Consider the following 72,089-nt stretch of genomic DNA (forward strand, 5'->3'; position numbering starts at 1 on the left):
TGTTCCCTATGTAGTGCACTACTACCCTATGGGCCCTGGTCAAAAGTAGTGCACTACTACCCTATGGGCCCCTGGTCAAAAGTAGTGCACTACTACCCTATGGGCCCTGGTCAAAAGTAGTGCACTACTACCCTATGGGCCCTGGTCAAAAGTAGTGCACTACTACCCTATGGGCCCCTGGTCAAAAGTAGTGCACTAAATAGGGAATAGGGTGCCCATTTGGGACACATCCTACCTTTGCCTCAATATTAACACAGTAGTAGGATGAAAAGAATATGGGCTGCCCAAAGGCGTGAAGTGGCTTTGGACAGAAGCATTAGAACGTGTGGATCTAACAGCCACAGCAAGTCCACCGTTTCACGCTGAGTCATTAAGCACTGTTTTATCACCGAGCTAGCAGAGGCAACCAGGATGTTTTTCTGCATGGAATAGCACATCTCATTTCCAGTGTAACGGCATTCAGAGGAAGAAGGTGAGGACCAAAGTGCAGCGTGGTACGTGTTCATATTATTTATTTAACTGAACAGTGAATAATCAAAACAACAAAGGAACAACCGAAACAGCTCTGTCAGGTGCGAAACACACTGAACAGGAAACAACTACCCACAAACACCCAGTGGGAAAAAGGCTACCTAAGTATGGTTTTTCAATCAGAGACAACGATAGACAGCTGCCTCTGATTGAGAACCACACCAGGCCAAACAACAAAGAAATCCAAAACATAGAAAATGAACATAGAATGCCCATCCTAGTCACACCCTGGCCTAACCAAAAGAGAATAAAAGCCTCTCTATGGCCAGGGCGGGACATCAGGAGCCTGAAGACTAAGAATGAGGATGCATCCCAAATGGCACCCTATTCACTATATAGTGCACTACTTTTGACCAGAGCCCTATGGAACCCTATTCCCTATATAGTGCACTACTTTTGACCAGAGCCCTATGGAACCCTATTCCCTATATAGTACACTACTTTAGACCAGAGCCCTATGGAACCCTATTCCCTATATAGTTCACTACTTTTGACCAGAGCCCTATGGAACCCTATTCCCTATATAGTGCACTACTTTTGACCAGAGCCCTATTGGAACCCTATTCCCTATATAGTGCACTACTTTAGACCAGAGCCTTATGGAACCCTATTCCCTATATAGTGCACTACTTTAGACCAGAGCCTTATGGAACCCTATTCCCTATATAGTGCACTACTTTTGACCAGAGCCCTATGGAACCCTATTCCCTATATATAGTTCACTACTTTTGACCAGAGCCCTATGGAACCCTATTCCCTATATAGTGCACTACTTTTGACCAGAGCCCTATTGGAATAGGGTGCCATTTGGGATGTAAAAATAGGTATCTTTTACAGAAAGGAAATTAAAATAAAAACATGTCCGTCCTTGGGATACAGATGCTTTCTCTTCCCAGGGTTATAGTAGTAGTTTGCATTTAGATTATATTTCACAAAGTGGATGAGAAATCTATACCTTATCAATGGTCAGGAAGCTTTAACTCTCATTTGCGAAGTGGAAGGCAAATCAATAGTGCACAAAAGTCCCAGACAAACACTGGTTTAACAGATGACCTGGTGAACAGAGAGACACTGGTTTAACAGATGACCTGGTGAACAGAGACACTGGTTTAACAGATGACCTGGTGAACAGAGAGACACTGGTTTAACAGATGACCTGGTGAACAGAGACACACTGGTTTAACAGATGACCTGGTGAACAGAGACACTGGTTTAACAGATGACCTGGTGAACAGAGAGACACTGGTTTAACAGATGACCTGGTGAACAGAGACACTGGTTTAACAGATGACCTGGTGAACAGAGAGACTGGTTTAACAGATGACCTGGTGAACAGAGACACTGGTTTAACAGATGACCTGGTGAACAGAGAGACACTGGTTTAACAGATGACCTGGTGAACAGAGACACTGGTTTAACAGATGACCTGGTGAACAGAGAGACACTGGTTTAACAGATGAACTGGTGAACAGAGAGACACTGGTTTAACAGATGACCTGGTGAACAGAGACACTGGTTTAACAGATGACCTGGTGAACAGAGACACTGGTTTAACAGATGACCTGGTGAACAGAGAGACACTGGTTTAACAGATGACCTGGTGAACAGAGAGACACTGGTTTAACAGATGACCTGGTGAACAGAGACACTGGTTTAACAGATGACCTGGTGAACAGAGAGACACTGGTTTAACAGATGACCTGGTGAACAGAGACACTGGTTTAACAGATGACCTGGTGAACAGAGAGACTGGTTTAACAGATGACCTGGTGAACAGAGACACTGGTTTAACAGATGACCTGGTGAACAGAGAGACACTGGTTTAACAGATGACCTGGTGAACAGAGACACTGGTTTAACAGATGACCTGGTGAACAGAGACACTGGTTTAACAGATGACCTGGTGAACAGAGAGACACTGGTTTAACAGATGACCTGGTGAACAGAGAGACTGGTTTAACAGACGACCTGGTGAACAGAGAGACACTGGTTTAACAGATGACCTGGTGAACAGAGAGACTGGTTTAACAGACGACCTGGTGAACAGAGAGACACTGGTTTAACAGATGACCTGGTGAACAGAGAGACACTGGTTTAACAGATGACCTGGTGAACAGAGAGACACTGGTTTAACAGATGACCTGGTGAACAGAGACACTGGTTTAACAGATGACCTGGTGAACAGAGAGACACTGGTTTAACAGATGACCTGGTGAACAGAGACACTGGTTTAACAGATGACCTGGTGAACAGAGAGACACTGGTTTAACAGATGACCTGGTGAACAGAGAGACACTGGTTTAACAGATGACCTGGTGAACAGAGAGACACTGGTTTAACAGATGACCTGGTGAACAGAGAGACACTGGTTTAACAGATGACCTGGTGAACAGAGAGACACTGGTTTAACAGATGACCTGGTGAACAGAGAGACACTGGTTTAACAGATGACCTGGTGAACAGAGAGACACTGGTTTAACAGATGACCTGGTGAACAGAGAGACACTGGTTTAACAGATGACCTGGTGAACAGAGAGACACTGGTTTAACAGATGACCTGGTGAACAGAGAGACACTGGTTTAACAGATGACCTGGTGAACAGAGAGACACTGGTTTAACAGATGACCTGGTGAACAGAGAGACACTGGTTTAACAGATGACCTGGTGAACAGAGAGACACTGGTTTAACAGATGACCTGGTGAACAGAGAGACACTGGTTTAACAGATGACCTGGTGAACAGAGACACTGGTTTAACAGATGACCTGGTGAACAGAGACACTGGTTTAACAGATGACCTGGTGAACAGAGAGACACTGGTTTAACAGATGACCTGGTGAACAGAGAGACACTGGTTTAACAGATGACCTGGTGAACAGAGACACTGGTTTAACAGATGACCTGGTGAACAGAGACACTGGTTTAACAGATGACCTGGTGAACAGAGAGACACTGGTTTAACAGATGACCTGGTGAACAGAGACACTGGTTTAACAGATGACCTGGTGAACAGAGAGACACTGGTTTAACAGATGACCTGGTGAACAGAGAGACACTGGTTTAACAGATGACCTGGTGAACAGAGACACTGGTTTAACAGATGACCTGGTGAACAGAGACACTGGTTTAACAGATGACCTGGTGAACAGAGAGACACTGGTTTAACAGATGACCTGGTAAACAGAGACACTGGTTTAACAGATGACCTGGTGAACAGAGACACTGGTTTAACAGATGACCTGGTGAACAGAGAGACACTGGTTTAACAGATGACCTGGTGAACAGAGAGACACTGGTTTAACAGATGACCTGGTGAACAGAGACACTGGTTTAACAGATGACCTGGTGAACAGAGAGACACTGGTTTAACAGATGACCTGGTGAACAGAGACACTGGTTTAACAGATGACCTGGTGAACAGAGAGACACTGGTTTAACAGATGACCTGGTGAACAGAGACACTGGTTTAACAGATGACCTGGTGAACAGAGACACTGGTTTAACAGATGACCTGGTGAACAGAGACACTGGTTTAACAGATGACCTGGTGAACAGAGAGACACTGGTTTAACAGATGACCTGGTGAACAGAGAGACACTGGTTTAACAGATGACCTGGTGAACAGAGAGACACTGGTTTAACAGATGACCTGGTGAACAGAGACACTGGTTTAACAGATGACCTGGTGAACAGAGAGACACTGGTTTAACAGATGACCTGGTGAACAGAGACACTGGTTTAACAGATGACCTGGTGAACAGAGAGACACTGGTTTAACAGATGACCTGGTGAACAGAGACACTGGTTTAACAGATGACCTGGTGAACAGAGACACTGGTTTAACAGATGACCTGGTGAACAGAGACACTGGTTTAACAGATGACCTGGTGAACAGAGAGACACTGGTTTAACAGATGACCTGGTGAACAGAGACACTGGTTTAACAGATGACCTGGTGAACAGAGACACTGGTTTAACAGATGACCTGGTGAACAGAGAGACACTGGTTTAACAGATGACCTGGTGAACAGAGAGACACTGGTTTAACAGATGACCTGGTAAACAGAGACACTGGTTTAACAGATGACCTGGTGAACAGAGACACTGGTTTAACAGATGACCTGGTGAACAGAGAGACACTGGTTTAACAGATGACCTGGTGAACAGAGAGACACTGGTTTAACAGATGACCTGGTGAACAGAGAGACACTGGTTTAACAGATGACCTGGTGAACAGAGAGACACTGGTTTAACAGATGACCTGGTGAACAGAGACACTGGTTTAACAGATGACCTGGTAAACAGAGACACTGGTTTAACAGATGACCTGGTGAACAGAGACACTGGTTTAACAGATGACCTGGTGAACAGAGAGACACTGGTTTAACAGATGACCTGGTGAACAGAGAGACACTGGTTTAACAGATGACCTGGTGAACAGAGAGACACTGGTTTAACAGATGACCTGGTGAACAGAGAGACACTGGTTTAACAGACGACCTGGTAAACAGAGACTTTTAAAGTCAGCAACATACAGGTGTGTTATTTAGTTGTTATTTAATATTTTGTCTGAGGTTTAGACCAGACCTTTTGAGTGGTAGGGGTATGTTCTGTTACAACAAGAGCCCATTAAACAAAGCTGTCCACCGTGGTGAAATACTACAGTACACTACATTTTTTACTTTTTTATTTAACTAGGCAAGTCAGTTAGCATTATTATTTATTTAAGACGTGTACGTAACGTTTGACATCGTGTTTACAACCACTTCACTTCAGTCATGAACCTGAGGCAGTGTCTTAGAAACATGTTGGGTTTTCATCATTGCATAGGAATAAGGCTTTGCCACAGCAATGACCTAGTTGCATAGAACTCTCCATCGAACAGTGAATGGCAGACAGGTGTGCCCACAGACCTGGGTCACAGACCTGGGTCACAGACCTGGGTCCAGTCCCCAAATGGCTCCCAATTCCCTTTATAGTTTGGCGATGCAGACCTCGTTTCCTGAAAAACATCATTGTCCTACTGTATCTGTTGTATCTGTAGATTTTCACCTACAACCCCAAGATGTAAAAGCTACCAGACCCGTTAGTGTTAAGTTCCTAACTAGATCACTTTACTTCCTGGGTTTCTTCAGAGACTTTAAATAGAGATACTGTACTACAGGGGAATGGAAACCGCATCATCGACATCATTAGAGCAATATCCACCAATTAACAATGTATTTAAAAACCTGGTGCTCTGGTGTTGTGCTTCTCAGGTGACTCAGGTGTGCTCTGGTGTCATAGAGACTAGGATTGTGTCCCAAATGACACCCTATTCCCTACATATTGCACTACTTTTGACCAGGGCCCATAGGGATCTGGTATAAAATAGTGCACTATGTAATAAATAGGGCGCCATTTCAGACGCAAACTAGGTTCCCTCGGGCGAGACTCCCATACTCACCGGAACCTGACACCTGCTAGTGTTTTGTTTGTGGCACTCAGCTAGATAAAGGAACAGGTAAGGGGGGTTGAGTTGGGGACAGGTGGGGGGGTGAGTAGGGGACTGGTGGGGGGGTGAGTAGGGGACTGGTGGGGGGTGAGTAGGGGACTGGTGGGGGGTTGAATAGGGGACTGGTGGGGGGGGGGGGGGGGGGTGAATAGGGGACAGGTGGGGGGTTGAGTAGGGGACTGGTGGGGGGTTGAATAGGGGACTGGTGGGGGGTTGAGTAGGGGACTGGTGGGGGGTTGAGTAGGGGACTGGTGGGGGGTTGAGTAGGGGACTGGTGGGGGGTTGAATAGGGGACTGGTGGGGGGTTGAATAGGGGACTGGTGGGGGGTGAGTAGGGGACAGGTGGGGGGTGAATAGGGGACTGGTGGGGGGTGAATAGGGGACAGGTGGGGGGTGAATAGGGGACTGGTGGGGGGTGAATAGGGGACAGGTGGGGGGTGAATAGGGGACAGGTGGGGGTTGAGTAGGGGACTGGTGGGGGTGAATAGGGGACTGGTGGGGGGTGAATAGGGGACTGGTGGGGGGGTGAGTAGGGGACTGGTGGGGGGTTGAATAGGGGACTGGTGGGGGGGTGAATAGGGGACTGGTGGGGGGTTGAATAGGGGACAGATGAAGGGGGGGTGAGTAGGGGACATGAGGAAAATGATTTGCCAGGTTTGTGAATTATAGAGTCGAATTGATTCAAACGGTGCTGCAGTGAGAGAGAGAAAGAGAGAGAGAGAGGGAGACGAGCTGGAGACAAGATTACATGATACATACACAGAGAGACACTGTGAAATTGCTGCTTCAAGACATACATATAGAAACAACACATACTGACAACATGTACACATTGTTACTGTATAAAAGACAGGACATGAAGACCGGCAAGAAAACCTTCATAGGTAGAAATGTAATTAATTTCCTGTGTGTGTGTGAGAATAACCAGATTATCTTGGTAAACAGAACCCAGGGGTGACCAGGGGTGACCTGGGGTGACGTTGTTGATCTTAAACAAGTGCAGTTTCAGTTTGGTACATTTTTCCTGGTTATTGTCTTTATACAATTGTTTGTCTGTTTTGTTTTTATCTTTCATTCTGTTTCGTCTCTCTCTTTCAGATTCTCTCTCCAGCTCCTCTCCCATGTGACTTACTTCTTATGGACTCAACATTTTTTAAATCTTTCTATCTGTCTATCTGTCTATCTATCTGTCTGTCTGTCTGTCTGTCTGTCTGTCTGTCTGTCTGTCTGTCTGTCTGTCTGTCTGTCTGTCTGTCTGTCTGTCTGTCTGTGTCTCTCTCTCTCTTTCTTTCTCTTTCTCTTTCTCCTGAGTGGGCAGCAGCCAGCAATCACTAAACAATGTCTGACATTATGGCCAAAGAGCAAATACATCTCTGGGTTTTACAGAGTGCTCCATTCATCATGACCCATCCCATGTATGGTTTAGATTAGAGAGATGCAGAAAGGGAAGCAGCGCCTTGTAAAAAGTTGAGTCAAAACACACCATATTGATTCCTTCAGTGATGCTTGCAAACATGAATTGTAATGGTAACTTTAGATGAGAGAGCTAGGATCTATTACTAGCAGTAGCTAGATATGTAGCTAGCAGTAGTAGTAATGATATAGCAGCAGTTAAAGAATGTGATGTGGTGACAGGTCTAGTACATTTAAAAAAACAGTTATTAACCTGTTAAACTCGGAGTGGTTGTTCTGAACCCTGTACCGGTACACCTCCCTTTGGCCATCAGAACAGCTTAGATTTTGGCGGAGTGGTCAAAAGAGTTCCACACGGATGCTGGCCCATGTTGACTCTAATGCTTCCCACAGTTGACTCCAATGCTTTCCACTCCAATGCTTCCCACAACCGGTGCTCCTGGCACCTACTACCATACCCCGTTCAAAGGCACTTACATTTTTGTGTCTCGCCCATTCACCCTCTGAATGGCACACATACACAATCCATGTCTCAATTGTCTCAAAGCTTCAAAATCCTTATTTAACCCGTCTATTTCCCTTCATTTATATTAATTGAAGTGGATTTAACAAGTGGTATCTATAAGGGATCATAGCTTTCACCTGGATTCTCCTGGTCAGTCTATGTCATGGAAAGAGCAGGTATTCTAAATATTATGTCTACTCAGTGTATATTATCAGTGGTTCAAATCTGTACATCTGCAATGAAGCATAGAGCTCCCCCTTAGAGGCAACTGCCTGTCCCAGGCATTAGCTAGCAGGGGTCACTCCACTATAGAGCCAACTATCTGTCCCAGACACTAGCTACCAGGGGTTGCTCAACCGTGGAGCAAACTATCTGTCCAAAGCATTAGCTAGCAGACATTGCTCCACCATAGAGCCAACTGTCTGTCCCAGGCATTAGCTAGCAGACATCGCTCCACCATAGAGCCAATTGTCTGTCCCGGGCATTAGCTAGCAGACATCGCTCCACCATAGAGTCAACGGTCTGTCCCAGGCATTAGCTAGCAGACATCGCTCCACCATAGAGCCAACTGTCTGTCCCGGGCATTAGCTAGCAGACATCGCTCCACCATAGAGTCAACGGTCTGTCCCAGGCATTAGCTAGCAGACATCGCTCCACCATAGAGCCAACTGTCTGTCCCAGGCATTAGCTAGCAGACATCGCTCCACCATAGAGTCAACGGTCTGTCCCAGGCATTAGCTAGCAGACATCACTCCACCATAGAGCCAACGGTCAATCCCAGGCATTAACTAGCAGACATCACTCCACCATAGAGCCAACGGTCAATCCCAGACATTAACTAGCAGACATCACTCCACCATAGAGCCAACGGTCAATCCCAGGCATTAACTAGCAGACATCACTCCACCATAGAGCCAACGGTCAATCCCAGACATTAACTAGCAGGGGTCGCTCCACCATAGAGCCAACTGTCTGTCCCAGACACTAGCTAGCAGACATCGCTCCACCATAGAGCCAACTGTCTGTCCCAGGCATAAGGAAGCAGGGTTCGCTCCACCATAGAGCCAACTGTCTGTCCTAGGCATTAGCTAGCAGACATCGCTCCACCATAGAGCCAACTGTCTGTCCCAGGCATTAGCTAGCAGATATCGCTCCGCCATAGAGCCAACGGTCTGGTCTGTCGCAGGCATTAGCTAGCAGGGGTCGCTCCACAATAGAGCCAACTGTCTGTCCCAGGCATTAGCTAGCAGGGGTCGCTCCACAATAGAGACAACTGTCTGTCCCAGCCATTAGCTAGCAGGGGTCACTCCACAATAGAGACAACTGTCTGTCTCAGGCATTAGCTAGCAGGGGTCGCTCCACAATAGAGACAACTGTCTGTCCCAGGCATTAGCTAGCAGATATCGCTCCGCCATAGAGCCAACGGTCTGGTCTGTCGCAGGCATTAGCTAGCAGGGGTCGCTCCACAATAGAGACAACTGTCTGTCCCAGGCTTTAGCTAGCAGGGGTCGCTCCACCATAGAGCCAACTGTCTGTCCCAGGCTTTAGCTAGCAGATATCGCTCCGTCATAGAGCCAACTGTCTGTCCCAGGCATTAGCTAGCAGATATGGCTCCGCCATAGAGCCAACGGTCTGGTCTGTCACAGGCATTAGCTAGCAGGGGTGGATCCACAATAGAGCCAACTGTCCGTCCCAGACACTAGCTAGCAGACATCGCTCCACCATAGAGCCAACTGTCTGTCCCAGGCATTAGCTAGCAGATATCGCTCTGCCATAGAGCCAACTGTCTGTCCCAGGCTTTAGCTAACAGGGGTCGCTCCACCATAGAGCCAACTGTCTGTCCCAGGCAATAGGTAGCAGGAGTTGCTCCACCATAGATCTAACTCCCTTTCCCAGGCATTAGCTAGCATGGGTTGCTCCACCACAGAGCCAACTATCTGTCCCAGGCTTTTGTTTGCAGGGGTCACTCCACCACAGAGCCAACGGTCTGGTCTGTCGCAGGCATTAGGTAGCAGGGGTCGCTCCACCACAGAGCCAACGGTCTGGTCTGTCGCAGGCCTTAGCTAGCAGGGTTCGCTCCACAATAGAGACAACTGTCTGTCCCAGGCTTTAGCTAGCAGGGGTCGCTCCACCATAAAGACAACTATCTGTCCCAGGCTTTAGCTAGCATACCAGAGCAGAGGAGAGTTAGTGGCAGTGTTATGACACACTTATATAACATACAGGGTTAGTGGACCACATCTATTGCTGCTGCTGGACAGATCCCTGGGCTTAAAGATGATCATGTCCTTTATAATTTATAGTTTATGTAATATACATTGGGGCAAGTCACCTCACAACCTCGACCAGCACAGTCACTTCAAGCACAGGTCCACAACTGGGCCCTATGTCAGGATAGAGGTTAAGGGCATTTTGTAGACATTTGTTTTCAGATGTGTTGGTGTATTATAAAATATAATGCAATAAAATATTATCCACTGGTTGAATCAACGTTGTTTCCATGTCATTTAAATGAAATTACGTTAAACCAACTTGGGAGTAGATGTTGAATTGACATCTGTGCCCAGTGGGATATTGCTTGCAGAATGTAATAGAGAATAACTTATTATTGTTGTACCTACATTTGAATTTTTCCTACGTTGACTTGCTTCTATGCTGTCTGACAAAATCTCTATTTTAGTAGTTATTTTATGACTTCAATAAATCAATAACACACCAACACTTAGATTGTATTGTTTCATGATCGCGAAGCGACCGCTTTCTATCCCGCTCAATCGCTTGTTCTTAGACCCGACAGGTTTAAGCGGGTGCGCAATGGATTGTGGGCATTGTAGTTAATTGCCAGGTTTTCTGCGCTAAACTATGTAGAATATTGGCCTGTTGGAACCTACAACAGTTTTTCAATTTATGTAACCTTTATTTAACTAGGCAAGTCAGTTAAGAACAAATTCTTATTTACAATGACGGCCTAGGAACAGTGGGTAAACTGCCTTATTCAGGGGCAGAACGACAGATTTTTACCTTGTCATTTCGGAGATCTATAATGGGCCAGCAACCGTCCAACGCTCTAACCACTAGGCTACCTTTCACCCCTACATCGCCCAGTTCAGGCTTCATCTGATGAATATCTACAGAAACCGCACATCCAGCTGACCGAAAAAAAACGACCGAAATGGAATTCAATTATTCAAATTATTGAACCGACGTCGGTCAATGAGTTAAAAAAAAAAAAAACGAAAACTAAACCGAAATTTCGGTTAATTGCTCAGCACTCGTGTGTCAATGCAGGCTACTTGTGATTTTATCCATTGTCATTATAAACCGATCCGGAATGCCAGTAATCCTATAGGTTCTGGGGAGATTATGGCCAGCAGTATTTTTCCATTGATTAAATAAAAGATAGGGTTTAGCAGTGGAGTGTTCAATCTGGCGCTCCACGGTACAGTCATTGCTCACCACCCATGGAGCGCAACACACCTCTCGTCATCCCTCGCCTCCTGCAGGCACGATACGGAGCTGCGGGATCCAGTTACATCACTGAAGCTGACAGTTGCTTGGTAACCAAGTGATGTCAGAGTGCCTCTCCTCCTCAAACCACGTGTTCCGTACATAATAACTGGCTGCTCAGCGCACTGGGTGGGTGTTTAAGACGGATCGTTTCCGCGGGCACGACTCTCTCTGTACGCATGAAGTGGAGCAATTGGTTCTAGGGCAACCAGCGTGTCTTCTCCATAACGGAGGTCTCTATTTCAGCTGCTTTTCCCAAGTGGATATATCTTCTTGTTCACTATGGCTGTTACCGAGGCTCCATGCGACTTGTCTTATTGCAAGATGAGGGGAATCGTGTCAGTTCTCACTGGTAGGCATTTTTTTTTTTACTGTTATTCTGATCAATGTTTTGATTTAGGTTCTGGGCTTGCATTGTGCTGTTGAATGGAATTATGCATCGGTATGCTTTGGATCGTGAGTTTTTGATGAATAGTCTATTGGTGTATATTCTTTCGTGGGTTGTTATTGTAGTCTACCGCATACACGAGACAATGCCTTCGATCTAAAACTTGCTTAACTGGCAATGGGAGTGCATGCACTAAATTAAACATTGGATTGCGCACATATCTCAATTGATAATGAGCTGCCCTTATATATGGTTCACTTGTCGCACTATTTAGGCCCATGTGATATAGGATTTGAGCGATATATTTCACTATGCGACCCGGAGGGTCGCCTAAAGGGGTAAGGCTATACACAGTAACATTGTGTTGCGTAACGATAAGATTATGCAGCTAATGCGTTATAACGGAATCTTTTCCAGCATCATTTTGCAGCTCCGAAAAAATACATGATAATTTTGCAGTTTTAGCATGGCTAGATATTTATGTTGACCTGTGTAACGAAATGTGGGCTATGGTTTCCCAGGTATCATTGTCCCAGTTTTGCAATGGTATAGCCTATAGGTACACTAGATATACAAAAGTATGTGGACACCCTTTCAAATGAGTGGATTTGGCTATACCATTCCAACAAGTCAGTTCATCAAATTTCTGCATTGCTAGAGCTGCCCGGTCAACTGTAAGTGCTGTTATTGTGAAGTGGAAACATTTGGGAGCAACAACGGCTCAGCCGCGAAGTGGTAGGCCACACAAGCTCACAGAACGGGACCGCAGATTGCTGAAGCGCGTAGCGTGTAAAAACTGTCTGTCCTCGGTTGCGACACTCACTACCGAGTTCCAAACTTTCTCTGGAAGCAACGTCAGCACAATAACTGTTCGTCGGGAACTTCATGAAATGGGTTTCCATGGCCGAGCAGCCACACAGCCACACACATGCGTAAGATCACCATGTGCAATACCAAGCGTCAGCTGGAATGGTGTAAAGTTTGCCACCATTGGACTGGAGCAGTGGAAACACATTCTCTGGAGTGATGAATCACGCTTCACCATCTGGCAGTCCGACAAACTAATCTGGGTTTGGCGGATACCAGGAGAACGCTACCTGCCCCAATGCATAGTTCCGACTGTAAAGTTAGGTGGAGGAGGGATAATGGTCTGGGGCTGTTTTTCATGGTTCAGACCCCTTAGTTCCAGTGAAGGGAAATCTTAACGCTACATCATGCAATGACATTATAGACGATTCTGTACTTCCAACTTTGTGGCAACAGTTTGGGGAAGGCCCTTTCCTGTTTCAGTATGACATTGCCCCTGTGTACAAAGTGAGGTCCATACAGTAATGGTTTGTTGAGATCGGTGTGGAGGAACTTGACTGGCCTGCACAAAGCCCTGACCTCAACCCCACCTTTGGGATGAATTGGAACACCGACTGCGAGCCAAGCATAATCACCCAACATCAGTGCCCGACCTCACTAACGCTCTTGCGGCTGAATGGAAGCAAGTCCCCGCAGCAATGTTCCAACGTCTAGTAGAAAGCATTCTCAGAAGAGTGGAGGCTGTTATAGCAGCAAAGGATGGACCAACTCCATATTAATGCTCATGATTTCGGTATGAGACGTTCGACAAGCAGGTGTCCACATACCTTTGGTCATGTAGTGTATATTGAAATGCAATGTTCAATCTGATCAGTGACGATGTATTCTCCAGGCACCCAGCTGACGTAAATGCCTCTTTTTGTATTGCAGCTTTTATCAAGGAGAGGAAAATGGGTCTGAATGACTTAATCTCGAAGCTGGTGTCAAACCCACATATCTGTCATCAGTAAGTATTATGTGAAACATCTGTGTGTCCAAAAAAGGAGATGTTTGGATATTATATAGGCCAACTTCCATCGCAACATGACAATAATATAACTAATAACTTTTTGGGAAAGTAGAAATATTTATCAAATAGTCCATATCTGCATTACATTAGGCCTCTGTGTGTGTCAGTTCATCCACTTCCCACACCATTACATTAGGCCAATGTTTTTATTTATAATTGTATTGGTTTACCCACAGGTTAGTCACTGTACTGTACATTTCCAATCCAATAAGCCTCACGTGACATAACTATCATTGAGTGTTCTGTCCGTGCATTCTAAATCAAAGCAGTAATCTGGGGACAAGCAGGCAAAGCCAGCGTAAGAATAGTTATTTCATGTCAAGTGTGTTCCTGCCATGGCCTCTCCGCTGCCTAAGCACCTTTTCTGCAAATCCCCAGTGTCCCCTAGACGGGGATGCTGGCTAATACAATTAAGCACTCGCCACATAATATGGTTTGTTCTCAACAGCCTGGCAAGCGGCCAGGTGGGGGTCTGGCTCAGTGGAAAATTCCCAAGCACCTTGTCTACCCTCTTCAGTAGCTCTCAAGAACCCAAGTGGGGTATACCCAGCTTTACAGCCGACCCCTCCTAGGATTCTCAGCCGATGGTACTGATAACAGCTGGCTCCCTCATGAACTACAATCCCGATGTTCTGTTTAATCCCGCCGCTCTGTAGAAACACAAATAAGCCTCACTTGCGATACGGTTTTGGAAACATTTGTAAATGAACTTTTATATAAAGCAAAAAATAATCTTTCAAATAGAAAAGGTCCACTTACTGTGTGCAGTTCAGCAAAGTGGCACCCGGCTGTTTACACCCGTTTCCTCGGCTACAACACATTCTCTCACCTTGCGCTCGGAATTCCATTGGACCATTCTAGTCCACATTTCCTGTGTTTCTCAAAATACAGCCGGGTGCAATTTTCCTTAAACTGCGTGCAGTAAGTCTATATTTTTTTGTATTAGAAAAATGTGTTCTCGCCTATATGAAAGTTACATTCGCGTGCATGGCATATTTGCATTTAGACAAAGCATTAGGACTGTGTCAGAGTGTCTGTGAAATCCCCTCAGGTAGCAGACAGCTTTGTGAATAGATAATATAACATGAAATGTTAGTCTGTTACCATCTATTTGAATGGGTTACCCTCGGCAGATGCTAAATGCTTACAGCAGTCTGAATCGGGGCTGTTCATGCTATAGACAAGTCTGATCCATGGGAAGCAGATGAACTGACACACAGAGGGGCTTAATGTTTGCAAACTTGTCAAAAAGATATCCAGGAATATTTGATAGATATTTATACTTTCACTGATGTTTTTTCGTCATATTATTGTCATGTTGCAATGGAAGTTGATAGGCCTGCTTAAAACTACTATTCGGATGGTGCTGCAGGTAGCCTAGCTGTAAAGAGCATTGGGCCAGTAACCAAACGGTCACTGGTTCGAATCCCAGAGCCGACTTGGTAAACAATCTGCTGATGTACCTTTGAGCAAGGCACTTAACCCTAATTGCTTCTGTAATCGCTCTGGATAAGAGCATCTGCTAAATTACTCAAATTGGCTTGCTGTATTTAGTGGGTCAACAACAACTTCCTTATCTCCCAGTTAGAAAAGACACCCCTATTGTCTATGAGTAGTTAGAAGAGACCCTTATTGTCTATGAGGAGTTAGTAGAGACCCCTATTGTCTATGAGTAGTTAGAAGATACCCTTATTGTCTATGAGTAGTTAGAAGAGACCCTTATTGTCTATGAGTAGTTAGAAGAGACCCTTATTGTCTATGAGTAGTTAGAAGAGACCCTTATTGTCTATGAGTAGTTAGAAGAGACCCTTATTGTCTATGAGTAGTTAGAAGAGACCCTTATTGTCTATGAGTAGTTAGAAGATACCCCTATTGTCTATGAGGAGTTAGAAGAGACCCCTATTGTCTATGAGGAGTTAGTAGAGACCCTTATTGTATATGAGTAGTTAGAAGCGACCCTTATTGTCTATCAGGAGTTAGTAGAGACCCTTATTGTCTATGAGGAGTTAGTAGAGACCCTTATTGCCTATGAGGAGTTAGTAGAGACCCTTATTGTCTATCAGGAGTTAGTAGAGACCCTTATTGTCTATGAGGAGTTAGAAGAGACCCTTATTGTCTATGAGGAGTTAGAAGAGACCCTTATTGTCTATGAGGAGTTAGAAGAGACCCCTATTGTCTATGAGTAGTTAGAAGATACCCTTATTGTCTATGAGTAGTTAGAAGAGACCCTTATTGTCTATCAGGAGTTAGTAGAGACCCTTATTGTCTATGAGGAGTTAGAAGAGACCCTTATTGTCTATGAGGAGTTAGAAGAGACCCTTATTGTCTATGAGGAGTTAGAAGAGACCCCTATTGTCTATGAGTAGTTAGAAGATACCCTTATTGTCTATGAGTAGTTAGAAGAGACCCTTATTGTCTATGAGTAGTTAGAAGAGACCCTTATTGTCTATGAGTAGTTAGAAGAGACCCTTATTGTCTATGAGTAGTTAGAAGAGACCCTTATTGTCTATGAGTAGTTAGAAGAGACCCCTATTGTCTATGAGGAGTTAGAAGAGACCCCTATTGTCTATGAGTAGTTAGAAGATACCCTTATTGTCTATGAGTAGTTAGAAGAGACCCTTATTGTCTATGAGTAGTTAGAAGAGACCCTTATTGTCTATGAGTAGTTAGAAGAGACCCTTATTGTCTATGAGTAGTTAGAAGAGACCCTTATTGTCTATGAGTAGTTAGAAGAGACCCCTATTGTCTATGAGGAGTTAGAAGAGACCCCTATTGTCTATGAGGAGTTAGTAGAGACCCTTATTGTATATGAGTAGTTAGAAGCGACCCTTATTGTCTATCAGGAGTTAGTAGAGACCCTTATTGTCTATGAGGAGTTAGTAGAGACCCTTATTGCCTATGAGGAGTTAGTAGAGACCCTTATTGTCTATCAGGAGTTAGTAGAGACCCTTATTGTCTATGAGGAGTTAGAAGAGACCCTTATTGTCTATGAGGAGTTAGAAGAGACCCTTATTGTCTATGAGGAGTTAGAAGAGACCCCTATTGTCTATGAGTAGTTAGTAGAAACCCTTATTGTCTATGAGGAGTTAGTAGAGACCCTTATTGTCTATCAGGAGTTAGTAGAGACCCTTATTGTCTATGAGTAGTTAGTAGAGACCCTTATTGTCTATGAGGAGTTAGTAGAGACCCTTATTGCCTATGAGGAGTTAGTAGAGACCCTTATTGTCTATCAGGAGTTAGTAGAGACCCTTATTGTCTATGAGGAGTTAGAAGAGACCCTTATTGTCTATGAGGAGTTAGAAGAGACCCTTATTGTCTATGAGGAGTTAGAAGAGACCCTTATTGTCTATGAGTAGTTAGTAAAGACCCTTATTGTCTATGAGTAGTTAGTAGAGACCCTTATTGTCTATGAGTAGTTAGTAGAGACCCTTATTGTCTATGAGTAGTTAGTAGAGACCCTTATTGTCTATGAGGAGTTAGTAGAGACCCTTATTGAAAGGCTTAGCCTGCTTGTCCTCATTGGTCAGATTAACTTAAATGACAGATGGAACCTTCTCTATCTATTTGCTAAATGTAATCACTGTGAAACTCAGCCTTGTTCACCTGAAAAAGCAACAGTCACAGGCATCGCAATGTCCCAACTTCCAAAGTGGGTACCAATCATGGCAATTGCAATACTGTCTTTCAATGCCAAGCCAAGTATTAATATTATAATTTATACACTCTAGAAAATACCATGTCGTCCCTAAAATCACAAAGTGGCAAATGAATGTATCAGACAAAATTACGTCGGAGAATCATCAGTGGCGGAGGATTCCATTTTAACGTCCTAAAGTTAACATTCTCTCTGTTCCTTCCTCAGCTCTGAAGTTGACTTCCTCAAGATCGATGAGAACCAGAATGAAGAGCTGGACGATGATGAACTTCTGAATCCGGTGAGCACAACACTTGGCTTGGCCCCTGGGGCAGACAGAAAGAGGTCAACCCATATGGCACCATATGCCCCCCCATAGTGCACTGCTTTTTGACCACAGCTCATAGGGTTCAGGTCAAAAGTAGTGCACTATATAGGGAATAGGGTGGCATTTAGGACATATACTGTAAGATCCACATGGGTGTGAATAGATCATTTAATCCAGAGCCAAGATGGTTGTTCTTACCTTTCGCCTCTCCGCACCTTTTTTTCAGATGTGCCTGGCGTTCCCCAGAAGCTCTCTAGCGGAGGAGTTGGCGATCAAACCAAGTGATTTCGACTACCTGAAAATCATTGGCAAAGGGAGCTTTGGGAAAGTCCTGCTGGCTCGTCACCGGGACAGCAACGAGTATTACGCCGTCAAGGTTCTACAGAAGAAAATCATCTTGAAGAAGAAAGAGGTGAGTCTTAACTGGTCTTTGCTATTAAAACACACAATCAATACTCCGAGCAAACTGCAAATAGCCACAAATACATACAACCACTCAGCTGCCCTGAGGTTTCTTTTGGACTACTGTCATCGTGAATGGTATGCTCTCTTCCTCTTCCTCCCTCATTCAGCAAAAGCATATCATGGCGGAGCGAAGTGTCCTGATGAAGAATATCAAACATCCTTTCCTGGTGGGGCTGCACTTTTCCTTCCAGACTACTGACAAACTCTACTTTGTCCTCGACTATGTGAATGGAGGAGAGTTGTTCTACCATCTACAGAGAGAGAGGGTGTTCCTAGAACCCAGAGCCAGGTTCTACGCTGCAGAGATCGCCAGTGCTCTGGGATACCTCCACTCCCTGCATATTGTTTACAGGTACAAACTAAGACGCTATCCTACACCACCCCCTGGTGGTGGCCATATGTAATAGCACATGCCCGGAAAAATAACACTCATAGTGTGTAGTCTGGTTTTTGCCCTAAAATGTGCACCCAAGGGGGTTCCCAGGACCGAGTTTGGGAAACCATGCTCTAGGTCTAGTGAATGTAGGACCAGTGGTGTAGTGGAAGGTAAACGCACGTAAACACCGTTTACCCACCTAAACCTTTTGTGCAAAAATGCATCGAAGGTATAGAAAGCGTTACGGCGATCATCGTTTACCCACTTTTTGTTTTGTTACCATTACATCACTAACCACGTTTCCCATCCACAGTTTGTATGTGAGTAAAGTCCTTCTGTAGAAAAAATGAAAGAAATAAAAACATTTTTTTCATCAGGACAGCATGGAAACAAGAAGTTTCGGTACAGTTTAACAAATGCCGAAAGATCATTTCGACGTGGTGGGATCTTTTTGTATCTGTAAAATGAATTATGTGAGAAATGGATGTGTAAACGCCTTAATGCGCAAATATTGATATAACATGCATCGTATCGATATGGTTTGTTGGTCCTAGTCCACTATGTCCGGGAAACCATGCTGTTTGGTAGGCTACAGATGAAATAAATTGAGATGAACTTCACGTGGTGAAAAGTGCACGGTGATCTTGATGCTCCTTTCCGATGCATATCGAGGGGATTATTCTGGTGACATGATGATCGATGCTTTACTGCTGTTTGACAAATATTTTAAGTCTTATCCCGTGCTTAATTTGTCAAATTGGGAAGAGCCGGAAGAGAAGGGTGACCTGGGAAACTGAAGTACCGGAACACATGAAAAGAAAAACAAATCACCTTTATAATAAGGCATTTAATTCATATCATCACATTTGCGTAGTGGCACTTACAAAAGTTGCATACAATGGGACATTTTGGTCTTTTTATAAACTCATTTAATGAAATTCTACGCCATTTTATATGACTGGAGATTTAGGAGTGATCTTTTTTAATGCCGCATTCAAAACTGGGAACTCGGAGCTGGGAAATAGCCTACTTCCGAGCGTTCCAGACAACTGGGTAAACTGAAGGGGGAAAAAAATGCTCTGACTTGGAAAATTGGTTTTGAACTGTCATCCAACTCGGAATTCCTAGTGGGGAACTGGCCTCTTTCTAGAGCTCCGACCTGAAGATCACTGACGTCATGATTCAACATGGTATTTTTTCGAGTTCCCTGTTGTCTTGAAAGCCCCATAATACAACACACTTGGTCAAATTGAGTGGATAATTTGACACTGACAAACTGAGATCAATGAAAACGACCTTGTATTGAACCCATCAATAGCCTAAGAGTGTGCAGACGTATTTTATGCTACAGTATGAGGAAATTATAGTCCTAAAAATGCTTTCCAGTTTTACTGACACACCCAATGATGAGCATGCAGCTCGCTGGTGATGGCGTTATGCGCTCGTGCCAAAGCCTCTCTCTTTTTAATTTGTAACACAATATTTGGATGTTGATGAAGTATTTTGGTATCCTACAGCTGACAGATCTGCCGCGTGTTCCCGACTGTAGGATATGCCTTGTTATTCGACTACACTCCACAGCTAGGCTATTTTTTTTTTTAAACAAACTATGTATCCTCTGTGGTAACATGTTTGGCTTTCTTGTGGTGTTGTAGGATATTCTGAATTATTTCATTTCTTTCTGAACAGACAGCAGTAATTTTGGCACTTAAATGTATTTCAATTTATCAGGTGTGTTGTAGCTCGTCCAGAACCTTGCGCGGCTATATAAGAAAATGCATTATGAAGCGTGTGGAGAATTAACGAAGAACTCGAATGAACATTGATTGTGTTTATAACTTTTACATTGCAAAAAAGTTAAAAAATTTCATCCAACGAGAGGTACCGCATCTGGTCAAATAGGTTCCGGAACGAAACAGTCCAAAACGGAGAGGTGCCGGATTCTGTTCCGGTAGGATCTGGCTAAAATGAAGCAATGCTCTTATCCATAATAATCATGTAGACTCGTCTACCCGAACTGTATCTCTGCCAGCTGTTGGCTAGAGCATACGTGCCAACAGTAGACACATTTGCTATTTAGCGATACATTGAACTTTAGATTTATATTCCGTACATGAAAACTTAATTGAAAAAGTACATGATGTGTGCGCTACGTCATCGCGCACTGATTTTTATCTGCATCAAGTCTGTTTGGTGGGAACACCGCTGGTGGGAGAATGCGCATGTTGTCTTTATGCAGATTTTAGAATATTCACATGAAAATCTGTCCATACAATTGGATGGAAACCTAGCTAGTGATAAAACGACTGAATGCTAAGGGATACTAGGACATTAATGTGACAAGAAAAATTTAAATATTGTATTTATCTGGGTGCCTGTTTCATAACCCTCTTCTCTTCCCCCTCACAGAGATCTGAAGCCTGAGAATATCCTGCTAGCCTCAACGGGACACATCGTCCTGACAGACTTTGGCCTCTGCAAAGAGGGCCTGGCACCCACTGGGACCACCACAACCTTCTGTGGAACGCCAGAGTACCTGGCCCCCGAGGTGCTGCAGAAGCAGGCGTACGACCGCACAGTGGACTGGTGGTGCCTGGGATCGGTGCTGTACGAGATGCTCTACGGACTGGTGAGTCATCCATATGCTTTTTCACAGATTTCTTTCATCATCTTTCAGTTTTCACAATGCATCTAAATGTGTTATTCAATATGGATTACATCCCAAATGGCACCCTATTCCCTATGTAGTGCACTTCTTTTGACTAGAGCCATATGGACCCTGGTCAAAAGTAGGGCACTATAAAGGGAATAGGGTGCCATTTGGGATAGATCATTTTTCACTATGTCAGTTCAATATAGAGAATGTAATTTATAAATCACAAGTACACTGACAATCATGGTGCCTGGTGTGTTAGGAGTTTGGCTAAGTAGCATGTACATATGTTTGCTCTTGGTCTCCCTCCATAGCCACCCTTCTACAGTCGTAACACAGCGGAGATGTACAACAATATCCTGAACAAGCCTCTGATACTGAAGCCCAACGTGTCCAACTCAGGCAGGGAACTGTTGGAGGGGCTCCTGCAAAAGGACCGCACCAAGAGGCTGGGAGTGAAAGATGATTTTGTAAGTATATATATATATATATATATATATCACAGGAGGTTGGTGCCATCTTAATTGGGGAGGACCGGCTCGTGGTAATGGCTGTAATGGCTGGAGCGAAATAGGTGGAATGGTATCAAATACATCAAACACATGGTTTCCATGGTTTCCAGGTGTTTGATGACATTCCATTTGCTCCGTTCCAGACATTATTAGGAGCCTGCTTCCCCTCAGCAGCCTAATATAGAATCAATGTACTATACAATGCATAAAACAACACTAACAAAGTGTCAGTAAGGTTGTTCTGTACTAGTGCTACTGTACTGTACCAGTGGGTTGACGTAGTGTTCCTATTCACCTGCAGATGGAGCTGAAGTGCCACACCTTCTTCTCACCCATCAACTGGGATGACCTGATGGCCAGGAAGATCACACCACCCTACATTCCCTCTGTGGTACGTACATGTATCAGAAGACTGTATACTGTAGATGGGGAAACTCCCTTTAGTCCACGCCTCCACCAATCCAATGCTTTTAGTTTGTGGAAAGTAGTGAACAAGTGCACACTTCAGGAGAAAGGAGACATTGACACTTACCTTTTATAATGTGTGAAATGTGAATTTGATGATTTGTGTTTCGGAGCCCGTCTCTAATACACTCCTCTGGTTGGTTGGCTTTCGCAGAGCGGGCCCACGGACCTCAGGCACTTTGACCCAGAGTTCACCCACCTCCCTGTGACCTCGTCGCTGTGCAACACGGACGGCCTGCTGGTGACCAGCAGCATCAAGGAGGCAGCTGGAGCCTTCCCAGGCTTCTCCTATGGACCCGCTGACGGCTTCATGTGAGGGACTCCTCTATCTTCATCACCTCTATTGATGATGAGAGGGGGATGGGAACAAATAGAGATACAGGCAAGAGACAGGCACCATGTACTGTATGAGTGGTGTGGGAGGTGTTCATGGTCTGTTAATAAGACTCCTGAACATGCCTGAGAGGAAAGGGGGGGAGGGGGGGGGGGGGGTCTACAACTCAATCTTCTGGGATTGTTGCATGAGAGGTGTGCATCACATGGGACTCCAATCTTCAATACCAATGACCCTACTTACCTGATGCAAAGTGTGCCAAGGTGGGACGTTGTTTCGTACTACAGGGAGAAAGGACGTTTCTCTCTAATCGCTGTGGACCACGACCACTGTCGGAAAGACAAGTGAAGTGGCAGTACCGCTTCCGACACGGCTAGGCTGCATCAAACACAGACTGGAGAGGGCCCTGCCTTCCTGATCATTCTGTATATATACTGAAGACTTACATGTCACAAGGCATTTGTTGTCGTTTGTTGTGTGAATGCTGGATTGCACTTGAGGCATTAAGGGTGATTGCATTGTTTAAGCATCCACTCTGTCTCATGTTCAGCTGCATATCTGTTCACCCTCAAAATCATACTATTGATCTGTTCACCCTCAATCATACTTATTGATCTGTTCACCCTCAAAATCATACTATTGATCTGTTCACCCTCAAAATCATACTATTGATCTGTTCACCCTCAAAATCATACTTATTGATCTGTTCACCCTCAAAATTATACTATTGATCTGTTCACCCTCAAAATCACACTTATTGATCTGTTCACCCTCAAAATTATACTATTGATCTGTTCCTGTTCACCCTCAAAATCATACTTATTGATCTGTTCACCCTCAAAATTATACTATTGATCTGTTCTTGTTCACCCTCAAAATCATACTATTGATCTGTTCACCCTCAAAATCACACTTATTGATCTGTTCACCCTCAAAATCATACTTATTGATCTGTTCACCCTCAAAATTATACTATTGATCTGTTCCTGTTCACCCTCAAAATCACACTTATTGATCTGTTCACCCTCAAAATTATACTATTGATCTGTTCCTGTTCACCCTCAAAATCATACTTATTGATCTGTTCACCCTCAATTATACTTATTGATCTGTTCACCCTCAAAATCACACTTATTGATCTGTTCACCCTCAAAATCATACTTATTGATCTGTTCCTTTTCACCCTCAAAATCATACTATTGATCTGTTCACCCTCAAAATCATACTTATTGATCTGTTCCTTTTCACCCTCAAAATCATACTTATTGATCTGTTCCTTTTCACCCTCAAAATCATACTTATTGATCTGTTCCTTTTCACCTCAAAATCATACTTATTGATCTGTTCCTTTTCACCCTCAAAATCATACTATTGATCTGTTCACCCTCAAAATCACAATAGTAACATCTGTTCACCCTCAAAATCACAATAGTAACATCTGTTCACCCTCAAAATCACAATAGTAACATCTGTTCACCCTCAAAATCACAATAGTAACATCTGTTCACCCTCAAAATCACAACAGTAACATCTGTTCACCATCAAAATATATTAACTAAACAAGTAGGAAAACACCAGTTTGTTTTGGATCAAATAAGGTATCATTGTACCGTCTGAACTTAATTCTGCTGGTCACCACTTTTTCTCCACATGCAGACAATGTTGGAAGCCAAAAAATTACAATGTATAGAAAGCAGACACAAAATATTGTATTTTACAAGAAATCTGCAATATTATTTCATGTTATATTATCTGTATCTGACCAAAAAGTCCATTGGTTTTCCATTTCCAGGTACTGTTCATCTTACAGTCAGAGTAATCACAAAGTAGTCTTTTAAAAACACTTCCCCCCCCCCCCCCACTTGACTCCTTAACAGAAAGCAAATATAAATATATTACCAAGCTCTAAATATGTAAAACTATTTATACATCTAAAAATAAATGTACTCCCTAAGTGGGGAAAAATGTATTATTTTCTAACCTTTGTTCTTCTCATGCCTGCACTTTTACACATTTACGCTCCTAAGACTGTGTTGACAAGCTGTTTGTAGACGTAATATATTTGTGTCATAAATACAGAAGATGGGGTAATCAATATTAGGTCTTCTGCTGTAAGAGCACATATCAATCATTGTTATTCTTGTGAGTGAAAGTGATTGCTGTTTTGCTGGCAAAACACTAGAGAATCCATTAGATTGTTATGTATAACCATTTGCATCGTGTACAGAACTCCAGCTAGACTGATAGAAAGGAACTGTTGAATGTCTGTCATTTTGTAAAGTGTGCCTGTCTGTCTCAGTCGTGTTAGGATAGGAAGTCCTGGTCTAGATCAGTGTTTTCCAAACTCAGTCCTGATTCCCCCCCCCCCACAGGTGCACGTTTTGGTTTTTGCTCTAGAACTACACAGCTGATTTAAAATAACCAACTCATCAAGCTTTGATGATTAGAATCCGCTGTGTAGTGCTAGGGCAAAAACCTGGTTGGGTGGGGGGGGGGGGGGACCCTGGTCAAAGACAACAACCTGAAAAGTTGTGCTGCTGCAATGTTGAGAGCTTAGACTGAAATTACTCTTCGTAGATAGTGCTACAGCCATTCATTTACTGATGGCCATGAATAGTGTAATAAAAATCACAGGCTTTCTCTATGTATATGTCATGACACATAGTGTACCGTATGTTTAAAGACCAGAGGACAAATTCCTAGAATTGATCAATTAAATAATGAATTGTAATCTCTTTTCAAAATGGTAAATAAAATGTATTGACAATTCAAATGGAATGTATTAACCAAGTGTTTTTCTGGAGGCCAGTTTGATATTGAATCAAGGAGTTACAAGAAGATATATATTTAGAAAATGTGTGAAATGATGAGCCTTGGTAAGTAGTAGGCTAAAATAGTAGTCCATTTGACCTGACTAAGTACCATTCTTAGGAAAAATGTTTTTTTAAATGTTCCGGTACATTTTGATTATTGGTGCTGCTCTTTTGGAAAAATAGGCTACATTCAATTATTATATTCCATATAATTTCATAAACATGTTTTAATGTAGAAACAAGTTCAGTGGTAAATTCAGGACATCAGCATCAAATAGAGATCACAACAGAGCCTCTACTTCAAAGGGGTTCCCAAACTTTCCTTTACATGACCCCCAAATTTCTGTTACATTTTAGAATGTAGTCTAGACCAGAGAAATTTATAAAAATTGACAAAACTTAAAAATGTATAGCTCTGAGCCCGGTTCTCCCAAAAGCATCTTAATAAGGCCAGGCAAGTTCATTTATGGAACCCGGGCCCCGGTCTAGATTGAATCCTCAGGGTGAACCACACGCGTGCGTACGGCGTGCCATAAACAGTAAACACTTCCTGCCAAATAGTGGTCCCTAACAACAGACAAAGCGGTGTGGAATCAATACGAAGCCATTCAACAACAACAACAAAAAAACACATTACCCCAATGGTAAGGTACATTTGACTAACTCTAATCATATACCTAGCTATATAGTCTACATCTATGTTGGTGAATTTTTTTGAAACTTTGGAAGTGAAGTTCCAACACTCAGTTGGCTAGCTAGCCAGCTAACGTAGCTAAAAACAATACGCGAACTAGCTAACACTTTCTAACCAACTCCTAGCAATAGCCCCGGAAACTTACCTGGGTTATTGCAATTTAAATGCAGATTTAAATATCTCCAATTATATTTATAACGTTTCAATGCCTCTTTGTTTTCATTTAGCTAAACGAGAAGCCACCTAACGTAGCTAAATAGTAATTTGTCTCTTATTTGCTAACTGGACCTCCCTTTCGGGAAGCTAGCGTGACATCGCTAGCACCTTTTATTTCATGAAAATAACTGTTTTAGCTATGTGGAACCGGATGATTTTACATTCAGTGTTGTTGCTAATGTGTGTAACGTTAGGTAACTTAGCACACACACACTTCTGTTTTGGCCATGCGTGCTAAATGATCTATGTCAAAGCACCCCGGCTAATTATTATAGAATGGAACTTGGATTTGCTGTGTTCTGTGTCACTTTTATGGGCATGTCGCAGCAGTGTGTAGGAAGAGAGATTCCAAGTATGCAGGAGGACATGGGACAAAGCAATGTGTAGTTACGGTGGAAAAAGTAGTCAACTGTAGGGTTGCCATTTAGTTGGGAGCCGGAGGTGTCCGGTGCGAGAGAGGCAGGTTGAGGTGGCCAGGGTAAGAGTAGTGCAGAATATGTACAGGATGCTGAGGCATAGGGTGGATCAAGAGTGAAGGTGAATAGAAGGATAGGCCAATGTGTTTAGGGTTAGTACCCACAAATGGGCAACCCTACCTGAGAGGACCGGACACTACCACTTAACACACCCTGTAACTATTCTGAAGTTAAACCTCGTACCCCCACATCTATTTCTGTGACTTATGTTCCATCTCTGCGGTACAGTTGATAACCATTGCTATGAATGCTAAGAAGCCAACCTTAATGAAACATACATTATCACTCATTCGCTTATCCTTATATATATATATATATATATATATATATATGTGTGTGTGTGTATGTATGTGTGTACCAGTCAAAAGTTTGGACACACCTACTCATTCCAGGGTTTCTTTATTTTTACTATTTTCTACATTGTAGAATAGTGAAGACATCAAAACTATGAAATAACACATATGGAATCATGTAGTAACCCCAAAAGGGTTAAATAAAAATATTTTATCTGAGATTCTTCAAAGTAGCCACCCTCTCTGCCTTGATGACAGCTTTGCACGCGCTTGGCATTCTCTCAACCAGCTTCATGAGGTAGTCACCTGGAATGCATTTCAATGAACAGGTGTGCCTTGTTAAGTTGATTTGTGGAATTTCTTTCCTTCTTAATGCGTTTGAGCCAATCAGTTGTGTTGTGACAAGGTAGGGATGGTATACAGAAGATAGCCCTATTTGGTAAAAGACCAAGTCCATATTAGGGCAAGAACAGCTCAAATAATCAAAGAGAAACGACAGTCCATCATTACTTTATTAAGACATGAAGGTCAGTCAATACGGACAATTAAGAACGTTAAAAGTTTCTTCTAGTACAGTTGCAAAAACCATCACGCATAATGATGAAACTGGCTCTCATGAGGACCGCCACAGGAATGGAAGACCCAGAGTTTCCTCTGCTGCAGAGGATAAGTGCATTAGAGTTACCAGCCTCAGAAATTGCAGCCCAAATAAATGCTTCAGAGTTCAAGTAACAGACACATCTGTTCAGAGGAGACTGCTTTAATCTGCTTTAATCAGGCCTTCATGGTCTAATTCCTGCAAAGAAACCACTACTAAAGGACACCGATAAGAAGAAGAGACTTGCTTACGCCAAGAAACGAGCAAAGAAAATTTGTCCTTTGGTCTGGAGTCCAAATTGGAGATTTTTGTTTCCAACCGCCGTGTCTGCGACGCTGTGTGGGTGAACGGATTATCGCTGTATGTGTATTTGCCACCGTAAAGCATGGAGGAGGAGGTGTTATGGTGTGGGGGTGCTTTGCTGGTGACATTGTCTGTGATTTGTTTAGAATTCAAGGCACACTTAACCAGCATGGCTACCACAGCATTCTGCAGCGATACGCCGTCCCATCTGGTTTGCGCTTAGTGGGACTATCATTTGTTTTTCAACAGGACAATGACCCAACACACCTCCAGCCTGTGTAAGGGCTATTTTACCAAGAAGGAGAGTGATGGAGTGCCCCATCAGATGACCTGGTCTCCACAATCCCCTGATTTCAACCAAATTGAGATGGTTTGGGATGAGTCCGACCGCAGAGTGAACAAGTGCTCAGCATGTGTGGGAACTCCTTCAACTGTTGGAAAAAATATTCCAGGTGAAGCTGGTTGAGAGAATGCCAAGAGTGTGCAAAGCTGTTATCAAGGCAAAGGGTGGCTATTTGAAGAATCTAAAATATATAAAACATATTTTTGATTTGTTTAACACTTCTTTGGTTACTGCATGATTCCACATGTGTTATTTCATAGTTTTGTTGTCTTCAATATTATTTTACAATGTAGAAAATAGTAAAACAATTAAATGGTATGAAATAGTATCTTCTCCCCCTGTTGTCCACAAAGTGACAGGCAATTTTTATGTTTTTTTTTTTTGACGTTAGGAATTTCTCTAGTGAAGGTTCTGAGAACTGGCTACATCATAGCGTAATATCAGGGAATCACTGAGCACAGCAAGTTCCAGGTTACCTACATAACAGCAGGTGCCGGATTAGGTGGAGCTTACGTATGGTTTTCAAGACAGAGATGGTATTGGATTCACAATAGTCTCACGAGCCAGATCTTAACGGCGTATTAGGCTAGAGGCCAGATTCACAATAGGCCTAAATTCAATAGAAAATACCCAGGTCAGGTCCATTTGCAAACCTTTAAACCATCTTATTTTAAATTCCTATGTAAAAAAAAATATATATATAATCTATCAGTGTTGCACTGCACTGCAGATGACGGGAATGTGCAGGCACAAATCACAACTTTGAATGTCTCAGAGAATGGACCTTTTTCAGAGAATTCATCTTTTAATCTGTATATAGTACCCCCTTTTTTGGTGGGGGCTTCTAAATATTGTCATGTTGGAGACATAGGAGGCATTATGGATGTTACATCACAACACTTTTGTTGTCATTTACAATGTTTTTAAAACGTTTGCAGAAGGCATAGTATCTAATAGGGTGTTTCCTTATATATATATATATATATATCAGTCACTTAACCAAATACATTTGAAATGTACATACACCTCAGCCAAATACAGTTGAACAAAGTTTTTAACAATTCCTGACATTTAATCCTGGTTAAGAGTCCCTGTCTTAGGTCAGTTAGGATCACCACTTTAAGGTAAGAATGTGAAATGTCAGAATAATAGTAGAGATAATTATTTATTTCAGCTTTTATTCCTTTCATCACATTCCCAGTGGGTCAGAAGTTTACATACTCAATTAGTATTTGGTAGCTTAGCCTTTACATTTTTTAACTTGGGTCAAATGTTTCGGGTTGCCTTCCACAAGCTTCCCACAATACGTTGAGTGAATTTTGTCCCATTTCTCCTGACAGAGCTGGTGTAACTGGGTCAGGTTTGTAGGCCTCCTTGCTCATACACACTCTTTCAGTTCTGCCCACAAATGTTATATGGGATTGAGGTCTTTGAGGGCTTTGTGATGGCCACTCCAATACCTTGACTTTGTTGTCCTTAAGCCCTTTTGCCACAACTTTGGAAGTATGCTTGGGGTCATTGTCCATTTGGAAGACCCATTTGCGACCAAGCTTCAACTTCCTGATTGATGTCTTGTGATGTTGCTTCAATATATCCACATAAGTTTCGTTCCTCATGATCCCATCTATTTTGCGAAGTGCACCGATTTCAAGTTTTTATAACAATCAGTGATCAGCATTTTTGAACACCGATCATGGCCGATTACATGCACTCCACGAGGAGACTGCGTGGCAGGCTGACTACCTGTTATGCGAGTAAAGCAAGGAGCCAAGATAAGGTGCTAGCTAGCATTAAACTTATCTTATTAAAAAAAATCTATCTTCACATAATCACTAGTTAACTACACATGGTTGATGATAGTACTAGTTTATCTAGCTTGTCCTGCGTTGCATATAATCGATGCGGTGCCTGTTAATTTATCATTGAATCACAGCCTACTTTGCTCGTTGTGATTTAACGAGTGCATTCGCAAAAAAAGCACCTTTCTTAAAATCAATACCCAAGTACAATGGGGCAAAAAAGTATTTAGTCAGCCACCAATTGTGCAAGTTCTCCCACTTAAAAAGATGAGAGAGGCCTGTAATTTTCATCATAGGTACACTTCAACTATGACAGACAAAATGAGGGGGGAGAAAATCCAGAAAAACAACACATTGTATGATTTTTAATGAATTTATTTGCAAATTATGGTGGAAAATAAGTATTTGGTCACTATGAATCACTATGAATTAACACATGGAATCATGTAGTAACCAAAAACAAATCAAATCAAAATATATTTTATTATGCTCAGTTTGGCCGTGAGGCCAGATCTAGGGAGAGCACCTCACATTAAGCATCTCCAATCCAAAATAAAATCTAGAATCAGCTTCCTATTTTACAACACTCCTTCACTCATGCTGCCAAACATACCCTCGTAAAACTGACTATCCTACAGATCCTTGACCTAGCCTCCAACACTCTACTCAGCAAATTACAGTGCCATCCGTTTTGTCACCAAAGCCCCATATTCTACCCACCACTGTACGCTCTCGTTGGCTGGGCCCTCGCTACATATTCGTCGCCAAACCCACTGGCTCCAAGTCATCTATACGTTTTTGCTATGTAAAGCCTCGCCTTATTTCAGCTCACTGGTCACCACAGCAGCGCCCACCCGTAGCACATGCTCCGTCCAGCAGATATATCTCACTGGTCATTCCCAAAGCCAACACCTCCCTTGACCGCCTTTCCTTCCAGTTACCTGCTGCCAATGACTGGAACGAATTGCAAAAATCACTGAAGCTGGAGACTTATCTCCCTTGCTAACTTGAAGCATAAGCTGTCAGAGCAGCTTACCGATCACTGTACCTGTACACAGCCCATCTGTAAATAGCACACCCAACTACCTCATCCCCATATTGTTATTATCATTATATTTTTTTATTTTGCACCCCAGTATCTCTAGATGCACATCATCATCTGCACATCTAGCACTAAATTGCTAAATTGTAATTATTTTGCCGCTATGGCCTATTTATTTCCTTACCTCCCTAATCTTACTACATTTACACACACTGTACATAGATTTTTCTATTGTGTTATTGACTGTACATTTGTTTATTCCATGTGTAACTCTGTTGTTTTTGTCGCACTGCTTTGCTTTATCTTGGCCAGGTCGCAGTTGTAAATGAGAACTTATATATATATTTGTAAATTAAAGAGTCTTGATGGTTCCAAACTCTTCCCATTTAAGAATGATGTAGGCCACTGTGTTCTTGGGGACCTTCAACGCTGCGGAAATGTTTTGGTACCCTTCCCCAGATCTGTGCCTCGGCACTATCCTGTCTCTGAGCTCTATGGACAATTCCTTTGACTTCATTGCTTGTTTTTTTTGCTCTGATATGCCTTATCAACTGTGGGACCTTATATAGACAGGTGTGTGCCTTTCCAAATCATATCCAATCAATTGAATTTACCACAGGTGGACTCCCAATCAAGTTGTAGAAACATCTCAAGGATGATCAATGGAAACAGGATGCACCTGAGCTCAATTTCGAGTCTCATAGGTTCTGAATACTTATGTAAAATAAGGTATTTCTGATTTTTATTACATTTGCTAACATCTTTTAACCTGTTTTCGCTTTGTCATAATGGGGTATTGTATGTAGATTGAGGGAAAACAATTATTTAATACATATTAGAATAAGGCTGTAGTATAATAAAACGTGTTGGGGAAAAAGTCAAGGTGTCTGAATACTTTCCCGAATGCACTGTAAACGTACTGTTGGTGGCTGAAAATGAGGTTAGATCTTATCCAGCAGACCACCTATTGATACGACAGCTTGCACCTGAACACCTAATGCCTCTGATATAATCCACAGAGAATACATTTCCCTAAATGTAGGCTAGGTCACATGTAAGGAGGCACACTCCCCTTAATCCACTCAACTGTAAACATTGGAGTGGTGGGGGTCACGGTGCAACGTCAGTGCTGCACGTGTCTCACCTGTCTCGCCTGCCCTCCCGTGCTGGTGATTAGACAAACTGTGCCCCACAAACCCCCCCCCCCAGTGGGGCGATATCGCGCCACTGTTGATCAAATCCTACGATAGTAAGGAGGGCGGGGGTTGAACCGGAGATGTGTCAGGGGAGGATGGTGGGGGGGAAGGGATCATGGCTGGTCAAAAGGGAGGCTACTTAAAGCACTGGTCCTGTCCACTCACTCTGTACATACTGTGTTTTTGTCTGTCTGTCTGTATGCGTTTGTGTGAAGCAGTGTCCAGGCAGCCTCCCCAAGAAGTAGAGAGTAGAGACATGTCAGGAGGAAGTGGCTCAGCGCATATGGACGACTCGCAGGACCTGCCTGACTTGCCGGTGAGTTCACACTTCACCCTGACATTTACCTTACCATCACCTCACACCTTTACATACACTAATGTTTACACCAGTGGCGGTTGGTGACGTTTTAAGATGAGGGAGGATGCAATTTTTTGTTATTTTTTGATGAGCATGACCTTATCTATTACAGCGTATTGGATGACTGTTATTTATATTCCATTCACCCAGTTCAATGTAACAGCGATAGGTTTAGATTACTGCATGATACTCTAATTATCACTATACCCATCATGAGGATGCTACAACCTAGCGTATGAATGAGAGTTTGCAACGTAGGTGCACACAGATTGACGGAAATTATAGCGTAATCAAGGTGACAGAGAGTGACACATTAATTACCGTCTCGCACACTCTTGCCTGAATGTAGCTGATCTAGGTTGTAATCATGAGTCCAACAGTTGCAAAATTAGAGTTTCTATTGGACATGTTCAGGTATGTTTATCCCCGTTTCATTTGCTTCAGTTTAATAATTGTTTTTCAACAGAACAGGCGGAATGACTACATCCCTGATCACACGCAATCACAGTTCACTTTATTTTTTATTAAAAAAATTTTTTTAACCTTTATTTAACTTGGCAAGTCAGTTAAGAACAAATTCTTATTTACAATGACGGCCTACACCTGCCAAACCCGGACGACGCTGGGCCAATTGTGCCCCGCCCCAGGGGACTCCCAATCACGGCCGGTTATGATACAGCCTGTGATACAACTTTCATAGCAGCCACATTCATTTTGCACCTTGTATAATTCCTTCTCGCAGCTACACACTCTCCTCCTCTCACCTTTTCCCTTTGCTTGTGGACTTCAGTGCACAACACATCAGCTGTCTGTGACCAGGCGAAAAACAACTTTCCAAGGCATACCTTTATATCATAACCACTAACCGCTACACACAGCTTACATCATTATCACCATATCAACTAACGTCATAGTCAACATAGCTACTAGAACTAATGCGTTATTAAACCCGCTACAATCATGCAGTACAGTGTACAGTCAGCAAGCAGTTTAGCAGTTACACCGGCGGCCCAAGGTGGCAATAAATTAATAAAAACCAAAAGCTTACCTTGACTTGTAAGAGTTTCAGTGTTGGATAGCCATAGCCAGCTAACTAACACAGCTAACTAACATAGCATCTCTATTTGAGCCGGGTGTTTGAGTAGGCTAAACTAGCTAGCTTCATTTGCTAGCAAAGTGAAACGAATACAACAAAATACAGCTAGCTTGCTCTCTCCTGCTTCTCCTTAATTTGTAAATAAATAAATACTATTGTCTTTCTCTTTCAGACAACTACTCACATTTTATGCAGTGCTAGCTAGCTGTAGCTTATGCTTTCAGTACTAAATTCATTTTCTGATCCTTTGATTTGGGTGGACAACATGTCAGTTCATGCTGCAAGAGCTCTGATAGGTTGGAGGATGTCTTCTGGAAGTTGTCATAATTACTATGGAAGTCTATGGAAGGGGCTGAGAACCATGAGACTCCTAGGTTATGTATTGAAGTCGGAAGCTAGCTGTCCTCCGGCTACACAATGGTGCTACCCAATGGTGCTGTTGTGGCTACTGTAGACCTTTTTAATTAGACCTTATTAATTATTTGGTGATGTGAATATATTTTGTATAGTTTTATCTGAAAAGGATAACTACTTTTGTTTTGACTTTTTTATTTTTATGAAATTCACTGAGGAGGATGGTCCTCCCCTTCCTCCTCTGAGGAGCCTCCACTAGTTGACACCAACTGACTGTCCTCGTTTGTGGGTCATTCCACGAAATGAGTGCCTTTTGCGTCCATTTGATATTTTTTAAGTAGAAATTGTGCACACATTTTAAATCTTAAAAGCCTCATTAAATTAAATGTCCTTTTAATATCACAAATATAATAAATCTGATTTTATTTTTAAAAATTAAAATTCTGCTTGTCTATGATGATTTTGACCCACCTAATCGCACCATTTCTCCCATGTTTTCACAAATCATTGTAAAACCCTAGTTAATTTTTTTGCTTTGATAGTAATTTCTGAAATGTATTGTTTATTTAATGTGGTTAGTGATTGATTCATTGTAACGTAAAAAAAAATATATATATATATATATGGTGAAAATGTCACTTGAAACTACTCTAAAGAAACACGAAACATCTAATATGGTCTTTGAACAGAAGCACAATACAACGAATAGTCAGATAAAGATCAGATAAAGATCAGATAAAGATCAGATAAAGAGCTGGTTTTACTCTTCTTTTTCTCTGGTGTTTGTGGTGGAAAATTGAGCTGGTCGAGCATAACGTGTCAACTCAGTTACCCATAGACCGGCTAGAAATGTTTTTACCATTTTACCATTTTTTTGTTGTAAAGCGTGCATTCAATTGCCCCTCCCTGATGCACACAACAAGCTTCTATTTCCCCTTGTCACATGAGGCTTAATGGATGATTTAAGATGAAATCGTCAACCCTGTTACGGTCTTCTGTGTTTTATTTAGCACTTGATAGGCAGTTACTATAGTATTTCAACAACAAAAACGTGTTTAACCTCTTGAGATGGGACAACATTGTTTATTAAGTTGAATGTGCTCTTTGACAGAATATTAAAATGAGGTGAAATAAAAAATTCACTAAATTAACTGCTCAAAAAGGCACCTAATTGGTGGAATGATACTTGTAAGTGTTTGGAGACGAAAAGAAGAGCTGACGTCATTGATGTAAACCTATGTGTTCGACTTTTACAGACCAAGAAGGCCAGACATGAGCTGGACGTTGGACTGAACCAAGAGCCAAGGTCAGTTTTTAATTTGTTTATTTTCTAATCTTCAATGTTTTTTTAAAATGGAAAGTCACTCGGAATGAATAAGATGCATGTTCTGATGTGACTTACAGGAGCAGACGTTTGACAGCGTCAGTCCGCTTTGTCACTCACACACTAGAATATTCTTGAGTGATTGTTTTTTTTCGTATTGTGGCTGTTAGTGGTCTTTTTCAAAGATTCTCCCGTTGAGGGCTAGACCGATAAGTGCGGATTGTTGAATAGTTTGATGGTCCGTTTTGATTGGACTCTCATTGCCACAGGTAATGCTGACCAGAGTATGTGAGCGGTGCTGGAGCGCAGCGAGACCAATTTGACTGAAGTGCGGAGCGAGATATCCAAAGGCTGGAGCGCATCAGCCTTCTCGCCTGCTCCAGTAGCGCTCACCTCACGAGCTCAGGGCATGCCCGGCCCAGCAGTTTCATAAAGAAACTGATAAAACACACAGGTGCTAAAACAAGGTGACTTACAAAGATGAGAACCAAGAGAGGGAGTGCAGTGATGTATTATCCACAACTAAAGAATCATTGTAGAATCTGAAAAGACACATATCCCCAAAGCATGATGGTGTACTTACTACGTGCACATGCTAAAAGAAAGGAACGAAGTTTGTAGATAATTAAGTGTGTCATTGTAGCAAAGTATTTATAAACAAAAAAAATCAGATCTCAGAATTGTTGTTTTACTATCTATATACAATAGGCCATAATTAATTTTGGCCCAATAGGCCTGGCATATTCCAACTTTTAAAGTGCTTTCCATTATAATAGGGTTATTTTGTGTGAAAACCTCTGCATTTCTGCCCAGCCTGGCAAGAGTGGCCAAAAGTGTGTTGAGCATCCCCAGTGACTGCAAGCGCGGAGGACATTCTCCACTGCTGTCTTGACTCCAGGCACAATCGCATGAGCCTGAAGCCACAGACTGGACAAACTCGTGTTTCTAGAAATTAATTCAAAGGCACTGTAGACAGAGCCAAATAAGATGGGTTTTTTCCATGTAATTTGTATTTAATTCAGCCTACAGTACCAAAAATTTGGACACCTACTCATTCATGGGTTTTTCTTTATTTTTACTATTTTATACATTGTAGAATAATTGTGAAGACATCAAAACTATGAAATAACACATATGGAATCATGTAGTAACCAAAAAAGTGTTAAACAAATCAAAATATACTTTTCCTTAACTGGTTTGGTTAAGGTCAGGTGATTGTGGAGGCCAGGTTATCTAATGCAGCCCTCCATCCCTTTCCTTGGTCAAATAGCCCTTACACAGCCTGGAGGTGTGTTGGGTCATTGTCCTGTTGGAAAAACAAATTATAGTCCCACTAAGTGCAAACAAGATGGGATGGCGTATCGCTGCAGAATGCTGTGGTATCCATGCTGGTTAAAAGTGTGCTTTGAATTGTAAATAAATCACTGACAGTGTCACCAGCAAAGCACCATCACACCTCCTCCTCCATGCTTCACGGTGGGGACCACACATGCAGAGATCATCCGTTCACCTACTCTCTATTTCTCAAAGACACGGCGGTTGGAACCAAAAATCTCTAATTTGGACTCATCCAATCAAAGGACATATGTTTTGGGGTTTCTTTGCAGCAATTCAACCACAAAGGCCTGATTCATGCAGTCTCCTCTGAACAGTTGATGTTGAGATGTGTCTGTTACTTTTATTTGGGCTGCAATTTCTAAGGCTGGTAACTCTAATGAACGTATCCTCTGCAGCAGAGGTAACTCTGGGTCTTCCTCTCCTGTGGCGGTCCTCATGAGAGACAGTTAACTCTAATGAACGTATCCTCTGCAGCAGAGGTAACTCTGGGTCTTCGTCTCATGTGGCGGTCCTCATGAGAGACAGTTAACTCTAATGAATGTATCCTCTGCAGCAGAGGTAACTCTGGGTCTTCCTCTCATGTGGCGGTCCTCATGAGAGACAGTTAACTCTAATGAATGTATCCTCTGCAGCAGAGGTAACTCTGGGTCTTCCTTTCCTGTGGTGGTCCTCATGAGAGACAGTTAACTCTAATGAATGTATCCTCTGCAGCAAAGGTAACTCTGGGTCTTCCTTTCCTGTGGTGGTCCTCATGAGAGCCAGTTTCATCATAACAGCTTGATGGTTTTTGCGACAGTACTTTAAGGAACTTTCAAAGTACCCAACTTTTTCTGCATTGACTTTTTCTTCATGTCTTAAAGTAATGATGGACCGTCGTTTGTCTTTGCTTATTTTAGCTGTTCTTGCCATAAATATGGACTTGGTCTTTTACCAAATAGGGCCATCTTCTCTATACCAGCCCTAACTTTTCACAACACAAATGATTGGCTCAAATGCATTAAGAAGGAAAGAAATTGCACAAATGAACTTTTAACAAGGCACACCTGTTAATTGATATGCATTCCAGGTGACTACCTCTTGAAGCTGGTTGAGAGAATGCCAGGAGTGTGCAAAGCTGTCATCAAGGCAAAGTGTGGCTACTTTGAAGAATCTCAAATATAAAATATATTTTTATTTGTTTAACACTTCTTTGGTTACTACATGATTCCATATGTGTTATTTCATAGTCCTGATGTCTTCACTGTTATTCTACAATGTAGAACAAAGTAAAAAATAAAGAAAAACTCTGAAATGCATAGGTGTCCAAACTTATATAGACTAAAATTAAATGTTTTAAGTGCTGAGAGCTTTATGTCCCTACCAGCCTATTGTGTTGCACTCACAAATGCTTCAAAATGTATTTCTTTGTAGGCTACAGCTGTGAAATTACAGCCTAAATAATAAATTGTAGTTCCTACCTCTGTCTGCCTGCCTGCCTGCCTGCCTGCCTGCCTGCCTATTTAGAGTGTTTATATATGCTGTTTAATATGACATGTAGCCCATTTAAAATGGTGAGCTTCTTACATTCACATTTTTTCATGTTTATTCAAATACTTTTCATTCAAATCATATAGTTTGGTTTCAATACGAAATGGTAGGTCCAGGTAGTCACAACAATATATGGATTGTTGGTTTAAATAGTGATTTTAGAATGAATGGAGTGAATTTGGAGCGTCAGTTTTGATTTATTTGTATTTTTTCCCTGTTGACTGCAGGGCAGTTTTTTTTTTTTGCGGAGCAGTTGAAAAGGACGCTCACATATTCTGGTGCTGACTGTGCTGTGGGTAGGAAATAGGCTGTGATATTTGGTACATGGATGTCTGTGTTTTTTTTTAGGGGACTACGTGATGACCGGATCCCTCCTCCTCTCTTCGGCTCAGGAGATCAGGACAATTCATACTCTACGTTGTCTAATGCCCAGCTTGATGGAGGTGAGTGGCTTCTAAGAGGTGATGTCTATCTATTGGGGTGTGAAGATCAGATGGAATCATACTGTCTGTTGAATAGACAACATCAGTGGTGGTTCATTGGTACAGATGGTTGACTGTTGGTTCAGTCTGGTTCAGAGGAGTGAGGCCTTGGGCTTGTGACGAGTTCATAACACACACACACACACACACACACACACACACACACACACACACACACACACCGGTACGAGCAACACACACACACCGGTACAAGCAACACACTACACACACACACACACCGTTACGATCAACACACACTACACACACACACCGTTACGAGCAACACACACTACACACACACACACCGTTACGAGCAACACACACTACACACACACACACCGTACAAGCAACACACCCTACACACGTACGAACACCACACCCTACACACACACACATCGATACGATCAACACACTCCTTGGGTCTACACTCCCTTTTCATTTGTCATAATGAGAGCATGTTTTGTAAAAAAATATATATTAAATTAAGCTTAGCTACCGTTGTTCTTTTTTTCCCCAGCGGTGGCCAGCAGAGCGCTCACCACAACAACAGCCTCTGAATATAACTCCCATATCTACCAAGGAAGCAGGTGAATATCCTCTGCTGTGATTGGTTATTCAGTGTTTCCTGGTCCTGCGGAGCCAAATGGGTGCACAAGTTTTGTAATATCACTAACACGCCTGAAAATCTAAGGCGTGATGATGAGTTGTTTTGTTGAGCCAAGTGTGATAGTGCTAAGACAAAAACCAAAATGTGCCCCCCTTTGGGTCCCCGGGACCCAGATTGGGAAACACCTTGTATGTTGGGACTTGCATGCCTGTTCAAATAAAACTTTATTGTTCCCGCAGGGAAATGCATGGTGCAGCCAGATGTAATCGGTGTTATGATGATTCTAGTTCTACTGTATAAATGCTAATGCTAATTTTTATTGAGCATAGCTGTTCAGGACCCATGTTGCCCTACCAAGTTAAAAAGCAGTAACTGCTCATAGCGTGGAACTGAGAAAAAATTGTTTTTATTTACCTTGGTTTTCACAGTAACTTTATACAGTTACTGCTAACATGACCCCCATTTTCTCCAGAACACAATAGAAGCAGGATACTTGTCCACATGATTAAGCATGTATTTAATGTAGAAAAATAATGACTTTTTTTTTTTTTGCCAAATTAGCAGTTACTGCCTTTTTGCTTGGTAGGGTAGCATATGTATCAAGTGTTTCAGAGTGAGGTGTGCTGATCTAGAATCAGGTCCAACCTGCGTAATAATGTGATTCTATGTGATCAACAAGGCAAAACTGATCTTAAATCAGGGCTCCTAATTTGAGACTCTTGAGAAATGCGTGCCTAGTTCTCCGTTGCATGCTATTGGGTAGAACTTTATTGCAAAATTCTGATAACTTCCCCAAAATGTCCAAGTTTTTCCTCCCCCCCAAAAAATCCCTGTTGGAAGATTTAGGAAGGAATAAGCAGGATAAATAAATAAAATATTTGGGGAAGGTTCCAGAATTTTGCAACCTTACTTCAGTATGTCTGTGCATCTCTCCCCGTCTATCCCACAGACCAGCAGTCACAGCCTACACCACCAGCCAGGGTGCCTTTCCTCCTCTGGCCCAGGCCACAGTCTACACTGCCTTCCCTCAGGCAGGACAGACCCAGGCTACAGTCTACACTGCCTTCCCTCAGGCAGGACAGACCCAGGCTACAGTCTACACTGCCTTCCCCCAAGCAGGACAGACCTACGGCCTCCCACCATTTGGTCAGTCCCTCCACGCTGCTCTAAGTCTTCTAATATAGTGTAAAGCAGGAATGGGGGGGGGGGGGGGGGGGGCTTTTTTTTTTTTTATAGGCCTGCAGATTTAGGAGCTCAGTCGGGGGTTAGAATAGTAGAATAGACATGGTGCAATATGGAAACATGGTTGTGCATCTTATGTTAGTCACTGACACACTCAATTAGCCCATGTCAGCTAAAACATTTTTGACTGCTAAGTTAGTCTAGCGAGTTAGTCGCTCTCACTCAGATATCGTATTTAAAAACTGTAAACATTTCTCTCCACCTTTTATAGTAAAATGTGTAGAATTGCAGAAAATTCGTTATAAAATCGCAAAATCTTCTCTCCGCCCCATGGCAAAATGTGTAGAATTGCAGGAGATGAACCCTAAAATGTATATTAATTTTCTCCCTGCTGTCAAGGGGGGAGGCTGCTAAAATGTGTTGCTCACAGTTCAAATTGTGCCCCCCACCCAATCAAAGATGCTAGACTCTTGTTGCATTTTCCCCACTAATGGTTAAGGTTGGGATTGGGGAAGCTGATCCTTGTTCTGTACCTAGGGGAAGCTGATCCTAGATCTGTACCTAGGGGAAGCTGATCCTAGATCTGTACCTAGGGGAAGCTGATCCTAGATCTGTACCTAGGGGAAGCTGATCCTTGTTCTGTACCTAGGGGAAGCTGATCCTTGTTCTGTACCTAGGGGAAGCTGATCCTTGTTCTGTACCTAGGGGAAGCTGATCCTAGATCTGTACCTAGGGGAAGCTGATCCTAGATCTGTACCTAGGGGAAGCTGATCCTAGATCTGTACCTAGGGGAAGCTGATCCTTGTTCTGTACCTAGGGGAAGCTGATCCTAGGTCTGTACCTAGGGGAAGCTGATCCTAGGTCTGTACCTAGGGGAAGCTGATCCTAGGTCTGTACCTAGGGGAAGCTGATCCTAGGTCTGTACCTAGGGGAAGCTGATCCTAGGTCTGTACCTAGGGGAAGCTGATCCTAGGTCTGTACCTAGGGGAAGCTGATCCTAGGTCTGTACCTAGGGGAAGCTGATCCTAGGTCTGTACCTAGGGGAAGCTGATCCTAGGTCTGTACCTAGGGGAAGCTGATCCTAGGTCTGTACCTAGGGGAAGCTGATCCTAGGTCTGTACCTAGGGGAAACTGATCCTAGGTCTGTACCTAGGGGAAGCTGATCCTAGGTCTGTACCTAGGGGAAGCTGATCCTAGGTCTGTACCTAGGGGAAGCTGATCCTAGGTCTGTACCTAGGGGAAACTGATCCTAGGTCTGTACCTAGGGGAAGCTGATGGGGCGGCAGCGTAGCCTAGTGGTTAGAGCGTTGGACTAGTAACCGGAAGGTTGCGAGTTCAAACCCCCGAGCTGACAAGGTACAAATCTGTCGTTCTGCCCCTGAACAGGCAGTTAACCCACTGTTCCCAGGCCGTCATTGAAAATAAGAATTTGTTCTTAACTGACTTGCCTGGTTAAATAAAGGTAAAATAAAAAAATAAAAAAAAATCCTAGGTCTGTACCTAGGGGAAGCTGATCCTAGGTCTGTACCTAGGGGAAACTTCCCCCCCAATGCTTCCTAACATCTCTTGCATAATAACCCAACACGACACTTTGGTTTGTTTATTACACTTGAAGCTAGACCGCTACGTCTTGCAACAAATACGTTTCAACTTTCTTGACTGAAAAGTATTTATTTCTAACTTGTTTCCTTCTCTACATCTCTTCTTCTTCTTTTCCATTCTACCTCCTTTCGCTCGCTCGCTCCCTCCCTCCCCTCCCTCAGGTGCTATGTGGCCAGGTATTAAGTCAGAGACTGGGCTGCCTGATGCAGCACACTCTGTTGGCCAGCCTGGGTTCCTCAGCTTCAGGTCAGCATATACCCCAACCCAGCCAGACCCAGGCCATGTGCACTGCTCATACCCCAGCCAAGGCAAGCAATCTATCTCACTCAGTGCTGGAAAAGACTTATCGGTGCCAGCACATTCCTGATCGGTCCCATAGTGTGAACCAGGCAGTTTACTGGACACAACTATCAGGGGGCTAGAATTTAAACATGTGTTCTTGCACTTTTCACTACTGATGCTACTGCGAACCCTTGACGGAAGGATCTTGAATAGTCAGAATGAGTTGAAGTGTTGATTCCAGTCTGGTTTTTGTTGTTGTTTTTGTTCTCCAGTGTTTTGACGTGTCTGTTTTTTCTCCGCCAGGCTCCAGTTTCACTACATCCAGTGTGTACACTAACATCCCCTCTGCTTCCGCAGCTACAGAGGCTCACCAGGTAAGGACTGGACGGCTGGCTGGAACAGGGAAATGTCACTGGAGCCTCCACTAGTCTAGTGGAGCGGGCCTAGTCCAGTGGAGCGGGCCTAGTCCAGTGGAGCGGGCCTAGTCTAGTGGAGCGGGCCTAGTCCAGTGGAGCGGGCCTAGTCCAGTGGAGCGGGCCTAGTCTAGTGGAGCGGGCCTAGTCCAGTGGAGCGGGCCTAGTCTAGTGGAGCGGGCCTAGTCTAGTGGAGCGGGCCTAGTCTAGTGGAGCGGGCCTAGTCCGGTGGAGCGGGCCTAGTCCGGTGGAGCGGGCCTAGTCCGGTGGAGCGGGCCTAGTCCGGTGGAGTGGGCCTAGTCCGGTGGAGCGGGCCTAGTCTAGTGGAGCGGGCCTAGTCCAGTGGAGCGGGCCTAGTCCAGTGGAGCGGGCCTAGTCTGGTGGAGCGGGCCTAGTCCGGTGGAGCGGGCCTAGTCCAGTGGAGCGGGCCTAGTCTAGTGGAGCGGGCCTAGTCTAGTGGAGCGGGCTTGCGTCACAAATGGCACCCTATTCCCTACATAGTGCACTACTTTTGACCAGAGCCCTGTAGTAGCCCCCCCACCACCACCCTCTTTTGCCCTCAGAACAGCATCAATTCATCAGGTCATGGACTCTACAAGGTGTTGAAAGCGTTCCACAGGGATGCTGGCCCATTTTGACTCCAATGCTTCCAGACCGTTGGCTGGATGTCCTTTGGGTGGTGGACCATTCTTGATACACACAGGAAACTGTTGAGCGTGATAAACTCAGCAGCGTTGCAGTTCTTGACACAAACTGGTTCGCCTGGCACCTACTATCATACCCCGTTCAAAGGCACTTCAATCTTGTCTTGCCCATTCACCCTCTGAATGGCACACACACACAATCCATGTCTCAAGGCTTAAAAATCATCCTACATCTCCTCCCCTTCATCTACGTGGATTTAACAAGTGACATAAATAAGGGATCATAGCTTTCACCTGGTCGGTCTGTCATGGAAAGAGCAGGTGCTCCTAATGTTTTGTCCACTCAGTGTAGAGGGAATTGTGGAAAAGGGATCTCATTTGGCATGCACCCTTGTTGTTTCACACTGATCTTCATGTCTCGTCTCTGTGTGTTTGTCCTGCTGCAGGAGTTCAGCAGCTATAACGTCAACTCTCTGGGCCAGACCCAGTTCCCTCAGTACTACGCCCCGCCCCTTAGCTACCTCCCCGCCGGGCTGCCCAATAGCGAAGAGAATGGATCCAGTATGGGTGTGGCCGGGTATCCAGCTATAAAGACTGAGGGCAGTGCCTTGGCTGGACTGCCCAGCACTACAGGTACTTCAGCCGTTCCTCATAACAATAGCTACTAGTGACCGCTGGTACCAGTTACCATAGCTACTAGTTACCGTTGGTACCAGTTACCATAGCTACTAGTTACCATTGGTACCAGTTACCATAGCTACTAGTGACCTTTGGTACCAGTTACCATAGCTACTAGTGACCGTTGGTACCAGTTACCATAGCTACTAGTGACCGTTGGTACCAGTTACCATAGCTACTAGTGACCGTTGGTACCAGTTACCATAGCTACTAGTTACCGTTGGTACCAGTTACCATTGCTACTAGTTACCATTGGTACCAGTTACCATAGCTACTAGTTACCGTTGGTACCAGTTACCATAGCTACTAGTTACCGTTGGTACCAGTTACCATAGCTACTAGTGACCGTTGGTACCAGTTACCATAGCTACTAGTTACTGTTGGTACCAGTTACCATAGCTACTAGTTACCGTTGGTACCAGTTACATTAGCTACTTACATTAGCTACTACCGTTGGTACCAGTTACCATAGCTACTAGTTACCGTTGGTACCAGTTACCATAGCTACTAGTTACCGTTGGTACCAGTTACATTAGCTACTAGTTACCGTTGGTACCAGTTACCATAGCTACTAGTGACCGTTGGTACCAGTTACCATAGCTACTAGTTACCGTTGGTACCAGTTACCATAGCTACTAGTTACCGTTGGTACCAGTTACCATTGCTACTAGTTACCGTTGGTACCAGTTACCATAGCTACTAGTTACCGTTGGTACCAGTTACCATAGCTACTAGTTACCGTTGGTACCAGTTACCATAGCTACTAGTTACCGTTGGTACCAGTTACCATAGCTACTAGTGACCGTTGGTACCAGTTGCCATAGCTACTAGTTACTGTTGGTACCAGTTACCATAGCTACTAGTTACCGTTGGTACCAGTTACATTAGCTACTAGTTACCGTTGGTACCAGTTACCATAGCTACTAGTTACCGTTGGTACCAGTTACCATAGCTACTAGTTACCGTTGGTACCAGTTACATTAGCTACTAGTTACCGTTGGTACCAGTTACATTAGCTACTAGCTGCCTGTGGTACCAGTTACCATAGCTACTAGTTACCAGTGGTAACAGTTACCATAGCTACAAGTTACCAGTGGTACCAGTTACCATAGCTACTAGTTTCCGTTGGTACTAGTTACCATAGCTACTAGTTGCCGTTGGTACCAGTTACCATAGCTACTAGTTACCAGTGGTACCAGTTACCATAGCTACTAGTTTCCGTTGGTACTAGTTACCATAGCTACTAGTTACCGTTGGTACCAGTTAGCATAGCTACTGTACCGGTTAGCATAGCTACTGGTTACCGTTGGTGCCAATTACCATAGCTACTACTTACCGTTGGTACCAGTTAGCATAGCTACTGGTTACTGTTGGCATAGCTTACCTTAGGACCATCCAGGTACTTCTGATACCTCCCGTTATAGGATTCACTCTGTCTTACTGTATGAATGCCAGTTCCATATTCATTGCATGTGTACATATATCTGGATGGATAGCACTGTGGGATCAAGTAGGAAGTTAAAATTGTTTTAGATTCTCTACATTGCTTTAATTATGGGCTTGTTAGGCCATATATAGGCTGTGTTCAACTTTCAGTCTTCAACGTGTCTGTGCCCTCTACCTCAGATGCATGCCCACGTGAGAACCTCCCGACCGGCGTAGCCCTGCCTACAGGTGTGGCCCTCCCCATGGGGGCCCTGGACCAGGATGAGGCGGGGAGGAGGAACCCTGCTGGGAAGGCCAAGGGGAAGGTCAAGAAATCAGACAGCAACCAGCCTACTGGCGCTGACCTGGAGGTAACGATGAGGCCCACCAGATATACACCATTCCTTCATACAGCTCCAGACTAACACATTAATCAGCTACTCCGGTGATTCTCTTTAGGTCTCCGCTCTACTAAAATGTGTTCTTGTTTAATATATTCATGTTATTTTAAAGATCCTGGAATCATGAAAATGGTTTTCTGATTAATGCCTTAGTTACTGACCCCATTTGTCCTCTTCCCCTCTCTTTCAGCGAATCTTTCTGTGGGATCTGGATGAAACCATCATCATTTTCCACTCTCTGCTCACTGGGTCCTTCTCTCAGAAGTTTGGCAAGGTATATCCAAATCATCTGGGTCATATTTTGAGCCATCGTGTTATTCAAGGCAGTACAGTGCATTCGGAAGGTATTCTGACATTTTCCACATTTTGTTACGTTACAGCCTTATTCTAAAATGGATTCAATAGTTTTTTTCTACCTCATCAATCGACACGTAAATCTGATATTTCACTTTTTGCGTAAGTATTTTTACTCCTTTACTCAGTACTTTAATGAAGCACCATCTTGGGTATGACGCTACAAGCTTGGCACACCTGTATTTGGGGAGTTTCTCCCATTCTTCTCTGCAGATCCTTTCAAGCTCTGTCAGGTTGGATGGGGAGCGTTGCTGCACAGCAACATTCAGGTCTCTCCAGAGATGTTCGATCGGGTTCAAGTCCGGGCTCTGGCTGGGCCACTCAAGGACATCCAGAGACTTGTCCCGAAGCCACTCCAGCGTTGTCTTGGCTGTGTGCTTAGGGTCATTGTCCTGTTGGAAGGTGAACCTTCGCCCCCAGTCTGAGGTCCTGAGCGCTCTGAAGTGTTTTCATCAAGGATCTTTTTGTACTTTGCGCTGTTCATCTTACCCTCAATCCTGACTAGTCTCCTAGTCCCTGCCACTGAAAAACATCCCCACAGCATGATGCTGCCACCACCATGCTTCACCTTAGGGATGGTGCCAGGTTTTCTCCCAACGTGATGCTTGGCATTCAGGCCAAAGAGTTGAATCTTGGTTTCATCAGACCAGAAAATCTTGATTCTCATGGTCTGAGAGTCCTTTTGTTTTCTTTTGGCAAACTCCATGTGGGCTGTGATGTGCCTTTTACTGAGGAGTGGCTTCCGTCTGGCCACTCTACCATAAAGACCTTATTGGTGGAGTGCTGCAGAGATGGTTGTCCTTCTGGAAGGTTCTCCCATCTCCACAGAGGAACTCTGGGGCTCGGTCAGAGTGGCCATCAGGTTCTTGGTCACCTCCCTGACCAAGGCCCTTCTCCCCCGATTTGCTAAGTTTTGACCGGCGGCCAGCTCTAGGAAGAGTTTTGGTGGTTCCAAACTTCTTCCATTTAAGAATAATGTAGGCCATTGTGTTCTTGGGGACCTTCAATGCTGCAGAAACGTTTTTTTTGTTACCCTTCTCCCAAATCTGAAAACCTGTTTCCGCTTTGTCATTGATGAGGGACATTTTTTAGAATAAGTCTGTAAACGTAACAAAAGGTCTGAATAATTCCCGAAAGGCTTTGTATTTTATTAAGATGAATTTGTAGTTTAAATATGATCAGATGGCTTTCCATTCTTGCTAACCTCTGTCCCTCCTCTGTATTTGAGGGTTGTGCAGGACCCAGCCTCTGTACTGACATCTGTATAATAGAGATGCATTTCTCTATTGATGGGTGATCCGATTTCTACTGATATAAATGTTGGGGTTGTGCAGGACTCCGACACTGTGCTGAACCTGGGCCTTCAGATGGAGGAGCTGATCTTTGACCTGGCAGACACACACCTCTTCTTCAATGACCTGGAGGTAGCTTACCTGCTAGTGATAGTCTTCTCTGTCCCTGACGACTCACTGTCTGTCTTAACAGTCAGAAGAGGCTAGGCATGTGGCAGCTAGCAACATTATGCGTTGCATTAAGTTCTAACGCTGTTGCAGTTAGATTAGCTGTCGTTGGTTGTGAGCTAGTGACTGTGTCACAGAATTTTATTTTATTATATATATATTTTTTTTTACCTTTATTTAACTAGGCAAGTCAGTTAAGAACAAATTCTTATTTTCAATGACTGCCTGTTCAGGGGCAGAACGACAGATTTGTACCTTGTCAGCTCGGGGATTTGAACTTGCAACCTTCCGGTTACTAGTCCACCGCTCTAACCACTAGGCTACCCTGCCGCCCCTGACAGAATGTTGGATTGAACGGGGACGATTTTCGACTAAACGGTTGACACCCCCCCCACTTTTCCTTTTCTCTTCTTAGGAGTGTGATCAGGTTCATGTTGAAGACGTGGCCTCTGATGACAACGGACAGGATCTGAGGTGTGTCTGTGACGCTACTGTCAACAACCAAGACATTCAGATACCCTCCTTAGTTCGGAGGTCACATATAAACCTCTCTGTATGATGATAGTCCAATGTAATAATGCTTTTATGTCCACCAACAGAGTCCCTACTTTCCTAACTAGCAACATACAAAACGTCTATCTCTCCTAACTAGCAACATACAAAACGTCTATCTCTCCTAACTAGCAACATACAAAACGTCTATCTCTCCTAACTAGCAACATACAAAACATCTATCTCTCCTAACTAGCAACATACAAAACATCTATCTCTCCTAACTAGCAACATACAAAACATCTATCTCTCCTAACTAGCAACATACAAAACGTCTATCTCTCCTAACTAGCAACATACAAAACGTCTATCTCTCCTAACTAGCAACATACAAAACATCTATCTCTCCTAACTAGCAACATACAAAACATCTATCTCTCCTAACTAGCAACATACAAAACATCTATCTCTCCTAACTAGCAACATACAAAACGTCTATCTCTCCTAACTAGCAACATACAAAACGTATATCTCTCCTAACTAGCAACATACAAAACATATATCTCTCCTAACTAGCAACATACAAAACGTCTATCTCTCCTAACTAGCAACATACAAAACGTCTATCTCTCCTAACTAGCAACATACAAAACGTCTATCTCTCCTAACTAGCAACATACAAAATGTCTATCTCTCCTAACTAGCAACATACAAAACGTCTATCTCTCCTAACTAGCAACATACAAAACGTCTATCTCTCCTAACTAGCAACATACAAAACGTATATCTCTCCTAACTAGCAACATATAAAACGTATATATCTCCTAACTAGCAACATATAAAACGTATATCTCTCCTAACTAGCAACATACAAAACGTATATCTCTCCTAACTAGCAACATACAAAACGTATATCTCTCCTAACTAGCAACATATAAAACGTATATCTCTCCTAACTAGCAACATATAAAACGTATATCTCTCCTAACTAGCGACATACAAAACGTCTATCTCTCCTAACTAGCCACATCTCTCTCTCTCTCATTCCTCCTATCAGCGCCTACAACTTCCTAGCGGATGGCTTCCACAACCCCAGTGGTGTAGGCGCCGCCACAGGAGTCCAGGGCGGGGTGGAGTGGATGAGGAAACTGGCCTTCCGTTATCGTCGCCTGAAGGAGATCTACAACGGATACAAAGGGAACGTGGGAGGTGAGATGCGTGTCAACTCTGTATTTGTGTTCAACTTCTAAATAATCACCTGACTGGGACTTGCTGGGAAAACCCTTATGGCATGATGTACACAGTCCTCACGAGTTACATTTTTAAATAGTTGCTACAATGTTTATCTACTTTGTGACTATTTGAGATGTTAGTTAGCAAATTATGTGTTCAAATAAAATAAAAAACATGTGCCTCTGTGTGCTTTTGTCTGTCATCATATTTCCTGGAAGAGTATTCATGTTAATTGAAGGAATAACATACTTGTATTAGTTGCTTACTGGAATCTAGAATCTATCCAGACATTTATCTAGTAATCTATCAAATCCTTATTTTTTTATTTTTTTATTTAACCCGGTAAATTGACTGAATACTCATTTACAGCAACGACCTGGGGAATAGTTACAGGGGAGAGGAGGGGGGATGAAAGAGGCTATTGGAAGCTGGGGATGATTAGCTGGCCATGGTGGTTTAAAGGCCAGATTGGGAATTTAGCCAGGACACCAGGGGTTAACACCCCTACTTTTACGATAAGTGCCATGGGATCTTTAGTGACCACAGAGAGTCAGGACAACCGTTTTAACGTCCAATCCGAAAGACTGCAACCGACACAGGGCAATGTCCCTAATCTTTGCCCTGGGGCATTGGGATTTATATATTTGTCGCCCATCAACACCACTTCCAGAAGCGTCTGGTTTCCCTATCCATGTGTGGTAAAAACAATTATAAACGGAGTGTTTCGGGCCCTGAATTCTGATTGGCTGAAAGGGTATTGTTCTAATAATGTTGGTGACCAGTTTATAAAAGTAATAAGGCACCTCTGGGGTTTGTGGTATATGGCCAAAAGTATGTGGACACCTGCTCATCAAACATCTCATTCTAAAATCATGGGCATTAATATGGAGTTGGTCCCCCCCTTTGCTGCTATAACAGCCTCCACTCTTCTGGGAAGGCTTACCACTAGATGTTGGAACATTTCTATGAGGACTTGCTTCCATTCAGCCACAAGAGCATTAGTGAGGTTGGGCACTGATGTTGGGCGATTAGGCCTGGCTCGCAGTCGGCGTTCCAATTCATCCCAAAGGTGTTCAATGGGGTTGTGGTCAGGTCTCTGTGCAGGCCAGTCAAGTTCTTCCACAACGATCTCAACAAGCCATTTCTATATGGACCATGCTGTGTGCATGGCGGCATTGTCATGCTGAAATAGGAAAGGGCCTTCCCACAAAGTTGGAAGCACAGAATTGTTCAAGAATGTTGTAGCATTAGGATTCCCCCTCACTGGAACGAAGGGGCCTAGCCCAAACCATTAAAAACAGGCCCAGACCATTATTCCTCCTCCACCAAACTTTATAGCTGGCACTATGCATTCGAGCAGGTGTTCTGAACCCAGATTTGTCCGTCGAACTGCCAGATGGTGAAGAGTGATTCATCACTCCAGAGAACGTGTTTCCACTGCTCCAGAGTCCAATGGCAGCAAGCTTTACACCACTCCAGCCGATGCTTGGCATTGCGTATGGTTATTTTAGGATTGTGTGCGGCTGGAAACCCATTTCATGAAGCTCCAGACGAACAGTTATTGTGCTGACGTTGCTTCCAGATGCAGTTTGGAACTCGGTAGTGAGTGTCGCAACCGAGGACAGGTGATTTTTACGCCCTTCAGCGCTCAGCGATCCCGTTCTGTGAACTTGTGTGGCCTACCACTTTGGGACTGAGCTCTTGTTGCTCCTAGACGTTTCCACTTCACAATAATAGCACTTACAGTTGACCGGTGCAGCTCTAGCAGGGAAGACATTTGACAAACTGACTTGTTGGAAAGGTGGCATCCTATGACGGTGCCATATTGAAAATCACTGAGCTCTTCAGTAAGGCCATTTTACTGCCAATGCTTGTCTATGGAGATTGGATGGCCGTGTGCTCGATTTTATACACCTGTCAGCAAAGGGTGTGGCTGAAATAGAAGAATCCACTCATTTGAAGGGGTGTCCACATACTTTTGTAAATATAGTGTACTATGGGTAGGGGCTGTATCCAGGCACTCCATGTTGCGTCATGCTCACCTCTCTCCTCCAGGCCTGCTGTGGTAGAAACGCCTCTAACCTCTCTCCTCCAGGCATGCTGTGGTAGAAACGCCACTAACCTCTCTCCTCCAGGCATGTTGTGGTAGAAACGCCGCTAACCTCTCTCCTCCAGGCCTGCTGTGGTAGAAACGCCACTAACCTCTCTCCTCCAGGCCTGCTGTGGTAGAAACGCCTCTAACCTGTCTCCTCCAGGCCTGCTGTGGTAGAAACGCCTCTAACCTCTCTCCTCCAGGCCTGCTGTGGTAGAAACGCCTCTAACCTCTCTCCTCCAGGCCTGTTGTGGTAGAAACGCCTCTAACCTCTCTCCTCCAGGCCTGCTGAGTCCCATGAAGAGGGAGCTGCTCCTCCGGCTCCAGTCTGAGATGGAGAATATGACGGACGCCTGGCTCAGCACAGCACTCAAATCCTTGCTGCTTATCCAGTCCAGGTCAGCACAGTGAGTTTGACATTTAGAGAGTTTATTCTCATCTTCCAGTTTTTTAACTTGATATTTTTTATTTAGGTCAGACTGTATATAGTTATTTTTTGTCCTTCCTCTTCTCTCACGTGTGTGTGTGTGTGTGTGTGTGTGTGTGTGTGTCCTTCCTCTTCTCTCATGTGTGTGTGTGTCCTTCCTCTTCTCTCACGTGTGTGTGTGTCCTTCCTCTTCTCTCACGTGTGTGTGTGTGTGTGTCCTTCCTCTTCTCTCACGTGTCCCTGTGTGTGTGTCCTTCCTCTTCTCTCACATGTCCCTGTGTGTGTGTCCTTCCTCTTCTCTCACGTGTCCCTGTGTGTGTCCTTCCTCTTCTCTCACGTGTCCCTGTGTGTGTCCTTCCTCTTCTCTCACGTGTCCCTGTGTGTGTGTGTGTCCTTCCTCTTCTCTCGCGTGTCCCTGTGTGTGTGTCCTTCCTCTTCTCTCACGTGTCTGTGTGTGTGTCCACAGGGGTAAGTGTATGAATGTCCTGGTGACGACCACCCAGCTGGTGCCTGCTCTGGCCAAAGTGTTGCTCTATGGTCTTGGGGATGTCTTCCCCATAGAGAACATCTACAGCGCTACCAAGATAGGTAAACTATACTACACACAGCACACAAACAGAGCACACACACACACAGCACACACATGGAGCACACACAAACAGAGCACACACACACAGAGCAAACACAGCACACACACACTGACCTTAACAGATGTTTGGGTTTAAATGGATACTTTGCCAAAATCACAATGTGGCCCTTTATCTACTAGCTATGCTAGCAGATACCATAGGCTTCCAGTCATTGCGCTAACACTAGTTAGCATTGGCTCGCGAAACTACCTCTAAAATGATATCCAAAAGTGAATCTGACTCTGGAGAAGTCGATACAGGGCCCCGTTGCCAAAATTCCCAAGTATACCTTAGAAACATTTGCATTTGATCCAAATTGGATGAACTATATTGACTCCAGTTGCTTTTCCTGTGGTCTTTCCTTCCGTAGGGAAAGAGAGCTGCTTTGAGCGCATCGTCTCTCGCTTTGGGAAGAATGTGACCTATGTGGTGATTGGAGACGGCCGTGATGAGGAATTCGCGGCAAAACAGGTAGGCTTAGTGCATTAGGGAACCGCTTTTAGGACTGCATACTCTCAGGGGTACGATCAAAGCATGTTGGCAACTTATTAAAACGGAACAAACAGCCGTGAATATTTTATTCTTTGTTGCATACAGTATGTCAAATACTTCTGCTGTTCACCAAATACTTCTGTTATTTACCAAGTACTTCTCTTATTTACCAAGTACTTCTGTTATTTACCAAATACTTCTGTTATTCGCCAAATACTTATGTTATTCGCCAAGTACTTCTGTTATTTACCAAATACTTTTGTTATTCACCAAATACTTTTGTTATTCACCAAATACTTCTGTTATTCGCCAAGTACTTCTGTTATTTACCAAGTACTTCTGTTATTCACCAAATACTTCTGCTGTTCACCAAATACTTCTGTTAATTACCAAATACTTCTGCTGTTCACCAAATACTTCTGCTGTTCACCAAATACTTCTGCTGTTCACCAAATACTTCTGCTGTTCACCAAATACTTTTGTTATTCACCAAATACTTCTGTTATTCGCCAAGTACTTCTGTTATTTACCAAGTACTTCTGTTATTCACCAAATACTTCTGTTATTTACCAAGTACTTCTGTTATTCACCAAATACTTCTGCTGTTCACCAAATACTTCTGTTATTTACCAAATACTTCTGCTGTTCACCAAATACTTCTGTTATTTACCAAGTACTTCTGCTGTTCACCAAGGCCCTGATTCCAGGTTTAAACTGTTACATGTGGTCTCAGTTAGGCTACATGTTCCAAATTATTGCACAACATGAACAACTACACAGAGGAAGGGAAGGTAAACGGAATGGAATGATGCTAAATGTAAGCTACAAACTTAAAACTAACACTAAAGTGGCAGTTATAAATGTATGTGGGTATTACTGATGGTGGCTCCCGATAGTGGCTAATATTTAACATGATACAAATTGTAAAATAAAACGGAGAAAAACCTGGGCTTTAATTAAAACATTAATGCGTTTACATCAACTCAGCAGGTTCATCCCTACAGAAGCCTATAGCTTGGGTGTCCAAATTTAATCCACGCAAATTACGAGGGCACACAATTACAATTCTGAGTAACAGCACAGCTATTTTATAGCCTATTTCACGGTGGAAAAGGATCCATAATACACGTCATGTTGATTTGATTTTCAGTTTGCTTCCATGTAAATGGTTTCACATTCATCTCCGGGGGAATCATCAGGACAAATCATCTAAAACAATTGCTTTGTGGATTTACAATCCCCTTCTCCAAATGGATTTACTCATTTACCTAGGTCTTATCAATAACTCTTATCTTATTCTACATTACCGCGCATGGAGAATGCTGTTATTTGTATCGCAAAAACATAAAGTAGATGCCTTTTTTTCCACTTGGAGCCGGTAGGTTCGCTCAACCTGATTCATGGTTTTCTCGCGCATGAAGCCGGTGGAATTTATAATGAAATGAAGTCAAGGTCAGAATAGAGTATATCTGTAGACACAACTCCCGCCACACCTTTTCATTCCTTAGATCTCCGACCCTGAACGAATAGCGGGTGAATAGCATGCTAGTCTCAATCTTAAATTCAAGGTCAGAATGTGCATTTAAAAAAAAGGAATTATGTTCCATTTTATGCACTTAAATTCAGGCTCGGAATCAGGGCCCATGTACTTCTGCTATTCACCAATTACACTCAGCACTGCAGTAAATAAGTCTTGGGAGTATTGATTTGACTGGTGGTTCTTCATGCCGTCTCCCTGCTCTCTTTGCAGCACAACATGCCTTTCTGGCGTATCACCACCCACGGGGACCTGGTATCCCTCCATCAAGCCCTGGAACTAGACTTCCTGTAGAACGGAAGGAAAGGAGGTTACGACACAAAGGGAAAGGAAACTTGGTCGGTGTTGCCCCCCCCAACCCCAACCCTTCTGTTCGCTTGTGGAGTGACATTATAAGCTGAGTGTCCTCCGCTCCACACCAGCCCTCAAACTCACACGCCCTTTACACACCTGCTGGCTGTAGTGTGTCGCTCTTTTCCCCGTGTGATGGCCGTGGACTGATCTGAGGTGGACTTTGGGGTGTCAGTGGCTGGGAAGCAGACTGGACAGACAGACCTACTCTCTGATGTAGAGCTCCTCCCAAGCAACACTCTCCATATGGCAGCTATCCTCCAAAGACTGAGCCTGATCACTGGGGCATAGCAGCAGCGACCGACCGACCGACGCCGACAGGCAGGACATGACTAAAAATGAAGAAGACCATTCCCATATCTCTCTCTGAAGTGTCTGTAGTCTCTGGCTCCACAACCCACAGGCTGTTTCTCTCTCTGTTCTCTCTCTGGGGTTGCATCCAAAATGGCACCCTATTCCCTATGTAGTGCACTACATTTGATAGGGCCTAGTGCTCTCATCAAAAATGGTGCACTACATAGGGAAAAGGGTTCCATTTGGGACGTCACCTCTTAGTGGATCGACTAAAGCAAAAGGTCTTGCAGCCCTGTCTGGCATCCCGGACGGACCCTTCTGGTTGTTTAGACCTTTTACACTTTTTTACTATTTTTCCAAATTCTCTTTCTGTAGGGTAGCTGAAAGTATAATATCACTTCGAATGTTTTTTTATCATTTGTATTTTTAAAAGGTTGTTTTGCATTCCAAATGACTTGAGGGTATCATTGATGAGGGTCGGTAATCATTTTAGTATTTTCAAAGCAAATGATTCGATGACTACTATAAGAATGACCTTCAATTGACCTTCTGGATGTAACCTTTCCACTAACAGTACTGACGTTTTCTCCATAGACCCCTCCGCTGTTCTGACCTCTCCACTGTGTCACGGGCTTCAACAGCCTAACTGACTTCTGTGCTCTTTTTTACATAAACTGATGTGTGGTCAGAATGACTCAATGACGACCCTAACAAACCTGTATTCCACTGCATGGTTTCAAGGACGCCAGGTTACTATGTAGTTAATCATAAGAACAGCCAAACCAGGCGTTTTCTGTGAGAAACAGCCAAACCAGGCGTTTTCTGTGAGAAACAGCCAAACCAGGCGTTTTCTGTGAGAAACAGCCGAACCAGGCCTTTCTGTGAGAAACAGCCGAACCAGGTCTTTCTCTGAGAAACAGCCGAACCAGGCCTTTCTGTGAGAAACAGCCGAACCAGGCCTTTCTGTGAGAAACAGCCGAACCAGGCCTTTCTGTGAGAAACAGCCGAACCAGGCCTTTCTGTGAGAAACAGCCGAACCAGGCCTTTCTGTGAGAAACAGCCGAACCAGGCCTTTCTGTGAGAAACAGCCCGAACCAGGCCTTTCTGTGAGAAACAGCCCGAACCAGGCCTTTCTGTGAGAAACAGCCGAACCAGGCCTTTCTGTGAGAAACAGCCGAACCAGGCCTTTCTGTGAGAAACAGCCGAACCAGGCCTTTCTGTGAGAAACAGCCGAACCAGGCCTTTCTGTGAGAAACAGCCGAACCAGGCCTTTTCTATACATTTACATCTAAGAAACCAAGGATGGGCCTTCAAAACAATGTGCATCTTCATCAGCGTGACGCATGTGTGAACATGTCCACATAACCTGTGGAAGAAACCCTCCCCTTGGAGGAGCTGTTCCTCAGAGCACAACCCTACATGTCTTTGAATTCCTGCAAAAGAGACTTGACAATGAAGATTTTTAAAAGCAGTTGGCTGGAAGGGACGGCAAATCGCACAATACAATCACACACGTTATATTAGATACAGTGGAGAATTGTTATCTGTTATTGTTCAATACTGGAAATGATGTTAAGACCAAGAAGTCACGGGAGATTTGTCTGGCCAAGCTGGTCCAGATTTCCTCACAACACGACAGATAATTTGCATCACAGAGATCACGTGTTGTCATTGATAAATGGAAATGTTTCTGTGTCTCTGTTGTAGAATCGATCTCTAGTTGATTTTCCTCCATTTGAATCGTGAGGGTCACACAAAACTCCATTATTTCATAGTGGGGGTTTATTGGGACCTTCTGAATGTACTATTGATTGTACGGGACCGGCTGCCCAAACAATATTGGCCTACTGCCACTGTGTGCAGTGTAGACAGTCAGTCTACCCTTGTCATTATAAATATTGGGAAAAACACCAGGAATGACTGTTCAATACATTTCTGCTTGGGGGGGGGGTGGGCAGCATGTAGCTGGTCGAGAGGTAGTTAGAGGGTTGATGTTATGAATCCCTGGTCCATGTGAGATTACAATTGAACAATACTGAGCCCGATGATGCCGATCATTTTGACACTTACGGCTTGACCAGTAAGAATGTTTATCTTGTGTATTTCTTTGTGTGTCTGAATATATGCATACTGTGCCTTTTCTCAACATTCTCTATTATATATATATATACATGCGTCATCTCTACAGGAAATACTTCAGATGTGTTAAGCACATGCTCAAACATGGTTGTTACACACTTGAGTTGAAGTGTTTCATTTTACGACACCTACTTTTTTCTTTTTTATACCGTTATTCATCTGCTGAAACTTTTTTTTATCTTTAACCATCTGCAACATGGAAATGGTTACTATGTGATTTAAAAATATATATTTCCTCCCTTTTACAGTTCAGTTTTTATTTCTTGTTTTGATTGTCCTTCCGATACATACATGTTACGGCTGAAATGCTCTGCTCTCAAGACGAGTCACAGCCGAAATGCTCTGCTCCCAAGACGAGTCACAGCCGAAATGCTCTGCTCTCAAGACGAGTCACAGCCGAAATGCTCTGCTCTCAAGACGAGTCACAGCCGAAATGCTCTGCTCTCAAGACGAGTCACAGCCGAAATGCTCTGCTCTCAAGACGAGTCACAGCCGAAATGCTCTGCTCTCAAGACGAGTCACAGCCGAAATGCTCTGCTCTCAAGACGAGTCACAGCCGAAATGCTCTGCTCTCAAGACGAGTCACAGCCGAAATGCTCTGCTCTCAAGACGAGTCACAGCCGAAATGCTCTGCTCCCAAGACGAGTCACAGCCGAAATGCTCTGCTCTCAAGACGAGTCACAGCCGAAATGCTCTGCTCTCAAGACGAGTCACAGCCTTGTCCACTAAGTCATCCTTTTCCATGTTGAAACCTGCCGTCACCTTTTAGTTTATTTGACTTTTTTTTTGTTGAGTCGCTGTGTCTTGGTTTCACTGCTTAGACAATCACATCTCAATCACTTGGGGTCTAGATCCACCATTCCCCTGGTGAAACATATATAAAGTAGTCTGTAACAGTACCACTACGGGACATGAGAGAAATAGTAAGCATTGTAAAATGATGAATTAGATTCCTTTGCAATGGAAGGGGTATCTTGGACATGGAATTTTGTGAAGTTGACAAGACAGACCGGTGTCTTTAATTGACTGACTGCACATTCATATTACGATCTGTTTCCACAAGTTTTTTTTCTCCCCTCCAGAGATGTGAATATAAGATCAGACAAGCTTGATCCTCTGACGCACATCTTCAATATCTAACGTCATGGTAATCAATCAACCCCAGCCAAAAACATTTGATCTGTTATTGCTGATTGTCATGCTGATCATGTCTCTAGTGTTGCTTCACACCTTTAGGTTGGTATGATTGTTTTTTTTTTGTAATCCTGGAATGTGTTTACAGTATTTGTATCAGTGATGTTTTTATTTAATTTTATTTTTTAAGTACTATGTTACTAACAAAGTGTGATTCTGTACGTTTATTTTTTTTTATTTGATTAGAGACCAGGAACTATGTACCATTTTATATACTCTTAACAAACCTTTTGTTAAAGTGCAATTTGTTGTACTATTTCAACTGTCGAATGCAATGAGCTATGAATGTACATAGTTTTGTAGGGATATATCTGGCTCAACTTGTTCATGCTTTGTAGGGATATATCTGGCTCAACTTGTTCATGCTTGTAGGGATGTATTTGGCTCTACTCAAGACTATGAAATACACATATATATATATATATATATACACACACACACACAAAAGTAGATGTCGACTCCCCTTCAAATTAGTGGATTTGGCTATTTCAGCTACACCTGTTGCCGACAGGTGTATAAAATCGAGCACACCGCCATGCAATCTCCATAGACAAACATTGGCAGTAAAATGGCCTTACTGAAGAGCTCAGTGACTTTCAACATGGCACCGTCATAGGATGCCAACTTTTCCAACAAGTCTGTTTGTCAAATTTCTGCCCTGCTAGAGCTGCACCGATCAACTGTAAGTGCTGTTATTGTGAAGTGGAAACGTCTAGGAGCAACAACGGCACAGCCGCGAAGTGACCACACGAGCTCACAGAACAGGACCAATGTGCTGAAGAGTGTAGCGCGTAATAATCGTCTGTCCTCGGTTTAATACTCACTACCGAGTTCCAAACTGCCTCTGGAAGCAACGTCAGTACAATAACTGTTTGTCGGGAGCTTCATGAGATAGTTTTCCATGGCCGCACACAAGCCTAAGATCACCATGCGCAATGCCAAGCGTCTGCTGGAGTGCTGTAGAGCTCGGCTGCCATTGGCCTCTGGAGCAGTGGAAACGCGTTCTCTGGGGTGATGAATCACGCTTCATCATCTGGCCGTCCGACAGACGAATCTGAGTTTGGCAGATGCTAGGAGAGCGCTACCTGCCCGGATGATTAGTGCCAACTGTAAAGTTTGGTGGAGGAATAATGGGGCTGTTTTTCATGGTCCGGGCTAGGCCCCTTAGTTCCAGTGAAGGGAAATCTTAACACTACAGTATACAATGACATTCTAGATGATTTTGTGCTTCGAACTTTGTGGCAACAGTTTGGGGAAGGCCCTTTTCTGTTTCAGCATGACAATGCCCCTGTGCACAAAGCAAGACCCATACAGAAATGGTTTGTCGAGATCGGTGTGGCAGAATTTGACTGCCTTGCACAGAGCTCTGACCTCAACCCCATCGAACACCTTTGGGATGAATTGGAACGTCGACTGCGAGCCAGGCCTAATCGCCCAACCTCACTAATACTCTTGTGGCTGAATGGAAGCAAGTTCCCCGCAGCAATGTTCCGACATTTAGTGGAAAGCCTTCCCAGAAGAGTGGAGGTTGTTCTAGCAGCAAAGGGGGGGACCAACTCCATTTTAAATTACCGTGATGTTGGATTGAGGTGTTCGACGAGCAGGTGTCCACATACTTTTGGTCATGTAGTGTATAACTGACTCGTGTTTTCAAACCCCACATTTTTAAAATGGGTCCGGAAACACTGTTGAAGGCCCAATAAGGTTGTCCTGTGTACATTAACACTGATGGTAGTGTAAATACAAATTAAAGTACATTGAAGGTGCCTGGTTTCATTGTCAAGTGTTTTGCAATTGCACACACTCTGCTGTAAATTAACAATAAGACAAATACTGTACATCCCCTCAAAGTGCTTCAGAACCTCGCCATCACCTGTATGGACATTTTTTATTTATTTATTTTTTTGCCTTTGGCATCACTGTACAAAAAGGATCACATTCACATCACACACATGAAACCAGACAGTCCAGCACACTGCACACAAAAGACGGAGGACATTGGCACATTCACTCAGAACTGGCCACCCCAACTGCACTGTTAAACATTACATTCTCACATCCCCTCAAGGTATTTACCATCTAGTCCTGACAGAGTCCACGCCCTGCTAACATTTCAGGAAGCAGTAAAGTACTTAAGTAAAAAAAAATACTTTAAAGTACTACTTAAGTTTTTTTTTTTTGTGGTATCTTTTTGCCTATTTATATTCCATATGTTTTCCCTAACACCCAAAAGTACTCGTTACATTTTGACTGGAAAATGGTCCAATTCACACACTTATCAAGAGAACATCCCTGGTCACCCCTACTACCTGATCTAGCGGACTCACTAAACAGAACATTCCTGGTCACCCCTACTAACTGATCTGGCGGACTCGCTAAACAATGTTGGTGTGCCATTGGCTATCTATAAATAAATAAATAAATACAAACATTGTTTGGTTTGCTTAATAATGAACTACTTTTGACTTAACTATATTTTAGCAATTCCATTTACTTTGGATACTTAGGTATATTTCAAACCAAATACTTCTAGAGTTACTGAAGTAGTATTTTACTGGGTGAAAATTACTCAAGTAAAAGTATCTTTACGTTTATTAAAGTCTAAAGTATGTCAATTTATTATTTTGTTCCACCACTGTCAATAAGTAACCCTGATTATCTGTACTCACGAGGTCACATTAATAAGACAAGTTCATGACCACGATAAACATTACTGTAATGTTTACCTTCATATTAGAAATGCACTGTGCCAAACAGAACTGTCTCGTATCGCCATCCTCGTCTTCATAGAACAAATCATTCCAGTCATTTTAATGAATGTGTCAACATTTCTCAGTGTTTCAAGCTGTAGAGCTGGTTCGTTTAAGTAGGGCAGGGGTGTAAAACTAATTCCATGGAGAGCTGAGTGTGGGTTTTTGTTTTTTCCCTTTCCCTGAAGACCTAGACAACCAGGTGAGGGGAGTTCCCTACTAATTACTGACATGAATTCATCAATCAAGTACAAGGATGGATTTGAAAACAGACAGACCTTTCACTCATTGTGTGTTTAAATTGTGACTGATCAACAAATAATGAGTAGTTATTTATGAGCCAAGGTAATTTGTAGATCAGTCCGTTGGCAGTTGCCTGGCTGGGCTGCAATGTTGAACAAGCCCATACAGTCTTCTCAATGCGTAGGAGCCATCTGATAATCTGGATTAAGAGTAAAAATTACCAGCTAAATTCCTCATCCTTTTATTGACCCTGATGGACGGTTCTGGACGCTCTGTATGACCCATAAACCTAAAGTCAACCACATCTTCCCCATTTGGGGGGACCACCACCGACTCCGACATCAGCTCGAGATGACACTCAACTTCTCCCTGCTTTGTAATCTTTGGGTGATAGAACTTGTAGTATGTCACCTTGAGACAGAGTCCAACTATGTAGAGTGAGATCATAATGACAAAGATGACATAGGGATCTAGTGGCAGTTCAAGATTTGGAGGGTTCTTCATCATCTGCCACACCCAAAAACCACAAAGCATCCCAATATCCACTCCTATCCAGGTGTGGTAGATGGTGCTCCGCTGCCTGGTGTGCCCCTCCACTATGCTGAACCAGCTAAAGTACCAGATGAGACCTACGGTGGCCCGGTAGAGCCATTCTCCGCCGCCGCTGTCCATGAAGTTTGTCTTCAGTTGCCAGGCGACAAAAAATAGAACCATCCAGGAAGACAGGAAGTGGGCAGCGATGAAGCAGGGGAAGACCGAAGCAAAGAGGGCGACTGCTGCCACACGTGGACCAATCAGGAGCAGGTTCCACAGGAAGTAGACCACTGAGGAGCCCCAGCCCTGCTTGGCCTTGTCTGGGAGGAAGGAACGCAGGGAGCGGTGATACATGGTCACGCTGACGGCGATGGCAGACACTGAACCAAGTGCCTTCAAGACTGAGGGAGAGAAAAAAAACAAATTCAGGATATTATATCAGGTAAAACTGTCAATGAACTCGGCATGTTAAATAACAGACAATCAAGTTATCTGTCAACGAAAGGAATTATAAAAATGTATCATCAGGTCTGGAGTCAGTCACCTCTTAAATTATGAGTAGGGCAAGACCATTAAATTCTGGGGCATAGTTACAAGCTATATAATTTATATCCAGATATCCAGTTGAAGTCAGAAGTTTACATACATACACCATAGCCAAATACATTTAAACTCTGTTTCACAATTCCTGACATTTAATCCTAGTAAAAATTCCCTGTCATGTCAGTTAAGAGCACCACTTTATTTTAAGAATGTGAAATGTCAGAATAATAGTAGAGAGTGATTTATTTCAGCTTTAATTTCTTTCATCACATTCCCAAGTGGGTCAGAAGTTAACATGCAATGCTACCAAATACTGAGTGTCTTTAAATTGTTTAACTTGGGTCAAACGTTTTGGGTAGCCTTCCACAAGCTTCCCACAATAAGTTGGGTGAATTTTGGCCCATTCCTCCTGACGGAGCTGGTGTAACTGAGTCAGGTTTGTAAGGCCTCTTTGCTCGCACAAGCTTTTTCAGTTCTGCCCACACATTTTCTATGGGATTGAGGTGAGGGCTTTGTGATGGCCACTCCAATACCTTGACTTTATTGTCCCTAAGCCATTTTGCCACAACTTTGGAAATATGCTTGGGGTCATTGTCCATTTGGAAGACCCATTTGCGACTAAGCTCTAACGTCCTGACTGTTGTCTTGAGATGTTGCTTCAATATATCCACAAAATGTTAATTCCTCATGATGCCATCTATTTTGTGAAATGCACCAGTCCCTCCTGCAGCAAAGCACCCCCACAACATGATGCTACCACCCCTATGCTTCACGGTTGGGATGGTGTTCTTCGGCTTGCAAGCCTCCCCTTTTTCCTCCAAACATAACGATGGTCATTATGGCCAAACAGTTCTATTTTTGTTTCATCAGACCAGAGGACATTTCTCCAAAAAGTATGATATTTGTCCCCATGTGCAGTTGCAAACTGTAGTCTGCCTTTTTTATGGTGGTTTTGGAGCAGTGGCTTCTTCCTTGCTGAGCAGCCTTTCAGGTTATGTCGATATAGGACTCGTTTTACTGTGGATATAGATACTTTTGTACCTGTTTCCTCCAGCATCTTCACAAGGTCCTTTGCTGTTGTTCTGGGATTGATTTGCACTTTTTGCACCAAAGTACGTTCATCTCTAAGAGACAGAACGCGTCTCGTTCCTGAGCAGTATGACGACTGCATGGTCCCATGGTGTTTATACTTGCGTACTATTGTTTGTACAGATGAACGTGGTACCTTCAGGCGTTTAGAAATTGCTCCCAAGGATGAACCAGACTTGTGGAGGTCTTGGCTGATTTCTTTTGATTTTCACATGATGTCAAGCAAAGAGGCACTGAATTTGAAGGTAGGCCTTGAAATACAGGTACACCCCCAATTGACTCAAATTATGTCAATTAGCCTATCAGAAGCTTCTAAAGCCATGACATAATTTTCTGGAGTTTTCCAAGCTGTTTAAAGACACAGTCAACATAGTGTATGTAAACTTCTGACCCACTAGAATTGTGATACAGTGAATTATAAGCGAAATAATCTGTCTGTAAACAATGGTTGGAAAAATTACTTGTGTCATGCACAAGGTAGATGTCCTAACCGACTTGCCAAAACTATAGTTTGTTCACAAGAAATTTGTGGAGTGGTTGAAAAACGAGTTTTAATGACTCCAACATAAGTGTATGTAAATTTCCAACTTCAACTGTCCCTCAAGGTCTTTGCGTTCTAAGTAATTCTGTGTTTGCTTTTACGTACTTGTAATGGGCTCCACCTCTCCCCTCTGGATGATGATGGTAATCATGAGGACAAGCTGTGGCGCGCTCTCAGAGAAGGTCTCGATGAGGCGCAGCAGGCTAAGGTCATGGGTCAGATACACGGCGTTGCCCTCCATGTAACGCTTTCTACAGCAGAAGCCACATATCGAGATCCTCACAAGACCAGCATATCTAAAATGACAGCCACATACATAGTTATTATTTATTTATTTTTATTCTATAAAAAGGAGTTTGGTTACAATGGTGTTTCTGCCTTGAGATGTGAGGGGAAACATTCAGAGAAGATACTACTTCAAGAACGTGCTACTCTGACAATTTTTATTTTTACCTTTATTTAACCAGGCAAGTCAGTTAAGAACAAATACTTATTTTCAATGACGGCCTAGGAACAGTGGGATAACTGCCTGTTCAGGGGCAGAACGACAGATTTGTACCTTGTCAGCTCGGGGGTTTGAACTTGCAACCTTCCGGTTACTAGTCCAACGCTCTAACCACTAGGCTACCCTGCCGCCTCTACACTCTAACCACTAGGCTACCCTGCCGCCCCTCCACTCTAACCACTAGGCTACCCTGCCGCCCCTCCACTCTAACCACTAGGCTACCCTGCCGCCTCTACACTCTAACCACTAGGCTACCCTGCCGCCTCTACACTCTAACCACTAGGCTACCCTGCCGCCTCTACACTCTAACCACTAGGCTACCCTGCCGCCTCTACACTCTAACCACTAGGCTACCCTGCCGCCTCTACACTCTAACCACTAGGCTACCCTGTCGCCTCTACACTCTAACCACTAGGCTACCCTGCCGCCTCTACACTCTAACCACTAGGCTACCCTGCCGCCTCTACACTCTAACCACTAGGCTACCCTGCCGCCTCTACACTCTAACCACTAGGCTACCCTGCCGCCTCTACACTCTAACCACTAGGCTACCCTGCCTCCTCTACACTCTAACCACTAGGCTACCCTGCCGCCTCTACACTCTAACCACTAGGCTACCCTGCCTCCTCTACACTCTAACCACTAGGCTACCCTGCCGCCCCTACACTCTAACCACTAGGCTACCCTGCCGCCTCTACACTCTAACCACTAGGCTACCCTGCTAATGTTCCCGTGGTGTAAAGTCCCTAAGTAAAAGTACTACTTAAGTAGGTTTTTGGGGTATCTGTAGTTTACTAATTATATTTTGGACTACTTTTACTTCACTACATTACTAAATGTAATTACATTACTCCACACATTTTCCCTGACACCCAAAAGTACTCGTTACATTTTGAATGCTTAACAGGACAGGAAAATGGTCCAGTTCACACACTAATCAGCAGAACATCCCTGGTCATCCCTACTTTCTCTGATCTAGCGGACTCACTAAACAACACATGCTTCGTTTGTAAATGACGCCTGAGTGTTGGAGAATGCCCCTGGCTATCCGTAATTTAACATTTTAAAAAAATGTATAAATATATTATTATTATTTTAAATGGTGCCGTCAAGTTACCTTAATATAAGGAATTTGAAATTATTTACACTTTGACTTTTGTTACTTGAGTAAAAATATTTGGTTTAAAATATACTTAGGTAAAATTTTACTGGGTGACTTTTACTTGAGTCATGTTCTATTAAGGTTATCTTTACTTTTACTCAAGTATGATAATTGGATACTTTTTCCACTACTGCAATGTTCTACACCAAGATTCTACTACTCCGACAATGTACTACTCATGTACTACTCACTACGACAATGTACTACTCATGTACTACTCACTACGACAATGTTGCTGTATCCTCTTAAACATGTGGCAGTTTGAAATGGTATTTGCTTACATATTTATTTTGACTGCGACGCGATCAGGGGAGCAGTCGGCAGAAAGGCAAACAGTTTCTTAAAGGAGCCTTGCTTGCCAGACTTAAAGCTCACAAGGATTGTGAAAACCAGTGTTGCAAAGTACTTAAGTAAAAATACTTTAAAGTACTACTTAAGTACTGCACTTCACTATTTTTGACAACTTTCACTCCACTACATTCCTAAAGTAAATCATGTACTTTTTACTCCATCCATTTTCCCTGACACCCAAAAACTACTTGTTAGCCAGACAGAAAAGTGGTCCAATTCACGCACTTATCTAGTGGTTAGTGCGTTGGGCCAGTAACCAGAAGGTTGCTGGATCGAATCCCCGAGCTGACAAGGTAAAAATCGGTCATTCTGCCCCTGAGCAAGGCAGTTTCCCAGACGCCGAAGACGTGGTGTCGATTAAGGCAGCCCCCCGCACCTCTCTGATTCAGAGGGGTTGGGTTAAATGCGGAAGACACATTTCAGTTGGACAACTGACTAGGTATCCCCCTTTCCCATCCCTGGTCATCCCTACTGCCTCTGATCTAGCAGATTCAATAAACACAAATGCTTAAATTCTAAATAATATATTTTTTATAAATTATTTATTTTTTAGCCCTTTTTGGTGGTATCCAATTGGTAGTTACAGTCTTGTCCCATCGCTGCAACTCCCGTACGGACTCAGGAGAGGCAACGCTCGAGAGCCATGCGTCCTCCAAAACACGACCCTGCCAAGCTGCACTGCTTCTTGACACACTGACCGCATAACCCGGAAGACAGCCGCACCAATGTGTCAGCGTGCAATGCGCCAGGCCCGCCACAGCGAGATGGGACAAGGCCATCCCAAACCCTCCCCTAACCAGGACGACGCTGGGCCAATAATGCGGCGCCTCATGGGTCGAGACCGGCTGCGACAAAACCCGGATCTGTAGTGACACCTCTAGCACTGCGATGCAGTGCCTAACATGCTGACCAGACCACTCGCGCGCTTGCTGATTTTGTCCACCCACACCTGACATGATCAGAACACGCAGGATGAAATATCAAAACGAACTCTGAACCAACTATATTAACTTGGGGACAGGTCAAAAAGCATTAAACATTAATGGCAAATTAGCTATCTAGCTTGCTGTTGCTAGCTAATTTGTCCTGGGATATAAACATTGGGTTGTTATTTTACTTCTGATCGTTGCATGTGCAGCATGGCAAAATAAATGTACACATACAGTACCAGTCAAAAGTTTGGACGCACCTACTCATTCAAGGGTTTTTCTTTATTTTTTACTATTTTCTACATTGTAGAATAATAGTGAAGACATTGTAGTGAAGTAACACATATGGAATCATGTAGTAACCAACATTTTTTTTTAAACAAATCAAAATATATTTTAGATTCTTCAGAGTAGCCACCCTTTGCCTTGATGACATCTTTGCACACTTGGCATTCTCTCAACCATTGTCATGAGGAATGCTTTTCCAACAGTCTTGAAGGAGTTCCCACATATGCTGAGCACTTGTTGGCTACGGTCCAACTCATCCCAAACGATCTCAACTGGGTTGAGGTTAGGTGATTGTGGAGGCCAGGTCATCTGATGCAGCATTCCACCACTCCCCTTCTTGGTCAAATAGACCTTACACAGCCTGGAGTTGTGTTTTGGGTCATTATCCGGTTGAAAAGCAAATGATAGTCTCACTAAGTGCAAACCAGATGGGATGTTGTATCGCTGCAGAATTATGTGGTAGCCATGCTGGTTAAATATGCCTTTAATTCTAAATAAAATCACAGACAGTGTCACCAGTGTCTCACAAAGACACGGCGGTTGGAACCAAAAATCTCACATTTGGACTCATCAGACCAAAGGACAGATTTCCACCGGTCTAATGTTCATTGCTCATGTTTCTTGGCCCAAGCAAGTCTCTTCTTATTATTGGTGTCCTTTAGTAGTGGTTTCGTAGCAGCAATTCAACCATGGAGGCCTGATTCACACAGTCTCCTCTGAAAAGTTGATGTTGAGATGTGTCTGTTACTTGAACTCCATGAAGCATTTATTTGGGCTGCAATTTCTGAGGCTGGTAACTCTAATGAACTTATCCTCTGCAGCAGAGGTAACTCTGGGTCTTCCTTTCCTATGGCGGTCCTAATGAGAGCCAGTTTCATCATAGCGATTGATGGTTTTTGCGACTGCACTTAAAAGAAATGTTCAAAGTTCTTGAAATGTTCCAGATTGACTGACCTTCAGGTCTTAAAGTAATGATGGACTGCCATTTTTCTTTGCTTATTTGATCTGTTCTTGCCATAATATGGACATGGGATTTACCAAATAAGGCTCAAATGCATTAAGGAAAGAAATTCCACAAATGAACTTTTAACAAGGCACACCTGTTAATTGAAATGCATTCCAGGTGACTACCTCATGAAGCTGGTTGAGAGAATGCCAAGAGTATGCAAAGCTGTCATCAAGGCAAAGGGTGGCTACTTTGAAGATTTTGTTTTACACCTTTTTGGTTACTACATGATTCCATATGTTATTTCATAGTTTTGATGTCTTCACTATTATTCTACAATGTAGACAATTGTACAAATAAAGAAAAACCCTGGAATGAGTAGGTGTGTCCAAACTTGACTGGTACTGTCATTTTCTCGAGTTTTGCATATTTGTGATTCGTACTGTTATCAGATCTTCAACCAAAACCTTTTATTTGAAAAAGGGAACCTGAATGAACAAATAACACAACAATGACATACTTATTTCCTTTATTTCATAAACTAAGTTATGCAAGCCAGGCATAGTGGGTCCCATGTCGTCCAAAAAGTTAAACTGAAAACACCTTTAGTAATTCCAACTGCAAAACTTAAAATGAAGAGAATAGTATTATAATTAATCGATGTATGTAAAATATACTTTATGTATTTCACCAAAAATCCCTCATATTTATTTTAATTTATTATTAAGGTTGTTTTAAAGATGTATTACATTACTTTCAAGAGTGAATTATTTTATTGTATTTATTGTCTACAATTATGTTAATGCTGTGATGTCATCAACGGGAGCCATGCTTTTTTGTTGTTGTTAACAAATCAATACAGGAAGTACATGTGGGAACACAAGTATATATAACTAATATACAAAGGACAATTGGGCTAGGGGGATAGAGGGCGGCGCTGGGGGGTACAATATCACATTACACAAGGATCTTAAGGGACATACAGTGCCTTGCGAAAGTATTCGGCCCCCTTGAACTTTGCGACCTTTTGCCACATTTCAGGCTTCAAACATAAAGATATAAAACTGTATTTTTTTGTGAAGAATCAACAACAAGTGGGACACAATCATGAAGTGGAACAACATTTATTGGATATTTCAAACTTTTTTAACAAATCAAAAACTGAAAAATTGGGCGTGCAAAATTATTCAGCCCCCTTAAGTTAATACTTTGTAGCGCCACCTTTTGCTGCGATTACAGCTGTAAGTCGCTTGGGGTATGTCTCTATCAGTTTTGCACATCGAGAGACTGACATTTTTTCCCATTCCTCCTTGCAAAACAGCTCGAGCTCAGTGAGGTTGGATGGAGAGCATTTGTGAACAGCAGTTTTCAGTTCTTTCCACAGATTCTCGATTGGATTCAGGTCTGGACTTTGACTTGGCCATTCTAACACCTGGATATGTTTATTTTTGAACCATTCCATTGTAGATTTTGCTTTATGTTTTGGATCATTGTCTTGTTGGAAGACAAATCTCCATCCCAGTCTCAGGTCTTTTGCAGACTCCATCAGGTTTTCTTCCAGAATGGTCCTGTATTTGGCTCCATCCATCTTCCCATCAATTTTAACCATCTTCCCTGTCCCTGCTGAAGAAAAGCAGGCCCAAACCATGATTCTGCCACCACCATGTTTGACAGTGGGGATGGTGTGTTCAGCTGTGTTGCTTTTACGCCAAACATAACGTTTTGCATTGTTGCCAAAAAGTTCAATTTTGGTTTCATCTGACCAGAGCACCTTCTTCCACATGTTTGGTGTGTCTCCCAGGTGGCTTGTGGCAAACTTTAAACGACACTTTTTATGGATATCTTTAAGAAATGGCTTTCTTCTTGCCACTCTTCCATAAAGGCCAGATTTGTGCAATATACGACTGATTGTTGTCCTATGGACAGAGTCTCCCACCTCAGCTGTAGATCTCTGCAGTTCATCCAGAGTGATCATGGGCCTCTTGGCTGCATCTCTGATCAGTCTTCTCCTTGTATGAGCTGAAAGTTTAGAGGGACGGCCAGGTCTTGGTAGATTTGCAGTGGTCTGATACTCCTTCCATTTCAATATTATTGCTTGCACAGTGCTCCTTGGGATGTTTAAAGCTTGGGAAATCTTTTTGTATCCAAATCCGGCTTTAAACTTCTTCACAACAGTATCTCGGACCTGCCTGGTGTGTTCCTTGTTCTTCATGATGCTCTCTGCGCTTTTAACGGACCTCTGAGACTATCACAGTGCAGGTGCATTTATACGGAGACTTGATTACACACAGGTGGATTGTATTTATCATCATTAGTCATTTAGGTCAACATTGGATCATTCAGAGATCCTCACTGAACTTCTGGAGAGAGTTTGCTGCACTGAAAGTAAAGGGGCTGAATAATTTTGCACGCCCAATTTTTCAGTTTTTGATTTGTTAAAAAAGTTTGAAATATCCAATAAATGTCGTTCCACTGTATGATTGTGTCCCACTTGTTGTTGATTCTTCACAAAAAAATACAGTTTTATATCTTTATGTTTGAAGCCTGAAATGTGGCAAAAGGTCGCAAAGTTCAAGGGGGCCGAATACTTTCGCAAGGCACTGTACATACACACACTTGTAATTCTAAACAGCTTTTTTGTTAGTAGCGTATTTAATTGTCTTAAAATGCAGTTCAATACAGTTTTTGTAAGGTAAGAAAATGTGTTTTTTTCATTGTAAATTTACATTTATGAATATGAAATTTGGTCAAAAGAACAATGAAATGAATGACATAAAAATGTTTCAGCTTATTTCTATCGTAGGTAAAGAATCCAAGTAGTACATCTCTCCACAATAGTGTAAAATCTTCATAAATGTGTTCAATTATAAATCTACTGATGTCTTGCCACAGTTCTCTTACATGAATACAATGCCAAAAAAGATGCAACACTGCTTCTGGGTGGTCATTACAAAAGGAGCAATTTGAGTTGATGTTTTCCTTAAACTTCTTCATATAGTGGTTGGCAGGATAATATTTATGAATAATTTTAAAGGAAACTTCCTTAATTTTGTTAACAAGTAGGTATGTGTGTGGAACATCCAAACTTTTTTCCAACAGATATTATCAATAAATCCATTCCAATAAGGCATGACATAAGGCATGACATAAGGCATGACATAAGGTATAGATACAACATCCTGCTGAAACAAGGATCGTATCGCTCTGTTGTTGAATGGACCAAAAGAGAAACAAATCTTTCCTACTGATGAGTCAACAGGGTCAATAGAAGGTAGGCTCTGAGGGTCAGGTCTTGACACGTTCCTGAATAACAGAGCAACACCTGAGGGAATGGCATCTAAAACAATTGCAAAATCTTTAGGTGTTACAGGGACCTTGTAAAGGGATAAGAATTCTTTATAACTGAGCAAAAGACCCTCTGCATTTACCAGTTGGCTCACCAATAGGATATTATTTCGGAACCAATATTCTAAAAACAGAGAGGTATTTTTATACAATATATCCCGATTATTCCATATATAATATCTGCGTGGAGAAAAATTGTGTT

At 43.1% G+C, this 72,089-nt stretch overlaps 3 protein-coding genes across 7 annotated transcripts in view; 2 read left to right on the forward strand and 1 right to left on the reverse strand.

The window, feature by feature from the left end:
• The first annotated feature begins 11,521 nt into the window (after positions 1–11,521).
• Positions 11,522–23,898, forward strand: LOC139373839 (serine/threonine-protein kinase Sgk1-like). The gene is made up of 9 exons (XM_071114912.1): positions 11,522–11,802; positions 13,576–13,651; positions 17,577–17,649; positions 17,903–18,088; positions 18,249–18,493; positions 20,927–21,146; positions 21,485–21,640; positions 21,984–22,073; positions 22,302–23,898. Exons 1-9 carry the CDS (start codon positions 11,733–11,735, stop codon positions 22,461–22,463), a joined length of 1,278 nt encoding a protein of 425 aa, XP_070971013.1. The 5' UTR covers positions 11,522–11,732; the 3' UTR covers positions 22,464–23,898.
• Positions 23,899–25,862: 1,964 nt separating this feature from the next.
• LOC139373840 (eyes absent homolog 3-like) lies at positions 25,863–55,627 on the forward strand. 4 transcript variants are annotated; one of them, XM_071114914.1, is made up of 19 exons: positions 25,863–25,938; positions 31,678–31,787; positions 32,470–32,570; positions 35,319–35,368; positions 38,600–38,694; positions 39,251–39,320; positions 40,290–40,486; positions 42,286–42,432; positions 42,710–42,780; positions 43,910–44,096; positions 45,768–45,937; positions 46,158–46,241; positions 47,656–47,745; positions 48,197–48,255; positions 49,331–49,482; positions 51,882–52,005; positions 52,492–52,613; positions 53,025–53,125; positions 54,897–55,627. In XM_071114914.1, exons 3-19 carry the CDS (start codon positions 32,511–32,513, stop codon positions 54,975–54,977), a joined length of 1,860 nt encoding a protein of 619 aa, XP_070971015.1. In that variant the 5' UTR covers positions 25,863–25,938; positions 31,678–31,787; positions 32,470–32,510; the 3' UTR covers positions 54,978–55,627. The 4 variants fall into 4 exon arrangements, with proteins under 4 accessions (XP_070971015.1, XP_070971016.1, XP_070971014.1 ...); XM_071114915.1 differs by having other exon boundaries at positions 32,473–32,570; XM_071114913.1 differs by lacking the exon at positions 31,678–31,787 and having other exon boundaries at positions 25,872–25,938; positions 32,473–32,570.
• A 4,885-nt stretch (positions 55,628–60,512) lies between these two features.
• The window catches only part of LOC139373841 (XK-related protein 8-like), a 14,238-nt gene continuing 2,661 nt past the window's right edge, over positions 60,513–72,089 (reverse strand). Inside the window, exons 2-4 of one of the 2 annotated variants that reach the window (XR_011627615.1) lie at positions 64,467–64,657; positions 60,935–62,589; positions 60,513–60,746 (exon numbers count right to left, since the gene is read on the reverse strand). Coding sequence is in view for 1 of the 2 variants with exons in the window: in XM_071114917.1 (XP_070971018.1) it covers positions 61,859–62,589; positions 64,467–64,657 (922 nt within the window). In the remaining variant the exon portion in view is untranslated. Of the gene's footprint in view, positions 62,590–64,466; positions 64,658–72,089 lie in introns of both variants that reach the window. The other variant, XM_071114917.1, reaches the window with a different exon arrangement.

The sequence above is a fragment of the Oncorhynchus clarkii genome, chromosome 18 (genome assembly GCF_045791955.1).
Source record: "Oncorhynchus clarkii lewisi isolate Uvic-CL-2024 chromosome 18, UVic_Ocla_1.0, whole genome shotgun sequence".
NCBI classification, from domain to species: Eukaryota; Metazoa; Chordata; class Actinopteri; order Salmoniformes; family Salmonidae; genus Oncorhynchus; species Oncorhynchus clarkii.

Bases quoted from the DNA above. Each gene is read 5' to 3' on its own strand.
- LOC139373840 (XM_071114914.1), top strand. From the start codon at position 32,511: ATGTCAGGAGGAAGTGGCTCAGCGCATATGGACGACTCGCAGGACCTG. The intron at 39,321-40,289 runs GTGAATATCCTC...TCTATCCCACAG, and splicing joins CATATCTACCAAGGAAGCAG to ACCAGCAGTCACAGCCTACA. The intron at 52,614-53,024 runs GTAAACTATACT...TTCCTTCCGTAG, and splicing joins CTACAGCGCTACCAAGATAG to GGAAAGAGAGCTGCTTTGAG.
- LOC139373839 (XM_071114912.1), top strand. From the start codon at position 11,733: ATGGCTGTTACCGAGGCTCCATGCGACTTGTCTTATTGCAAGATGAGG. The intron at 18,089-18,248 runs GTGAGTCTTAAC...TCCCTCATTCAG, and splicing joins TCATCTTGAAGAAGAAAGAG to CAAAAGCATATCATGGCGGA. The intron at 18,494-20,926 runs GTACAAACTAAG...TCCCCCTCACAG, and splicing joins TCCCTGCATATTGTTTACAG to AGATCTGAAGCCTGAGAATA.